Source organism: Neoarius graeffei, chromosome 5 (genome assembly GCF_027579695.1).
Source record: "Neoarius graeffei isolate fNeoGra1 chromosome 5, fNeoGra1.pri, whole genome shotgun sequence".
NCBI lineage: Eukaryota > Metazoa > Chordata > Actinopteri > Siluriformes > Ariidae > Neoarius > Neoarius graeffei.
In genome coordinates this window covers 103,150,744-103,222,832 of record NC_083573.1, presented here as the reverse complement: position 1 = coordinate 103,222,832, position 72,089 = coordinate 103,150,744, and the positions used below count along the sequence as shown (strand labels likewise).

General features: G+C 42.7%; 2 protein-coding genes across 2 annotated transcripts; one reads left to right on the top strand and one right to left on the bottom strand.

The window, feature by feature from the left end:
* Window positions 1–22,577: 22,577 nt before the first annotated feature.
* Window positions 22,578–27,657, bottom strand: LOC132887148 (uncharacterized). Its single transcript, XM_060922576.1, has 8 exons — window positions 26,330–27,657; window positions 25,029–25,177; window positions 24,551–24,761; window positions 24,232–24,311; window positions 23,714–23,788; window positions 23,383–23,442; window positions 22,979–23,192; window positions 22,578–22,795 (listed from the first exon to the last, which is right to left on the bottom strand). The coding sequence occupies exons 1-8, from the start codon at window positions 26,523–26,525 to the stop codon at window positions 22,701–22,703; spliced, it is 1,080 nt and encodes a 359-aa protein (XP_060778559.1). The 5' UTR covers window positions 26,526–27,657; the 3' UTR covers window positions 22,578–22,700.
* Window positions 27,658–41,977: 14,320 nt separating this feature from the next.
* On the top strand, window positions 41,978–69,241 carry LOC132887163 (NACHT, LRR and PYD domains-containing protein 12-like). The gene is made up of 11 exons (XM_060922628.1): window positions 41,978–42,098; window positions 42,329–42,388; window positions 42,732–42,848; window positions 43,010–43,067; window positions 43,474–43,678; window positions 43,881–45,651; window positions 47,925–48,098; window positions 54,922–55,095; window positions 60,661–60,834; window positions 66,739–66,915; window positions 67,028–69,241. Exons 2-11 carry the CDS (start codon window positions 42,348–42,350, stop codon window positions 67,044–67,046), a joined length of 2,910 nt encoding a protein of 969 aa, XP_060778611.1. The 5' UTR covers window positions 41,978–42,098; window positions 42,329–42,347; the 3' UTR covers window positions 67,047–69,241.
* The last annotated feature ends 2,848 nt before the right edge of the window (window positions 69,242–72,089 follow it).

The following is a 72,089-nucleotide window of genomic DNA, read 5'->3' as shown; positions in this document are numbered from 1 at the left end:
CTGTAAACAAAAAACATAGCACAAAAACATGAAAAAAATGGCAAGACGAGTGCAAAAACTGTGGCAAAGAATAGGTAAAACAGACCAAAAATCCAGGAAGCAAAATGGCACAGAAACACTCACTACGTTTACATGCACATAGAGAGAATCGAATTTCTGCCGTTGCTCGACTGAAATCGAAGTTCAAAATACCATGTATACACCTTAATTCGGCTGAAATTGAACTGAACTTGATTTCTCGGAATCGAGCTACACGACCTAGTTTATGCGATTTCTGCCGAGCTACTTTGTGCATGTATACCCTATCGAGCTAGTTGTCGAGCTACTTCCGGAAGTGACGAGTGACGAGACCACAAGCGGGAAACACAACAGCCTCGTTCGGCATGACAACAGTAGTAGCGAGCAGCAGAAGAGGTCAGGAGGAACAAATGAAGAAGAGAAAATGGCGATGTAGAGCTCTCTGAAGTGTGGGTGGAGCACAGAGGACGGCAGGACAAAGCTTCTGGTACTAATAGGCTTTTTATTGTCAGACTTTTCAGTTTAACAGCCTACTTTTATTCTTGAGAGAAAAACACACGCGCGCGCTGTGTTCTAGTCTCGGGATGAGCTCTCCCCTCTGCTCTCCCTCTGCCTCCTTAAATAGGGCGCGGTTACTGGGAAGACACACACAAACAGGTTAATTACCGTCAGGTGAAGTGATTCTGCCACTCACCTTCCCTGGCTCTGCCCTCCTGTCACAGACCGGCGCTTGACCACGCCCCCACTGCCACAGGCAAGCAGAAACGTGCACTTCTGGAGCAATGAGGAGACAGAGTTCATGCTCATTCAGCTTAAGGAGTTGAATATATTAAAATTCATGGACGGGAGTAAAACGCGCAATGGAGAACATGGAACTGATAACTTTGTTTACACTCTTGAATAGCTCTTCTTCATGACGACAACCGGAGGTGTACCAACACGATGGGGCGTGTTGCGCCACCTGTGGCTCGGGTGCACAATGCACCTCACACAATAGCCCGATTTCATTGCGTGCATGTAGGATTGGATTTCTCTGGCACCCTGCTGGGACCTTCAGCTCAATTACCGACAGCAGCTCGATTTGGATGTGCATGTAAACGTAGTCAATGTGGGAAAAACAGACAAGACATTCTGGCAAAGTCCCCTTCTGAGAACGGCCCATTTATACACAGCAGAGCAGACCAGGAAGTGAATGCCGGCAAGATGGAAGTCCCGTCCCGGATCCGGATTGCGCTGAGCTGGGAGATAATAAATCTCTGGAGTGGAAGTCCTGGGCGGATCATGACAGTACCCTCCCTTCAATGAGCACCTCCAGGCGCTTTAGGAAGAGTGTCAGGGTGTTGTTGGTGGAACTCCATGATAAGTGCTGGGTCCAGTATAAACCTGGTGGGGACCCAACTTCGTGGGACCATAACCCTCCCAGTCCACCCCGTATTGGAGACCTCTGCCTTGCCGCCGCACCTTCAGCAGTTTCTTGACCATGTAGGCCTTGCCTCACCACAAAGGACTGGAAACCAGAGGTTTAAGCTGTGATACATGAAAGGTAGGGTGAACATGTCACATGGTGAGAGTGGTAATGCCAGTCTAACAGAACATGGGTTGATTACCTTCTTGATGAGGAAGGGTCCAAGGAACCTGGGTGCCAGCTTGCAAGAGACGGCCCTAAGTGACAGGTGGTGTGTGGAGAGCATAACTCGTTGGCCTACTCGGTAGGTGGGTGCCTTGGAGTGATGTTTGTCGGCCTGCTTCTTGGATGCGAGTGCGGAGCAAATGAGTCTTCTCTGGGCCAATGCCCATGTCCTCTTGCAGCAGTGTATAAAGGCCTGGGCTGATGGTACGGCAACCTCCTCCTCCTGGCTGGGGAACAGTGGTGGTTGGTACCCTAGTGAGCATTGGAATGGCGAGAGACCTGTGGCAGAGAGTGTTGTGCGTATTCGATCCAAGGAAGGTACTTGCTCCAAGAACTGGCATTCCTGGATGCCATGCACCTGAGTGCAACCTCCAAAGCTAAGTCAAGTCGAGTAGCTTTTATTTGTCCCAGCTTGGGCAATTGTTTTGCAGTAATAGTACACACGTACGCACAACACTCACGCTTCCACAAGACAATGTAAAGCAGTGGTCACCAACCTTTTTATGCCTGAGATCCCTAACCTCTGCCTAGATGGCAAGCAAGATCTACCCCTTGAAGCGTTGACAGAAAAAGAAATCCAGACTAGACTGTTTCAAGTTGAGGCTTTTTATTTAGCCTAATTTTAACTGAATAAGATTTAAGATCCTGGTCCAACTTTTTAATTTCTTGTGAGAGCTGACTAAATGACTTAATTTCAGTACAACATACAATGGAAATTAACTATACACAAAAAATATATAGGCCTATATCTGTAGTGAGCAGAATGAATGAACCACCAATGACTCAGATTGTTATTAATATCAACTAATAATATTATAATGAGAAAGCTGAACTGTTAACATCAGTTGCACTGTCTTGTTTGTATTGTAACACTAAATTAATTAATTTCACAGCAACATAAAATGGAAATTGTCAACTGAAATTACAACACAACAGTGATGATATATCAAATTGTAACTTAAGTGACAAAATGACAACTTCAATTCAACAGGAACTGATTTTCTTTAACCATACATACACAATAAAGACAAATATGAACTTGCAGTGATACTACTACCAATGACTGCTGTCATGCTACAGAGGTTACAGTTCATCACGCAACTCAAGTCAATGTGATGGCTGTGACTGAACACGGTCAGGGAGTGCCTTATAGTTAGGTTCATATCACGTATCATATTACGGCAGGAACAAGCAGTAGTAACATCCATGACCTTACGCTTAAAGCTCGACAAAGGAAAAACTTGACAGCAAGCTAATTAGCATTTGTTAGCGGCTACAGTCGGTACTCGGCGCATTAAAAGTGGGTCAGCGTTGTAACGACAACGTTACTGTACAAGCAATGCTTATTTAACGGTAACAAACTTAAGCCCTATATGTTAAAATTCCTCTCTTATTCGTTCGTTAATTTATCACACAGTCTTACCTCAGTCAACTTCTTCCCTCCTTCTGTGAAAATTCAACGTCTGAGACGCGGACATGAGTGGGCAGGGGATGCATTTGATTAAGTCTCCCGATTGGCTGGTGATAGATTGGTGTCATTATAGCGCGTCGGAGCGGTTCATGCCAGGCTCGAGTCCGATCCACCACTCCGCGGAAACACTTCAAGAGCTACAGTAACATTGACAGCCAGGTTATATCCTCACGGTTTTATAGGCAATATCATGCTTCCTTTTGTAAAGGGGCGGCAGAAATTAAACGGGGGTGGGAATCACAGAAAGGGGGGCGGCCCGCACCTCTAAAACCCCTCGTGGAGAACCCTGAACTGTATTGCGAGGCTATCACCATGGTGACGACGCTCAGAGACGTAAGACGTAAGCAGCAGGAGTTAAAAAAAAGAACCCTGCGACACAGAGGGGGAAAGCTGTAGTGGGCCTATCGAAAGACATGTAATATGAACGCCAATCAGATATACTGCAGTGTATTTCTGTATAATCTTCCAATTTCTTTCCTCATCCCCCAAGATCGACTGGGAAAGCCTCCGAGATCGACCAGTCGATCGCGATCGACGGGTTGGTGACCTCTGATGTAAAGAGAAACACAAAAGGTTAAAAATAATAAATAAGATTCAATGGAGGAGTGGGTGCATAGTGTAAAAATTAAAATAATAAAATAGATGCAGTGGGGAAATGAAAAGCCTGCTGTTAAGATACCTAAAAATGAGTACACAACCTGGCATATGGCTATCTGTGTTTCCTAGTAGAGTTTAGCAGCTGAACAGCAGAAGGTATAAAAGAGTGCTTGTACCTGTTGGTCCAGGCTAATGGATATTTAAAACGGGATCTAGAAGGCAAAAGCTGAAATTCACTGTGCAGAGGATGGGTGTAATTATCCAAAATAGATTCAGCTTTCCTGATTACCTGCTCTTCATACAATGCAGTCATACTTTTCTGTTGAACACCAGTTACATTACTGCATACCTTAATGATCTTAGAAATGGCATTTTTGTTTTTCACATTGAGAAATGCATACCAACAGATAGCAGAGAAAGTAAGTATGGATTCAATGAAAGATCTATAAAACATGGTCATTAAAGACTTGTCAACATGAAACCTTGCCAGCTTCCTGAGACAGTATAAGCGCTGCTGCCCTTTCTTGCACAACATGTCTGTGTTACTGGTAAAAGTCAATTTGTCATCAATAATGGAACCCAGGTATTTGTATTGATGAACAATTTCAATGTCCTGCCTGTTAATCTTAGTTGTAGTTGGGTTGCAGATGATGTGTCTAAAATCAATACACATGTCCTTGGTTTTAGACACATTTAGTTCCAACATAGCTTCCTGACACCAATTAACAAAATAGTCCATGATAGGGCCATGTGTTGTTTCATTGTCCTCCAGCAGGCTCACAATGACTGTGTCGTCCGCAAACTTAATGTGGCGATTGTCAGTCTCAGAACGACAGTCGTCAGTGTAGAGAATGTATTAAAAAGAGGAGATAAAACACAGCCTTGAGGAGAGCCTGTAGATGTAAAGGATAATCCAGATTGGTGAACATTTACTCTCACTTGCTGGGAACGGTTAGTGAGGAAATCCAGAATCCAGCCAGAAATGCTGGGGTCCAGTTGGAAGTTATGTATGAGCTTCTGCACCAGCAGATGGGGCTGTATGGTGTTAAAGGCTGATGAAAAGTCTACAAACATTGTCCTGACATGGGTCTTTGAGCCCTCAAGGTGTTTAAGAATGAGGTTCAGCAGGGTTATGGTTGCATCCTGGACACCCCTGATGGTTCGGTATGCAAATTGTAGGGGGTCAAGCAGGTGGTTTGTTTTTACAATAATGCTCTTTTTAATCAGTCTTTCAAATGACTTCATTACAAGAGAGGTAAGAGCTATAGGCCTGAAGTTATTAAGGGTCTTTGGATTTTTATTTTTTGCAATAGGGACTATCATGGATTTTTTCCATAAATCAGGGACAGTCTGAAGGTCCAGAGACAAATTAAAAATGTATTTAAAAATAGGGCCAAGTTGCTCTGCACAGCAGGAGAGCAAACAACCACAAATATTGTCTGGTCCAGGGCTAGTCTTAACTTTGCAGTGTTCAAAAGTCTTAACTACACTGGATAGGGAAAAATGGGCAGCTGGCTGGGTGGTGGTTAGCAGGTCATTTTTGAGGTCTAAGATTTCATTTTTAAAATTATATTTCCTATCAAAACGTGTGTAAAATATATTTAACTCGTGAGCTAGGGTGGAGTCTGTTGGGTAACCCACCAAAGCAGTTTTTTTTTTTTTTTAAGGAGTTTTATCATTCAGCCCAACCATTGTTTTTACCGAGTCCCATGCTGAGCCTAGGTTATTTGTGCTCAATTTCATCTCAACTTTGCATTTGTATTCCATCTTAGCCCTTCTTATTTCACGTTTAATGTCTTTTTGAATGTTGTGTAATTCAATTATGTTATTTAGCTTAAATGCTTTCTTTTTCTGGTTTAACAGAGATTTCAAGTGATTGCTGACCCAGGGCTTATTATTGGGGTATGTTTTGACGACTTTGGTGGGGATGACAGTGTCCTCACAATAAGTCACCACTATATCAGTGAGCTCATGTATGTCTTGGGATGACTGAATGAACTCCTCCCAAACAGTGCAGTCCAGGCACCCCTGTAGAGTCAGCTTGGCCTCCTTGGTCCACACTTTCACTGTTCTAGTGGTCACCTTCCCCCTCTGTAAGCGTGTGCGGTAGGCTGGGATGAGGTGCACGGTGTTGTGATCAGCAGAGCCCAAAGGAGGGAGAGGGATAGAGTCATAAGCACCTTTGATTGAACCATAGCATTGATCCAAAATCTTGTCTTTTCTAGTGGGGCAGAGTACATATTTATAAAAACACTTCAGGACTTTTTCCAATGAGCAGTGGTTTAAGTCGCCCAAAATCAGGTTGGGGGCGTCGGGAGAAAGCGCCTGTAGTTTATTCACCGTCTGTTGGATCAAATCCAATGCGGCACTTTCGTTGGCTCTTGGGTGGATGTAAACAATAGTCACGAATATCTGCGGAAATTCCCGAGGCAGGTAGAAGGGGCGCAAGGAAACGGAGAGTAGTTCAATGTCCTTAGTACACAGTTGTTCTCTTACCAGTGTTGTTTTACACCAGCGCTCATTTATGTACAAACAGACACCACCTCCGCGCGTCTTGCCGGTTGTCGAGGCATCCCTATCAGTGCGCAAAGGCAATCCGAAGCCATCGATCGCCAGGTCGCTGTCAGTGTCCATCTCCCCCAACCAAGTTTCAGTCAGGGCGAGGATACACGCGTTCTTATACTCATGTTGGTAGCGAACAAGAGCTTGCAGATCATCGGTTTTATTCCGCAGAGATTGCATGTTGGCTAAAATGATTGAAGGCAGGGGAATGCGTGCCAAGGGCCGTCTTGATCGCTGCCGTACCCCGCCTTGCTTCCTGATTTTGTTGCGCGGTGAGTTTGAAAAGATTTTATTTGCACTGTCAGCGTAGAGTTCTGCGATGTTGGGAAACAACAGGTCCGGAGGTGGCCCAGCATCCACGGACTGTTTAAAACTCAGCAGAAAGTCCCTTGAGTATACAATCCATGTAGGACTCGTCGTACTATGCCAGCTTGCTCCCAGACAAGCCCATAGTACAACTAGTGTGAAAATAACACCCCACTCCATGTCGGCATGCTGTTTCACCTTAAAAATGTGCGATGTTCGAGTTATTTACGTTTACAGCGAAATAGACACTTTATAAAACACTTTGTAAAACAAACAAAACAAACGACACTCAACACTACAACTGCAGGTCGCTGCGTGCGCACCCGCCCTTCCTCGACGCTCATGGCCTCTCTCAAGCCTGGTTGGCCCGTTCTGCCTGGCCGTTGGTCTGTGGGTGGAAGCCTGAGGAGAGACTACAGGTGGCCCCGATGAGTTTGCAGAAGGCTCTCCAGAACTGTGCAGTGAACTGAGGACCCCAGTCAGAAACTATGCCGGTAGGCAGCCCATGAAGGCGGAAAACATGGTGGATGAGTAGTACTGCGGTCTCTTTGGCTGAGGGTAGCTTGGGCAGAGGAATGAAGTGAACGGTCTTAGAAAAACAGTTAATGACAGTGAGGATGCATGTATTGCCACCTGAATTGGGGAGTCCTGTGATGAAGTCCAGGGTAATGTGAGACCAAGGTCGATGTGGAGTAGGAAGGGGTCTTAGTAGGCCAGCAGGGGGTCGATTGGGTGTCTTGTTCTGGGAACATGTGTCACAGGCTCCCACGAACTCCTGGACATCCTCCTTGATGGATGGCCACCAAAAGCGCTGCTGGATGAGAGCCAAGGTTCGGGCAGCTCCCGGATGGCAGCCCAACTGGAACAGTGACCCCACTGCAGCACCCGAGTTCGCACATGACAGGGGACAAACAGATGATTACAAGGAATATTGTTGGAGTTACCTTCACCGGGGTCCTGCTCCAGGGCCTTCTGCACGAGCGTCTCAACCTCTAGAATAGTGGCTCCCACCAGGCAGCGTGGAGGAAGGATAGTCTCGGGTGGCTTGGACTCCTCTTGGTGGGAGGAGAACATCCTGGACAGGGCGTCGGGTTTGCTGTTCTTGGAGCTTGGGCGGTAGGAGAGCGTGAAGTTGAATTGGGAGAAGAGAGACCAACGGGCTTGACGGGAGTTGAGACGTTTGGCAGACTTGAGATACTCCAGGTTTTTATGGTCGGTCCAGACTAGGAACGGGAGGTCAGACCCCTCGAACCAGTGCCTCCACTCCTCCAAGGCTAGTTTCACAGCCAGTAGTTCACAGTCACCGAAGTCATAGTTTTGTTCAGCTGGGGATAGCCGGCGGGAGAAGGAGCATGGGTGGACCTTGCTGTCGTTGGCCCTCTGGGATAGGATGGTTCCAACCCCTGACTCTGAGGCGTCGACCTCGACGATAAACTGCTTGATAGAATCAGGTATGTTTCGATTGCGTTCATTATGTCTTATATTAAATATAGTTAGTTTTTTTTTCCCTTTTTTATCAGACATCTAGTTTTTGGTTTTGTTTACCTGACATGTTTCGACGTACGACTGTCGTCTTCCTCAGAGTGTCACCGGATGTTATTGGTGACGCATCTTTTATCAGCTGATGTTTCCGCAGGCGTGGCCTTCCTGTCTGGATTGACAGGTCGGTCACGCCTTCTACTGTCAGTTCGTCCCCTGCAAGATGGCACTCCAGGTATGGGAGAGCATGTATGCTCCCTCATCCCGGTTGATGGTCCTCGGGCTTCGCTTACGGATCTCCATGGCCTCCCTGATCCAGCGCTGATGTTTATCATCTTCTGTGCGCTATCTATCATCAGCGCTGGATCAGGGAGGCCATGGAGATCCGTAAGCGAAGCCCGAAGACCATCAACCGGGATGAGGGAGCATACATGCTCTCCCATACCTGGAGTGCCATCTTGCAGGGGACGAACTGACAGTAGAAGGCGTGACCGACCTGTCAATCCAGACAGGAAGGCCACGCCTTCGGAAACATCAGCTGATAAAAGATGCGTCACCAATAACATTTGGTGACACTCTGAGGAAGACGACAGTCGTACGTCGAAACATGTCAGGTAAACAAACCCAAAAACTAGATGTCTGATAAAAAAGGAAAAAAAAAAACTAACTAGAATCAGGTATGGTGAGAATGGGTGCTGTGGTAAACCTGTGCTTGAGACTGGAAAAGGCTTTCTCTGCTTCCTCCCCCCACTTGAACTTGGTCGAGGTCAGGGCTGAGAGAGGTCTAGCCACTGTGCTGAAGTTGCAGATGAAATGCCTGTAAAAGTCGGCAAACCCCAGGAAGCATTGGAGCTCTCATCTCAAAGATGGGGTGGGCCAGTCAGTGACTGCCTCCAGCTTGAGGGGGTCCATCTGGATCTTGGCTGGTGAAATGATGAATCCCAGGAACGAGATAGAGCTTTGGGAGAACTTGCTCTTCTCTGCCTTAACAAACAGCTTATTCTCCAGCAGGCCTTGAAGAACCTGCCAGACATGACCCCGATGTTCTCCAGGGAGCGAGAGAAAAATCAAGATATTGTCCAGTAAACAAAGACAAAAGGTGTCAAGTCCCTCAGACATCATTAACCAATGCCTGGAATACTGTAGGCACTTTAGTCAGGCCAAAAGGGACTACGAGGTACTCATAGTGGCCTCTGGTGGTGTTGAAGGCCATCTTCCACTTGTCCCCTTCCCTGATTCTAACTAGGTGATAGGCGTTGCGCATGTCCAGTTTAGTCAACATCTTGGCTCCCTGGAGTAGTTCGAAGGCTGTAGTTATAAGCGGTAGTGGGTAGCAGTTCTTGACTGTGATGGCACTGAGACCTCGATAGTCAATGCAGGGGCGGAGTGACTTGTGTTTCTTCTCCACGAAGAAGAATCCTGCCTCTGCCAGGGAGGAGGAAGGGTGGATAATCCCAGCTGCCAGAGACTGTGATTCATTTCTCTATGGCCTGTCTCTCAGCGGGGGAAAGAGAGTAGAGACATCCCTTGGGTGGAGACATCCCTGGCAGGAGGTCGATACTGCAGTTATAAGGCCTATGAGGGGGAAGGGACACTGCTCGGGTCTTACTGAAGACCGGCTTGAGGTCCAGATACTCCGGAGGCACATGAGAAAGGTTGGGAAACTCGTTGGCTGAGGTGGTTTGGCAGGAGGCCAGGCAGGAAGGACTCCAGCCCAAGATGGTGTGGTCAGTCCAGTTTAAGTGGGGGCTGTGCTACATCAACCAGGGTAATCCAAGAATAACAGGAACGTGAGGGTTGTATAGTTTTGGAGTGATTACCTGAAATCCTTAGGGTGAGCGGGGTGGTGAGGTGAGTGATGTGGCCAAGCCAGTGCCATTGAGTGTCAGGATGGTGAGAGGGACCTCGAGGGCAAGTAACAGGATTCTGAGATCCTTGGCAGTAGCGGAGCAGATCAGGTTCCTGTCCGCCCCGAGTTGACGAGAGCCTGAAAATGGTGATGCCGGTTGTTGAGTGATAATGGGGAGCAATGGTTGGTTGGCAGGGGACTGGATCTGAGCATTGCCCACCAGGGCCCCTCGATTCACTGGTGGGCTCGTCCTTTTAGCAGGCAAGCTCGGCAGATGCGTCCCTGCTGACCACAGTAGAAGCAAGCCCCCATGCTCCATCAGCGCAGTCATTCCTCCGCCGACACCCGTACCCGATCTACCTGCATGGGTTTGATGGATGAGGCAGGTGGTGGAGAGGGGTTGAAGTTGAGGCAGCTCCTCTCTCTCCTCCGTTGTTGAACCCACGCGTCAATACAATTGGCAAAGTCCATCAGGCTGGAGAGGTCCAAAGGCAGTTCCCGCAAGACGTGTTCATCCTTGGTGGCGTCGGATAAGCCATTTAGGAACACATTGACCAGGGCACTCTCGTTCCAACCGCATGACACTGCCAACGTCAGGAACCCGATGGCATAATCCGAGGTAGATCGGGACCCCTGCTGCAGCTCCATGAGTGCTCTTGCTGCCTCCCGGCCGGACAGAGAGCAATTGAATGTTCACTTCATTTCCTCAGAGAATTCCTTGAAGCTGGAACAACTGAGCACATCGGTGACCCAGACCACCGTCCCCCATTCCCTGGCCTTGCTGGTGAGGAGCGTGATGGTATAGGCTACCCAGGACCATTCTGTGGGGAAAGCCAGAGATTGAAGCACCAAGATCAGAGAGCACTGTGACAAGAGATCTGCAGGTACCTGGTTCTCCACTGTAGGGCTGAGGCGAAGGGGGTCTTGGGTTGTGGAGAGCGGCAGTGGTGGGAGGTGAAGAGATGGCTGGGCAGGGGTAGGCACAGCTTGGGAGCGCTGGAGTTGTGTGGCTAGGAGGTTGAGTGAGTCGGACAGGGTGGCCAGGTTCTGGGTGATCTGCCCGAGTTCCTGTTGGTGGGTCCTGAGGAGGGCTCCTTGTTGCTGCATAGCCGTTCTCAGATTGTTCAATTCCGCTGGATCCATGTTGGCCAGAACATACTGTTATGGGTGACAAGATGTGGTGAGTAGGATCCAAAAGCAGAAACACAAACCAGAAAATCCAATGAATAAAAAAATGTCCAAGAGAATAAATGAACAAAAATAAAAATAGTAGACAAAAAAAAGCACAAAAACATGAAACAATGGCAAGACAAGAGTGCAAAAACCATGGCAAAGAATAGGCAAAAACAAAGAGCAAAAATCCAGGAAGCAAAATGGCACAGCGACAACATGAGAAACAGACAAAAAAAGCAGAAACACAAACCAGAAAATCCAATTAATTAAATATTTTTTTATTCAAGTCCAAGACAATAAATGAACAAAATTAGTCCAGACAAAAAACCCATACACACCACTGTAAACAAAAAACGTAGCACAAAAACATGAAAAAAATGGCAAGACGAGTGCAAAAACTGTGGCAAAGAACAGGCAAAACAGAGCAAAAATCCAGGAAGCAAAATGGCACAGAGACGATGTGGGAAAAACAGACAAGACATTCTGGCAAAATCCCCTTCTGAGAACGGCCTATTTATACACAACAGAGCAGACCAGGACGTGAATGCCGGCAAGATGGAAGTCCCGTTCCGGATTGCACTGAGCTGGGAGAAAATAAATCTCTGGAGTGGAAGTCTGGGGCGGATCATGACAGTAGTCAGTATATATGAGCAATGACTAATCTTTAAAAACAAAGGTAGTTTTTTTTTTTAAATGCTTCAATTGCACTACTATTGTAAGAATACTTGTATCGTTAATGTTTATAGTAATGTTTGTAACATTGACAATATTATAAAGCTACACAACTAATCTTTGTTTACCAGTTACCTGCCACAAAAAAGTATATAAACTAAAATAAATTTAGTTTACTGTAGAAGCCAATGCTTCTTAAAAGATCCTTATTTGCTGCTTTCATGGGTCTACTGTTCATAGGTGTGATTCGCCTCAGAATATGTGGGGACTTTTTTTTTCATTGCTTTGGCAAATTTTTCCATCAGCAAGAGATAGGAATTCACCAAGCCTTCTGCTGTACTAGGAAAGTCATAATGGAGGAGCATTTCTTCTGCTGTGTCTCTGAAATAATGATTTGCTCCTATAGATGGCTCCTTACACTCATAAGGCAGCACTTCAGTGTAGTTCATCAGATGTTCATCCAGAGGAGAGAGCATGTGAACAGAATGTTACAGGTCCCGGCCGGGAGCCTGAATACAGATAATATGCCTGTATAAACAGGAGAAAAGATGACACAGTTGGCGTTTGTGTTTGTCCAGTTCAGCCTCGCTCAGCAGAATGCTTTATTTACTCACATGCAAAGTGAATCTCATCATGTCCTTCTGTATATTTCCAGTTCTCAAACTTATTTTACACAAAAATCATCTCAAATACATAAAAAATAAGACAACTAAAATTAATATGTACTGTATATCCTCTTTTCCAGACACATTTTCATTCACTTACTTATTCACTTACACCTAAGAGTACAATAACCCTCTGTTCAATCAGTATAGCTTATTATCCAGTCCTTTCACTGCCTTATATTTGAATTCGCCTTTCATAAAAGACAGTCAAATCACCAATAGCAAAATGTGGGTAATATCAGTTACCAAAAATGTATGAGCTGCTGGCTGGCAAAGATAACATCTCCCAACATTACTTGTCATGAACATGAAAATAATAGCAACACAGATTAAATAATTAAACAGCTTATTTGCATAACAATATTGTGGTGTACTGGAGCCAAACTAGACTAAGACTTGCTAATGTCAACAAAGAAAGTTATCGGCTGGCGCCACCCTGAGATACTAAACTTATTAAAAAAAACCCACACAAATACACATTTCACTCGTTCAAAACTGAGTTAATTTACACATTAACCATTCACTAACATGTACATGTTTTATGATAAGTTTTAATACTTCACGAACCTGTATAAACAGGAGAAAAGATGACACAGTTGGCATTTGCGTTTGTCCAGTTCAGCCTCGCTCAGCAGAATGAACCAAGGAAAATGCAAGTCTGCTCAAGAGGGTCCAACAGCAGAACACGCCACACTGCCTCCTACTGGCAACACTGATAGTTACAGCGTATATACTGAGGGTGTTTTCACACTTGGTCCCTTTCAGCCATCTAACCGAACTCAGATCAATGACTTAGCATTTTTTAAGCATATGTGAACACTCCAACCGTACCCAGACCCCTTTAAAGCAAACCGAACTGAGACCACCTCAGGAGGTGGTCTCAGTACGGTTCGCTAAAAATCAACGGTACGGTTCGCCTAATCTGCGCATTGTGAACAAAAAGCACACCGGGTTCACTTCGCCTTTTTCACTGTAGTTTAACCTTCTTTGTTTGATGTTGTTGGTCACGTGACTGTAGCAGGGAAACTCAACTTCCTTTTGGAACTTACCACAGCCGCTTTTTTTTTTTAATTTACCAAAAGTAATTCATCATCAGAGAGAAAAGTAGAGAAATTTCTAATTTCTATTTTTATTTTCCTTAATCCGCACTATTTTGATCAAAGAATAAAGCAGGGCAAGCATGGCAGCAGACATTTTGATTCAAGAGAAAATTACCCAGAATTCCATGCACTGGGGGTCTGAGGGCTCTAGAGGACCTGGTGTGAACAGAAAGAGGACTGAGGCCCCATCAAAGCTTAACTGGACCAGAAAGAGAACCCAGTCCTCTTTGTAATAAATTCACAGTGTGAACACAAAAAAACTGAGTTCTTTTTCTGTTGGTCCACTTTTTGGTCCACTTAAAGAGGACTGAGTCTGGTTCCTTTAAAGGGGACCAGGTGTGAAAACACCCTTAAATCACCTAAATGAACAACCATACCCAAAAATAACACAAATTGTGACCATACATTTTGTGTGTGTCACATGCTCCCCGACAAAAATAAAAATGGCTCCAGACATCCACATAATCCTACATTTCAAACATTTTACATTCCATGAACACTTTCAAAACCCCAAAGGTAACTATTAGGTAAGTACCAGGTAAGTAGGTATGTGTGGATCAGTACACAAACAGTGGTGTGGGATATTGCATGCTTGAGGCATAAGGTCGGATTTGGTACAGTGGGGAATATGACATCTGTGCAGGTGCGTGATGGGCCATTGGGTATGGTGGAATTTCCCAAACTGGGACCGATACTGGCCTGTAGGTTCCCACTGTTTTACAATTGGCTTGGGGGTGGTACGAGGGTTGACCCAAGGACTCATATGTCAATATCCGTGTGGGCCTTCTATCTCGTGTGGACCTCCTGATCCATTCACCATGTGTGTCAACTGCTTCAGAGGCTACAGGGCCACCACCTCCATCCGTACTGGGTGTCGTTTCCTCATGCTCATACCCTCCCAGCTGTGCTTGGTCTACAGGTAGGTGCTCCTCACTGATTTGCACTTCTGGTTCATCCTGTGTGGGTTCTCTTTGTGGTATGATAACACTGGTGTTTTCTCGCCTGTCAGTTCTCACAGGTTGGGTTGCTCGAGGCTGTACTTTGCTATTCCCCCTCGCAGGTAAGATGACCCTGGGTTGTTTGGACCCTTTTGCAGTTGGAATGTCAGCTGAACCTCCCTGAGACTGACAGGTAGGTCCCACAGTGATCTTTCCCATTTCTGTTTGTACTGGGACTCTCAACCAGTACCGTGGCACAAGAGTTTCATCATCTGTGTCGGTTGAATCGCTATCCGGGGGTGATGCCCTCTGGTTTTGTGTTCTCACATGTCTGTTTCGCTCTCTCCTCTCTCTAGGTTGTTTTGTCTGTGTCTGCAGGGGTGGGTCAACCGGAAGGTCATTGACAACATGTAGGAGGTTTCTGTGAAGAGTCCGGATTCTATTTCTGCCAGTTTCTGGGGACACCTTATAGATGGGACCATCATTCACTCGTTCCCTGACCACATACATGGTTTGTTCCCAGTAGGACCTTAACTTCCCTGGGCCACCTCTTTCACCCATGTTCCGGACCAAGACCCTATCACCAGGCTGCAGGATGACCCCTTTCAGGTGACGATCGTAGTACCTCTTGCCCCTTGCACTGGACTGGTGACTGTTTTCTGAGGCAACTCAATAGGCTTCTCTCATTCGCTTTGCCCATTTCTCTGCATAACCGCTGGGAGAACCTGCCTCCTCCTCAGTGGACAGACCAAACAACAAGTCAATAGGAAGGCGTGGGTGACGTCCATACAGTAAATAGTATGGTGAAAAGCCAGTGGCTTCATGTTTAGTGCAATTATATGCATGTATGATCTGGGGCAAATGTTCTTTCCAATTTCCCTTCTCCTTCTCTCCTAGGGTTCTCAACATCTGGAGCAGGGTTCGATTTAGACGTTCCGCTGGATTACCCTGAGGATGGTAGGGCGTCGTTCTGGAGTGCGAGAAGGAAGTGGGAGGTTAAGCTGGAGGAGTTTACGTTGAAGCTCCTCATAACTATTGAGTAACCTCTGCATATTAGGCTCCTGAGTATCAGCATTCACCTCAGACATTTCAGTTAACATTGACCCAGTATTAACATTTACATTAGCAGTCGCTTTGTCTGTGGGCAATGAATGCAAGAGGACTGTACTGTCACTCTCAGTCTCAGTGTTAACATGTTGAGTCGCGAGACACTCACTCTGCTTTTCAATGAGCTGCTCTATTTGATCTTTCAGGCGCATTAACCATGAAATACCTTCATCTTCCAACTCTAAAAGGGTGTCACTACCCATGTAAGCAGACAATTAATCAAAACAACTCTCCTCATCTTCTTCCAACTTATCTGAACTAAGCCAGTCCACTGTTCCGATGTCCTGCGTGAGCCTGAAGATTTCATTTGCTGTGAGGTTGTGGAGTTGTTTCTTTATTGTCCGAACCAGTCTCTTTCTTTCATTGACAGACATGCTGTACGTTGTCGGTGTCCTGGAGATGTGGAGTTGCACTCTCTTAGCCCGAACCCTCTGCCTCGGTGGTTCTCTCGCCCTGGAAGTTGCACCCTCGTAGTATCTCTCACTCCGACAACGTGTCATCACTCTGGCCCAAGGTTCATGGATCACCAGTTATCGGACTCCTCGTCGCTGCCAATCCCGGACGAGCCCCCAAATATCTGTTACAGGTCCCGGCCGGGAGCCTGAATACAGATATGCCTGTATAAACAGGAGAAAAGATGACACAGTTGGCGTTTGCGTTTGTCCAGTTCAGCCTCACTCAGCAGAATGCTTTATTTACTCACATGCAAAGTGAATCTCATCATGTCCTTCTGTATATTTCCAGTTCTCAAACTTATTTTACACAAAGATCATCTCAAATACATAAAAAAATAATATAAGACAAATAAAATTAATATGTACTAGAGGTCGACCGATATGGGTTTTTCTAAAGCCGATGCCGATACCAATATTTAGAGGTCAGAGTCAGCCGATATGAGCTGCCGATTTTTTTTTGGGCCGATATGCTATCGTATTGTCCTTAATTGGCATGCTAAAATATCATACTAGTAAGAGGACGCACAACACTGGGTGTGATGTGATCCAGGTCTGAATGAGATGAATTATGGGATGGATGCAAGAGTCCATGTTACTATGCAGGAGAAAAGCAATAGCTTTGTGATCCCTGTGGTGCAATTTTAAGAAATATAGTCTACATACAGGAGGAGGAGGAGGAAAAGTAGTGCAGGGTAATAGTAATGCCAGGGGAATCATTTTCTCATCATCAATCAAGGTTTATGGCGAGCACATGCTTGAGCCAGACGTCCTCGCAAGCTGTCTCAAAAACTACATTACCTCCGTTATTTCAGAAAGAAATCCCGAATTGTGTCTGAGACACGCCAGGATTCCTCCTGACCCCCGCACTGCAGTCTCTGCTTATGTAAAATAAAAACAAACCCACCCTGGATCACTATACATACATACATACAGTCTGCTGAGCGCATGTGCACTCTCGCTCACTCACTCATTCTCGCAGCGCGTGCATTCCCTCGCGACAACACCACACCGCGCTCGCGCTCTCTCCCCCTCAGGCAGCCCGCATATTAAAAATGGCGGTTTGTACAGTACAATATCCAGACCTTCGCGCCGCCAGAAACACTCTTGTTAAGAACGCGATTTGTGTGGAAATTACAGCTCCGAATCCGCTTCCGTGTCCTTAGGGTTCGTTCAAAATAAACAACAGGCACCTCAGGCTCTCAGACACAAATGAATTTCGGCAACTAGGACATTGAAATGTAAGAATTGAAGCCTTACCTGTAGGCTCTCTCTGCTGACTCCTGAAACGTTTGTTGGCTTGGGTCTTTTGCACGCCGCGTTCTACGTAGCTGTCGTGCCTGACTTTAAATCAGTGCGACCAAATAAAATCGTCCGATGCCGATTCATTAAAAAATGGCAAAAATCGGCCGATTAAATCGGCCGGCCGATAGATCGGTCGACCTCTAATATTTACTGTATATCCTCTTTTCCAGACACATTTTCATTCACTTACTTATTCACTTACACCTAAGAGTACAATAACCCTCTGTTCAATCAGTATAGCTTATTATCCAATCCTTTCACTACCTTATATTTGAATTTGCCTTTCATAAAAGATAGTCAAATCACCAATAGCAAAATGTGGGTAATATATCAGTTACCAAAAATGTATGAGCTGCTGGCTGGCAAAGATAACATCTCCCAACATTACTTGTCATGAACATGAAAATAATAGCAACACACATTAAATAATTAAACAGCTTATTTGCATAACAATATTGTGGTGTACTCGAGCCAAACTAGACTAAGACTTGCTAATGTCAACAAAGAAAGTTATCGGCTGGCGCCACCCTGAGGTACTAAACTTATTCAAAAAAACCCCACACAAATACACATTTCACTCGTTCAAAACCGAGTTAATTTACACATTAACCATTCACTAACATGTACATGTTTTATGATAAGCTTTAATACTTCACGAATCTGTATAAACAGGAGAAAAGATGACACAGTTGGCGTTTGCGTTTGTCCAGTTCAGCCTCGCTCAGCAGAATGAACCAAGGAAAACCTAAGTCTGCTCAAGAGGGTCCAACAGCAGAACACGCCACACTGCCTCCTACTGGCAACACTGATAATTACAGCGTATATACTTAAATCACCTAAATGAACAAACACCCAAAAATAACACAAACTGTGACCATACATTTTGTGTGTGTCACAAGAATCTAAAACAACCATCACAATATGAATTTTATTGAACTGGTTTAAAACATAATATAAAATATGTAAAACATACATATAAAACTTTGTCAGCATTGTCTATGAATAGTATTTTTACAGTCTGTAAATATGATGAGTAATATGTATGTACATTTCCATGCAGGGGATGCTGGTGCATTTAATCCTGATCTTGTCATTTTTTTATTCACCCAAATTCATTGTGATGAATTTGAATGAATAACATCATAATTCATAAAGAATAAAGTACAAGCACAACTTTAAAAAAAATAATAACTTACCTGGCGATAGTGAATTGTACAGTAGATCAGCCTTTCCAAAGGGACCTAGAGAATTGTGCTGCTCACGGATGTGATGGTTTTTCTACATCATCGCCTCCAGTGATGGGAATAACGGCGTTAGAAATAAACGGCGTTACTAACGGCGTTACTTTTTTTAGTAACGAGTAATCTAACTAATTACTTTTTACATCGTTATAACGCCGTTCCCGTTACTTACAATAAAATACCATGCGTTACTTTATTAAAGCTGTTCTCATCTGGCACGCTGCTCGCTCAGCCTTTCTTTACTCTGCTTTAGTGTGGGGCGGGGAGACACGAGACAACGGCACAGTAAGCCAATCAGAGTAGATTTGGACAACATATGTAGGTAGACCACGCCTACTGCACTACTGCGCGCTCTTTCAATCGGAAGACCCAGCGATGGCGAGCGGTCAGCCCAGCACTGCGCTTTCACACTGGAAACACAGCCAGGACTTTTCATTACTTGAAATAAAAGGCAAGAGTGTTTACGTGCAATGCACATTATGTCGAGGAACAAAGCGTTTGTCCTCGTCAGTGGCCAGTAATTAGTAACATAATTTTAATAACTACAAAAATATATTACATTTGATAGATGTCTTATCTCACATTGTCCCACAAAAATATTAATATAGTGTAGATAACATTACTAATTGGTTCTGTTAAGTGTCCATTTCAGTCATTAAACACATTTAACATTCACTTTTATTATGATTACACTAATTGAATTTGATTTTTTTTGAGGGGGAACAAAATGTAACGGAATAATTACTTTCCCTGGTAATTAGTTACTTTTATGACAAAGTAACTCCGTTACTAACTCAGTTACTTTTTGGGAAAAGTAACTAGTAACTATAACTAATTACTTTTTGAAAGTAACGTGCCCAACACTGATCGCCTCCATGAACAGCTCATCTTGGATTAGGGGAAGGTGTGTATACTGTCAACAGTTTCTGTTAAAGGTATGGCTCTTGTTGGCAGCATGATGGTGTAGTGTTTAGCACTGTCACCTCACAGCAAGAAGGTTCTGGGTTCAAGCCCAGTGGCTGATGGTGAATGGGGGGGTCTTCCTGTGTGGAGTTTGCATGTTCTCCCCATGTTTGCATGGGTTTCCTGTGGGTCCTCCGGTTTTCCCCACAGTCTAAAGACATACAGGTTAGGTTAATTGTTGGCTCTAAATTGACCATGGGTGTGATTGTGAATGGTTGTTTGTCTCTATGTGTCAGTCCTGTGATGATCTGGCATCTCATCCAGGGTGGAATAGGCTCCAGCTTGCCCGTGACCCTGCATGGGATAAGCGGTTATGGATAATGGATGGGTGAATATTGTCAAGTATTAGGCTTTATTTTTACCAAAGGCCAATCATATCATTATATTTAAGCAATGTTGTTGTTTTTTTTTTCTGATAAAAGCCTACATGTGGACAGGATTATCCAGGTTCAGTTTATTAACCTCCATCAGGGTCTATAGTAAAATATTTCATGAATTGATGAAGCAAAAAAGCTTCATGTCTAACTTAATGTCACTAACTCTGACATGACATTTGGCATAAAACGCTAGTTACAGGTGTAACCATGAGTTTATGACTGACAGGAAGACCACCAGGGGCAGTGCTGAAAGCATTAGCAGAAATACCCTTGAATCCACGTTTGATTGTGAATCGAATTAAAAGTTTTCATCTTGTGACATATGACATGTCTCTGTCTATATAACCCAATACACACATCATTTCAGCCTCAAGATTGTTCTCACGCATTCCAAGTGAGCAGAGACCCTACAGTCTTCCACTCAGTCATAGAACCACACTTACACATGTAATCAAGATTCTATTTTTCTTGGTCCAGACAACCAGGATCAGTGCTGAAAGCACTATTGGAAGATGGATGCCTGTGCATTCACAAGGAATCCACTGACAGAGCATCACAATTGCCTGGAAGCACTGCTGCATGCAGTGCCAGAATAGAAGCCACATTTAGCCTGTAGAATCAAGCAAAACTACAGGTTGAAATCTATGTAGCTGCAGTACAAATTTCAGAAAGAGAAACACTTTTGAGAGCAGCCCAAGATGATGAAAGAGCTCAGGTTGAGTGACAGTGAACAGAAGAGGGCACTGCACACTCAACAGAATTGTAGGCATGGGTAATTGCTTCCAAATGCTGCTTAGACAAGGGGGCAGCCTTGCATGCACCACCAATTGAAACAAACAAATGTATTTGTTGTATGAAGCGCGACTGTCCAAACAATATAAGACTGCAGAGACCTAACTGGACATAGCTACACACGCATGTTCCTTTGGCCTGTTGTTATATCAGCCAGCAAAATTAATTGGTTGATGAACTGGGGGGACAAGACCTTTTGTAGGAACACTGGGTTCGTTCACAATGAGACACTGCTAGACAGAGGGCCCCAATTCACATACATACTGATCTGTTGCAATGGTGAGGAGGAAAGGCAAGTCAATTAATTTGTATAACACTTTTAACAACAGACATTTTTATAAAGCAGCTTTATTTAAAAACTTGACACACCGGTTTCTGCTTCAGGGTGTTATTGGGTCTGAAATGTAGTTCAGCCCGAAGAGGTGACGTGGGCCCGACCTCCTGTGGGTTCACCACCCACAGAGGTCGCAGTAGGGGTTTGGTGCAGTGTGGATTGGGTGGCAGTCGAAGGCAGGGGCCTCGACGACCTGATCCCCGGACACAGCGGCTGGCTGTTGGGACATGGAATGTCACTTCGCTGGGGGGGAAAGAGCCTGAGCTTGTGCGGGAGGTTGAGAGGTACCGGCTAGAGATAGTCGGGCTCACCTCCACGCACAGCTTGGGCTCTGGAACCCAGCTCCTCGAGAGGGGCTGGACTTTCCACTTCTCTGGAGTCGCCCGTGGTGAGCGGCGGCGGGCTGGTGTGGGCTTGCTTATAGCTCCCCAGCTCAGCCGCCATGTGTTGGAGTTTACCCCAGTGAACGAGAGGGTCGCCTCTCTGCGCCTTCGGATTGGGGAGAGGGCTCTTGCTGTTGTTTGTGCCTACGGGCCAAATAGCAGTATAGAGTATCCGGCCTTCTTGGAGTCCCTGGAAGAGGTACTGAGGGGTGCTCAGACTGGGGACTCCATTGTGCTACTGGGGGACTTCAATGCTCACGTGGGCGACGACAGTGACACCTGGAGGGGCGTGGTTGGGAGGAACGGCCTCCCCGAGCTGAACCCGAGTGGTGTTTTGTTATTGGACTTCTGTGCTAGTCACGGTTTGTCCATAACGAACACCATGTTCGAGCATAGGGGTGTCTATAAGTGCACGTGGCACCAGGACACCTTAGGTCGGAGGTCGATGATCGACTTTGTTGTCATTTCATCTGATCTCCGGCCCTATGTCTTGGACACTCGGGTGAAGAGAGGGGCTGAGCTGTCAACTGATCACCACCTGGTGGTGAGTTGGATCCGCTGGCGGAGGAGGAAGCTGGACAGACCTGGCAGGCCCAAACGTATGGTGAGGGTCTGCTGGCCCTTGGTAAAATTTTCTATAGATTTCTATAGAAAAAAAGTCTATAAAAATTCTATAAAATTTCTAAATTAAATTTTATAGAATTTTTATAGACTTTTTGTAGAAATTTTATAGAGTTTTAATAGAAATTTTATAGTTTTAATAGAAATTTTATAGAGTTTTAATAGAAATTTTATAGAGTTTTAATAGGATTTTTTATAGAGTTTTAATAGAATTTTTATAGAGTTTTAATAGGATTTTTTATAGAGTTTTAATAGGATTTTTTATAGAGTTTTAATAGAAATGTTATAGAGATTATACATAGAAATCTTATAGAATTCCTATGGAAAGTCAACAGAATTTAACGAAGTTTCTATAGAATTCTTTATAGAGTACTGTGAAAATCTCTACAGCAATTTCTATAGAGACTATAGCAATTTCTATAGAGATTGCTATAGTTATTGAAGTCACCTGCATATACTCGAAGACCTACCCATGAAAATACAGTGAGCAACTAAAAAAGCTATCAAAGGCGGAAAACATAAGGATGCAAGATACCATAGAATTCAGGACATCCTACCAAATCACTCTTAACTTCCAAAATGCCAGACCCTGGTACAGTATGACAAAAGCGCTTCTTGCTGAAAGTATTGAAATTTATTAGTTTTATCCTACTAGTACATGTAAGCTAGTTTGCTGCCTTTTTTGTTATTTCCTTTAGCTTGTTGACAAGAGACATCTTTATAGTTGCTGGAGGGCATCCAAATTTACGGCATGCAAGATCTGAAACAAAAAATGGGATTTTGAAATTTAAAAAAGGAAATACAATTAATACTTTTTAAATACTGTGCACTACATGAACATCTAAAAATTCAGGAATTTACAGATATGGCTACTAGCTCCATGAATGCACTGTCAATTCTGGCCTTTATTATACAACTGATAGAATATACAAAGACCACTTACCAACAACTGCCTCCACTTTAGTTGGGTCAAGGGCAGGCTTCTGATCCTGGTCTTTAAAGGCATTTGATTTTCTGCCTGTCAGACTTTTCCCAACAAGCTCTGCATCGGTAAAAATGGTCTTTAATAGTCTTCTGGCATATGTTGAACCCGACTTCACTGATGACAAAGCCATCAGGCTAGTTTTCTCAACCAGCACACCTCGTCCAATGTCAACCTGAGGACACAATGATTCAAAATTGATTAATATGCAAATGTATTATAATAGGTAAAATCCATGGTTTCATACACCTTTTCGACGTGATGACAACATCCCTTCAAAATGCCTTAATCAAACCTTCAAAGTCTTGCTGCATTATTAATACTACTGGAGAAAATTAGATTAAACCCCTCTTCATTCATCATACCTTTGTGGTTTCTTTGACTCTGCCAGGGGTGGCTGGTAGGCCATCATTTACATCTAATTGCTGTAAAAGGATAAACATGCACAGTATAGTTAAAAGTATCAATCAAATTTCAAATAATATATCCTCCCAAAAAAAAAAAAATCACTGACACCAGTCACTTTCCACATCAATTAGTATTCTCCCAAATAATATGAAATGAGTCAGTATGATGACATGACAGCTGTGCCATACTGAAATCTGCAGCCTGGCCAGTTCTCAAGCCTAGCTGAATTTAGTCAGTGACATGAATGGCAAAATTGACAATATTTGCTGGTAGAAGTCCTAAACTCACCTTCGTTCCTTCTTTTTCAATTGCAGAGGTAGGAGTTACCGGTGCAGTTATCGGCCTAAGTCCTATATTTGGGTTCTGAAATTGAATAACAAACATTTTTAGATGTAATGCTTTTCCTGTATTACAGAGAATTTGAGGTTGGCACATTCCTTAAAAAATACCCTTTTTTACCAATTATGCATGATTTTTATTTTGTTGCCACCAAGGAGATTGTAGGATGATAGAAACCGGGTGACTCCACTTGATGAAGCTGTCGAGACTAAACGACAAAGCTCGAGAAATGAAATAAATAAGTGGGTCCTAAAGAAGCTAAATCCTTGTCAAAATTATTCCATGACTAAAAACGCTCTTATAATGTAAATCCCTCTCTCATAGTGTTTGTAGGGTTGGAGGGCCATTAAATAAAGAATAGAAAGCCTTGCCTAGCTTTATGCCTAACAAATTGAACAGAATGGACAAAAATTCTTCTATCCACAAGTAGGTGGTTATAGCATCTTGTGTGAATGCCATTGTCTTACCTGTGACTCTGCTTGGCCAACCTCTTTTGTTTTACTTTCCCTAATGAGCATTTTAAGGTTGTCTACTAGAGATCTTGCATCTGTGTGATAGGAGAGGTAGACAATGCATCAACACTTTGAATGATCAGTTCATACCCTATGCATTTAACTTGAAATTGACAAGACTTTGTCCATTATTTCAATGAATTTTTACTGATACTTTTAGCATTCTGCCTATAAAACAGCAAGAAAGATCTCAGAATTGGGGATCGATATTTGCATAGGAAGAGAAATGAAGAGAAGCCCATTTTTTCTGAGGTTAAAAATCCCACAAACTAACCTGTAACTTGCTTGTAGTGCTCAATCTCAGCTTCTAATCTGTTTATTTTTTCTTTTGCCAACTTGTATTTTTCTTTAAGCTTTGGCAATTTTTTGCAGCCTTGGCAACCGTTTTCTTCAGAACTGTCAGTGTCTTCTATTGCTGATGTTGAAATTAGGATTTCTTCATCACTAACCTTCTTTCTCTTGACTTTTCTCTTCTCATTGGCATCCTGTAAAATACAAGAGAAATTTTTGTTTCAGAAAAAAATAATTTCCTTTTAAATTGGAATAAATGTGCAGCAGTTACAGATGGTATCAGAATAAATTGACAGATAATTGATTCTAAGCAGACACTGCATCTTTCATCTAGCAAACATTGAAGACAGGCCTTCCTCGGAAGCCGATTGCAATTTAAGCCCTTTAAAAAGATATAGCAACTGATACCTTAGAGACTAAAAGACAAAAATGGACAATGGCTTTTTATTATATGTACTTACTGAAGAAGTGCTTTCACTTTCTGACAATTCATCAGCCATCCTTTTATTTGCACACCGCAAACTTTTTCCATTCTTCCTACCAACTTCCATGGCAGCCTCGTAATTCTTAACTTGTTCGGTACGCTTGGCTTCCATAGCCTTATCTTTACCTATGATACAAAACATAATGTAATGTAACATTTGAGAACAATACTCTTCAATTACCAGGTGACAAAATAGAAGCATCTACAATATTATTATAATGTATGAAATCAGCCATGTCCAACACATAACTGGTAGGCAATTTTACATGCTTTTTTATTTAATATTACGTTACAACATGGACAGCCTCAGGGGCGTAGGCAGGGGGGGTTCAAGGGGTTTGTCCGAACCCCCCACTTAATAATCAAAAAGTAATTTAAAAAAATCAATGAGCCCTTCAAAAAATTAGAGAGATTAACTAGACTGACTACTGTCTAGTCAAACAAGAACAGCAATGTGATATAAGTAGGGTCATTTTAAGGTCTTAGGCATTTATGGACCATGATGTAGAAACATTGGTTGCATTTGGATAATAAAACTTGCTCTGATATCTGATATTGCCTAGTTATAGGCCTATATTTTTTCTTTCCCTGCACCTGGGCCTGGATTTGACCCCCCCCCCCCCCCCCCCCCCCAAAAAAAAAAAATCCTGCCTACGCCCCTGAGCCTTGCCCTTCTTGGTCATATCATCGACATCATCATTACTTAGATTATAGTCTGAGACCTTGCCGGGTTGTTTTTTTTCAATGCCCTCATCCTCAACAGATTTTTACAAACCAATACTTTTCTGAATCTGGAGATTGCATCGTATTAGCAGTATAAGAACTGGGAGTCTGGGATGTTTCAGATTCTAAAATGATAGGAAAGGGAAATTCAACATCTCAAGTTTTGCCCACATTTTCTGCTTAAACATGTTAAACTGCACTCTCCCATTCAAACTCCAATAAAAGTTGAATTTTTAACTTCTGAATTCATATAAAGTGTTACATTTCTAAAAACACAATGAGGTCTAAGGATTCAGAAAAATGTTGGTTGAGTGAATTTGTTTCAAAAATAAGGAAGTTATCACAGAAAAACAACCCGGCAAGGTTTCGTCAAACAGACTATAGGCCTAGAAATAGGATGCTATCATTTTATCATATAATTAAATTTTTTTTATCATTAGGCCTATTATTAATAATAATATTCATAAATCGTTTGCTATCGCCTGATTGCTATGATAAAAACATATTTTTATTTTATAATGAATGCGACATGTGCAGCTAGGCTTATTTTCTTACCAAAATCCAAGACTTTAGCTGGCGCTGTCTCTCCATTCCAAGGCACATCATAGATGTTCCCGACTGCTGACTGAAGCTTCTTTCCAAGGGCCATTAACTTTAACTCGGCACCACACTTTCCCACTTCTATTACATCCCATTGTGGTGGATCTTCAATCCATTGTAAGAGTAACCATGTTGTGGTAGACGATGCCATTCTCTCGGATCCACTTGATTTCCCACTGGGCACTGTATTATCACACTTTTCAAAAGATTCTTTAGAATATTTGTAATGCGCGCTTTTACCTTCCTGAGCTATTGACACACGTGGTGGTCAAACCAGTTATAACCGGATATAGCCAGCAGCGGTTCTTAGTCCTGATTGGTGCTTATTTACAATAACAGTGTATAAAGTGTCTAGTATTGTTATAGAAAATACAAATATCTATGAGGGACATTATTTTAATGTTATAAGCTATCTTGATTTGTCAAACTCAATCAGTATTCGAGTTATTTATTTTCTGCATTTCCGGTCCTGCATTCCAAGATGGCAGCCGCTATCCCATGTCCCACGCTACACTGAGGAGTATCTAATCAATAAGTACTGCGAAGAAATAACCAGTTTGAAGTTCATATAGTGATAATCAGAAGAGGAAATGAGCAAAAGGAAAAGGTACCACTCTAGTTTTGAGTCTTTAGATTTCGCTAAAATGTCAGGAAATGCCGATGAATGTGGCCATGATGGACGCGGTGGTGATTGTATTAGTAATCATGGTGCATCATCATCTCTTTCTAATGAAAGTAGTAAGTCATCATTGTTCACGGACACAAGTTTTTCGTCTGACTGCAATGACGGTATAAGCGAAAGGACTGGCTCAGTGGTATCATCGCAAACATCTCTGACATCAAACGACAGTGAGTACTCTTTTGGACAGGATGATGAACTTCTAGGCTTACCCCAACACGACCGTGTCCGTGATGTGGAAAATAAAGTCAAAGATGGAGATGAAGTTGTTCCCAAAAATAATGAAGTGTTAAGAGGTAAGCACTAACATAATCAGAGTCAGTTGGATTGTGAAATTCACCAATTTCTCCCACCCAGTATTTAGATATCTTGTGTCTGATCAAAATAATAAAAGAGTAATAATAAATATTTCATTGCAGGTGAAGAGGGCAATGGATCGACAGACGGTGAAAGTCAAAGTGAAGTGTCTCTCTCTTCTACCAGTCATTCGACCCCTGAGGTGAGTTGCATTTTCCTATGGTTCTTGAAATAGAGATAAGTTAATATGACAAAAATCAGCTTGTTACTTTTGGTATTTTTGGAGAGGATACATGTAGGGTAAAAAGTTGGAGGAATGGCTTCTTAAGATGCTAAACCCATTTTGAATAGATATTAAGAGCCCAAATAGAAAATAGACATACCCGTACTAAAGTTGTTTATTAATTATTTAGAAATGAAAATAAATTAAACAGTTCACTGGATTGTATAGTTTTTATCCACGACGTTTCAAGCGATATCCATTACTTCATCAGGTGAAAGTTTGTATGATACTGGAAATATTCAGTTGCGTCATCCATATGACGTCATTGATTGCGTAGACCTGTCCTGGGTAATCCTATCTTATGTTGCAGTGCTGTATCCCATGTTCTAGATAATTTAAACCTTAAACCTCCATTCCGATTCAGTTTCGGGCAAAGTGCTCTTTCATAAACTGCTTCTTTTACTCCCCTTTCAAACCATCGTGACTCCCTGTCTAGTATGGAAACATTTTTTAATGTAAACGAATGTCCTGTAATGTCTGTGTGATTCGAAAACTGCTGAATTTTGTCCTGAGGAGTTGTAGCTCTTATGTTGTCGCTTGAAACGTCGTGGACTTAAAACTACAATCCAGTGAACTGTTTAATTTATTTTCATTTCTATATATTTAACCTGGATGTCTGATAATATTCATAAATTTATTAATTATTGTTTACAGAATCTTGAAAATGGTGAACTCGATCAATATGAAAGATATAATGATGAAGAACTGGCTGAGAGACTTAATGATTTGGTGAGTACAAAAATGTAAAATGAGTTGAGGACTTCCGATTGGGTCGTCCCGGTCTATGGATTGAAATTTGTGAGTGACATAATTAAGGATATTTCATTGTAGGAATTAAACTAATGATTTGTCAAGACTCGGCTGGTGGTGATTTGGGCCAATTAACAATTTATTTCCTCTTCTGCAGTAGTGGTGAACCAGTTGTATAATGATAATATCACGCTGCATGATTTGACCCCTTCACAAATTTTAAGTCAAATCTTGAAGGAATTATGGTAGACAGACTGAATGGCCAAAAAACAATATGTACATACAGATTTGCTCACACCGTATATTATTTTATATCTTCAGGATCAGAACCTCTATGATGGGTGCCAAATAACAAGGCGAGAGAGTATTCTACTCATAATGGGACACATCATAAGGAATCATGTGAGTGGAACAGCTCTGCAGAGCCTACTGACAGTCTTGGAGGCACATTTACCAGCTGGAACTGTATTCCCTGCTTCCCAATATCTTTTTATGAAGAACTTTAAAAACAGTGACATCACTCTAAGATTTCACTCATACTGCCCTTCTTGTATAACCTACATTGGAAGTAATGATATGTGGTGTGAAAATTGTGACACAAATGTGTCTGTAAGTGACTGCATAGATAATGGCAATTATTTTATAACATTTGATGTTAAAGATCAATTGTTATCTATGCTACAGAATGAAGATATTTGTAAACACCTACAAATTGGGGCAAAAAGGGGACTTTGTGATTCCTATGGAGGTCGATTATATCGTAAACTCCCTCTCGAGAATGATGACATTACTGTTTCATTCAACACAGATGGTGTTCAAGTATTTGTTTCATCAAGGTATTCAATATGGCCATTGCAGGTAATGGTTAATGAGTTACCTTATGCTATAAGAAGGAAAAACATTTTTCTTGGTGGCTTATGGTTTGGTGACTCTAAACCTGACATGAATACCTTCCTCAAACCTTTTGTCACTGAAATGAATACACTATCAGATACTGGCTTTAAGTGGGGTACAGAAAATGACAGCCACACCAGTAGGGTGTTTGTAACAACATGCTCTTGTGACTCAGTAGCTCGCTGTCTTGTACAAAATGTGACACAGTTCAATGGTTGGTGTGGGTGTAATTGGTGTTTGTCACAAGGTGAAGTAGTTTCAGTTGGTAGAGGGCATGCAAGGGTTTATAGTATGGAGAACCAACTACCAGTTAAGAGGAATAAAACTTCTCACATAGAACATGCGAGAACAGCTGTTCAGCAGGACAAACCTTGTATGGGTGTCAAAGGTCCATCAATCTTGTTTCTTTTAATGTATTTTGACATTGTAAACAATTTTGTTGTTGACTATATGCACTCTGTATGTTTGGGTGTTGCACGCCAGGTAGCAGGTCTATGGCTTGACAGTTCAAATCATGCCAAAAATTTCTACATTGGTAACTCCATAAAACACCTTAGTGACCGCCTTCAATGTATAAGACCACCAAAGGAAATCACACGTATTCCTGGTGCCTTGCAACACAGAAAAAGTTGGAAAGCTAGTGAATGGAGAGCATGGCTTCTCCATTATTCCTGTGTTGTGACAGTTGGGTTCCTAGGTAAACAATACCATGATCATTGGATGACACTTGTAACAGCTATGCATTTGTTGCTTGCAGACAAACTAGATGATGAATCTTTTCACCTATGTGAATCATTACTCATAGATTTTGTAGTTAAATTTCAACAGCTTTATGGAAAAGAGTGTATGACTTACAATGTCCATCAGTTGCTCCATGTAATGGATTGTGTGAAAAACTGGGGACAGCTCTGGGTGTATTCAACTTTTCCTTTTGAGAGCATGAATGGAAAGCTCACAAAAATGTTTCATGGCACAACTTGTGTGCATAAGCAGATATCAGAAAAGTTTATGTTGATTAAGTCATTACCATCATTATCAATTGGGGCCTTTACCAATAGCCCTAACCTTTTAAGCTTTTTCCAAAAAAATGTGTATGGTTTTGCTAAGGGTATTAAAGAGGCATATAATGAGACTGTATGTATTTTAGGCCTGCCTGTCAGACTTGCCCTCAACTTTGAACAGCTATGTTCATTGAATAATATTGGTGTAACATTAAAAGATAGAACTGTCCAGGCATACCCACGATTAGTTCTTCAGAATGGTTTATATTTCGTATCTGAACAGTTAAAGCATAAGAAACAAGAAAGAAATAATTCCTGCTTTCACTTAAGAGATGGTCAGATTGGGACCCTGCAGTTAGTGGTTGCAGTGTGTAAAAATGAATGTGAAGATGATATATGTAACTGTAAAAAAGAATTGTACTGTATATTTCGACGTTTAACATCTACTCGAATAATGTTTCAGTTAAATACAGGTATATATAAAGTTAAGGGGCATCAAATTAGAGAGGTTGAACTCACTAATGAATTGATAGCATGTAATTTATCTGATATAGCAAATAAGTATATTTACATGAAAATACAAAGAAAGACGTTTGTTTCACTTCTTCCAAATGCCATTGAGCTTGACTGAAAATTAATGTATAGCGTATATCAGCGTTTATTTTGGAAGTACATTTATTAAATTGTCTTAAACTGTAATTTACATTTGGATCAATTGAGTTGTTGATCAGAAGTGTTATTATGTGAGATAAATAAAATAAAGAACATTTTTACTGGAGATAAGTACTGAAGTTGTTCTTTGGATGCAAGGCCTTTTGTCTCAGACTGGAATTTCTGTAGGGTCTTTAAAATCCACCAAATTGTGTTTTTATGGAAATAACCATTATGAAATTTATAAAATTCTGTTGGCCCTAATAAAGTACAGCTTCTATAGAACTCTGTATCAATTCTATAGAAATCGTTTTCTATAGACTACTATTTATATAGAATTCTGTTGAGACTCTATAGAAGCTGTTTTCTATAGAGTACAACTTCTATAGAATTTATACTATTTCTATACAACTTCTATTGAAACTATTTTCTATAGAGTATTAGTTCTATAGCGTTCTATAGAGATTGTATAGAAAGAGGGGTTTATATAGGATTTTCTATAGAGTTTCTATAGAATTCTAAAAAACATTTTGACAAGGGGGGAACGTCTGGCCGAGCACTCTGTTGGGGAGGTCTTTAACTCCCACCTCCGGGAGAGCTTTTCCCAGCTTCCGAGGGAGGCGGGGGACATTGAGTCTGAGTGGACCATGTTCTCTACCTCCATTGTGGACGCAGCTGTTCGGAGCTGTGGCCGCAAGGTCTCCGGTGCCTGTCATGGCGGCAATCCCCGAACCCGGTGGTGGACACCGGAAGTAAGGGATGCCGTCAAGCTGAAGAAGGAGTCCTATTGGGCCATGTTGACCTCTAGGACTCCTGAGGCAGCCGACGGGTATCGGCAGGCCAGGCGTGCTGCAGCTCGGGCAGTTGCGGAGGCAAAAACTCGGAACTGGGAGGAGTTCGGGGAGGCCATGGAGAAGGACTATCGGTCGGCCTCGAAGAAATTCTGGTAAACCGTCCGGCGCCTCAGGAGGGGGAAGCAGTACTCTGCCAACACTGTTTACAGTGCGGGTGGGGAGCTGTTGACCTCGACTGGGGACATTGTCGGGCGGTGGAAGGAATACTTTGAGGATCTCCTCAATCCCACCATCATGTCTTCCACTGAGGAGACTGAGGCTGATGACTCAGAGGTGGACTCATCCATTACCCAAGCCGAAGTCACTGAGGTGGTTTGCAAGCTCCTCGGTGGCAAGGCACCGGGGGTGGATGAGATCCGCCCTGAGTATCTCAAGTCTCTGGATGTTGTGGGGCTGTCTTGGTTGACATGCCTCTGCAACATCGTGTGGCGGTTGGGGACAGTGCCTCTGGAGTGGCAGATTGGGGTGGTGGTCCCTCTTTTTAAGAAAGGGGACCGGAGAGTGTGCTCCAATTATAGGGGAATCACACTTCTCAGCCTCCCAGGGAAAGTTTATTCCAGGGTACTGGAGAGGAGAATTCGACCAATAGTCGAACCTCGGATCCAGGAGGAACAATGCGGTTTTCGTCCTGGTCGCGGAACACTGGACCAGCTCTATACCCTTCATAGGGTGCTCGAGGGTTCATGGGAGTTTGCCCAACCAGTCCACATGTGCTTTGTGGATCTGGAGAAGGCATTCGACCGTGTCCCCCATGGTATTCTGTGGGGGGTGCTTCGGGAGTATGGGGTTCGGGGCTCTTTGCTAAGGGCTGTCAGGTCCCTGTACGAATGGAGCAGGAGCCTGGTTTGCATTGCCGGCAGTAAGTCAAACCTGTTCCCAGTGCATGTTGGACTCCGGCAGGGCTGCCCTTTGTCACCGGTTCTGTTCATAATTTTTATGGACAGAATTTCTAGGCGTAGCCAGGGGCCAGAAGGAATCCTGTTTGGGAACCACAGGATTTCATCTCTGCTTTTTGCGGATGATGTTGTCCTGTTGGCTTCTTCAAACCAGGACCTTCAGCATGCACTGGGGCGGTTTGCAGTCGAGTGTGAAGCGGCTGGGATGAGAATCAGCACCTCCAAGTCCGAGGCCATGGTTCTCGACCGGAAAAGGGTGGCTTGCCCTCTCCGGGTTGGTGGAGAAGTCCTGCCTCAAGTGGAGGAGTTTAAGTATCTCGGGATCTTGTTCACGAGTGAGGGAAGGATGGAGCGTGAGATAGACAGGCGGATCGGTGCAGCCTCCGCAGTGATGCGGTCGCTTTACCGGTCCGTCGTGGTGAAGAAGGAGCTGAGCCAAAAGGCAAAGCTCTCAATTTACCGGTCGATCTACGTTCCGACTCTCACCTATGGTCATGAGCTTTGGGTAATGACAGAAAGAACAAGATCGCGGATACAAGCAGCTGAAATGAGTTTCCTTCGCAGGGTGGCTGGGCGCTCCCTTAGAGATAGGGTGAGAAGCACAGTCACTTCATCTCACACTGAAAAACAAATAGAAAAATCCAACCTTTAATTGAAATAAATTTATTCAGAGAAAAACAAATCCCTCTTCAAAAAATAATTATTATCCCTTCAGCACCTGAAACTGAATCACTTCAGTCACCTGTTTTAGTGTTCACATGTTCACCTGGGATAGAACAGAGAGAGAGAGAGAGAGAGAGAGAGGATAAAATGTAGAAAAGAGAAAAAGGATGAAAAGATAAGAAGTGTGACAGCCTGCTGGCCCTGCCTGCTTCTGTGGTTTCTGTTTGTTTTGTGTTTCAGTGGACGGTGCCACAGACCAGCAGCGTGACTCGAGACACCTGGGCCAATGTCTCCTCACTATAGTCAAGTTTATTTGTATAGTGCTTTTAACAATAAACATTGTCACAAAGCAGCTTTACAAAATTTGAATGACTTAAAACATGAGCTAATTTTATCCTGAATGTAGCAGGTGGAATTACCTCTTACTCCGCAGTTTCCCTGAGATCTGGTTGCATTGGGAGGGGCCAGTCCAATTAACCAATGGGGCGGACTTTTATTTATTATAATTACGCTGGAATGTGTCATCGTAGCTGCTTTCACTTCCTTTTGCTTCATTTCCGACCAACCGGGGGTTGAATTGGTGGCAAGGAGTACGCAATGGCCGGTGCTTCTTCCCATAAACGGGTGGTTTTGCTGATGCTGGTAAGCGAGTCTTTTTACCGTACTGCTCAACATTTGGGGACGTTTATTTGGGTAGGCTGTAACATTCATTTCCTTGTTGTGCAGTTTTCCTGCCGTGATTGCTCATGGCTCAACGTATGGCTGTTGCCTAAGGCATCCAATCTTCAAGTGCGTGCTGACGAGTTCCTTCTAACTAAACTGCTACGGAGTTTTCCTTGTGCCATCACGGGTTTGAGAAAGATCCACGTATGCAGTATCCACTCACTTGTGTTATAGGGCAGCGGCCGGTGTTGGCGTAACTCCACACCACCCTAGGCTGCTGTTCTGTTGAGCCTCGAATGCTGCTTCGTGGGTTTGCTGCTGTTCTTGCCAGCGCGTTTCTACCAAGTGCTGCTTTCTTTGATTGGTGCAGCTGCCTGTATGAAGAGGGCTGTGAAACCACCACAGTACTTTAACACTAGTTTTAACTTTTGTAGGGTGTGTGTGTGTGAGATTGTTTGTGTGCTTGATCATTATTCACCTATAATTAGTGTGCGTGTGTGTGCTTGGAGTGTGGTATGAGGGATATTTTTTTTCTGTTAAATTGGGTATTTTTTGTTTATTTGTTTTAGTCCTGCTCAGGCTTTACCTGTTGGCAGGAGGCTCTTTTTCTATAGCTGCGGATAGCCAGTGGGCTATCTTATTGGGCCTGATGCTTTTTTTATTTTCGTTATTTTGTTTATTTGGTTTAATGCTCGTGAGAGCTTTATTTTATGTGAATTTGTGTGTGGCCAGCAACCACGTCTGCTAACCTTTTCTGCCGTGGCAAGCAGCCTTTGGTTGCCAGTTGTATGTCAGTACTGGTGGGAGGCTATTGCAAGCTGTGGATCATCAGTGGTCCACGTAGTTCTCCTCCCTTAGTTCACATCGTGTGTGGTTGTGTGTTTTAATTGGTTAGTTTGTTGTGATCAAGTTGTATGTTATTTCTTTGTTTCTTTGTTTGATTTTCTTTTCTTATACTTTTTTCTGTTTATTTCCTTTTCAGGTGCTGAGTGCCCAAGGCAGGGTGGCAGCTGATCCCTTAGGTGGTGGTGTTCCCCTATTTTTCGTGTGTGTGTTCACGTGTGCCTGTGTGGAATTCTCCTTTTGTTGTGCTTTTGATTTATTTGATTTATTTTAATCTGTTTGCAGTGAGTGTGACACGTATGCTTGTTGGTGTGTCTCCTTGGATTCCTCCTTCGTTTCTTGGTATCTTGCCCCCTGCTGGTAGGCTTCAGCCCCGTTAATATTGATTTCTCCCTTATCCTTGCCCCACATACATGTCAGTTAAATCTTTGGATTGTGAGTGTGAATGAAAGTGATTGTTTGTGAAGAAAAGGAAAGAATTTTTATTTTTGTAAACATTGTAATAAAATAAAATAGCCTTTTTGTATTTTCATAACTTTGGTCTCTGGTGTCTTTAGTCAAACGAACCTTGCGTGTCAACATTGTGAAGTGTTTTCTGGTTAATATTCCTGGGGTGAAAGTCCCCTGGTGGCGTAGTCAGTAATTGCTCTTCTGTTTAAGGTCAAATTTAGTCAACACTTGCTTTTCTGCCCAAGGCCACACTAATCTATCCCCAATGAGCAAGCCTGTGGCGACGGTGGCAAGGGAAAAACTCCCTCAGATGACATGAGGAAGAAACCTCGAGCGGAACCAGACTCAAAAGGGAACCCATCTTCATTTGGGCAACAACAGACAGCATGACTATAATATTAACAGTTTTAACAAGAAGTCAGTTTCGTTGATGTTATAAACTCTTCATTGATGGGAACTTGAGTGCAAAACTGTTCATGACAACTGCAGTCCTAAAGTTAGCAAGTCAACTGTAGTCCTCAGCCATAAAAGCATTACTGTAAGAGTCCAGAGCATCCTCCAAGTGTGACTTTCAACTGTCCTCATGGGGCCGTCCTTCACAGGAGCAATGCGATGAGACTCCAACCAGACACAGTGCACCAGGATGGATCAGGCAGGTCCGAGGAGCAGAAGAGGTCAGCATATCGATCACAGGACCAACATGTAACTCAGAGGGAAAGATTTGGGGGGGAGGGGGAGAAAGAGGGGGAGAGAAAACACAAGTTGTTAGGTATGCCCAATGTCACCTGAAAAAGTAGGAACAGTATACATATTGCACTGAGTACAAGCAGGGACTCCGGCAACTAACTATGTCAGCATAACTAAAAGGGGAGAGCCAGAAGGTAACACAGGCATGAGGGAGCCCCAGGACATAAAGCAGCCAGCCACTACACCATCAACAAACTCGAGTGAGCAAGCAAGTGGGGACTGACAGCATCCATACATCCCAGTTTACCAAAACACTCTATGTCTGAGGACCCTCCAGATCTACACCTTTACCTCATAAACACCGTTAACACAAGGCTTGACTAAACAGATATGTTTTCAGATTAGACTTAAACACTGAGACTGTGTCTGATTCCCAAACACTACTTGGAAGGCTGTTCCATAACTGTGGGGCTTTGTAAGAAAAGGCTCTGCCCCCTGATGTAGCCTTCACTATACGAGGTACCAGCAGGTAGCCTGCACCTTTTGATCTAAGTAGGCGTGGCAGGTCATAGAGGAGCAGAAGCTCACTCAGGTACTGTGGTGCGAGACCATTTAGTGCTTTAAAGGTCAATAATAGTACTTTATAATCAATACGAAATTTGATTGGGAGCCAATGCAGTGTGGATAAGACGGGGTGATGTGGTCATATTTTCTAGTTCTAGTAAGGACTCTTGCTGCTGCATTTTGAACTAACTGGAGCTTGTTTATGCACTTATTGGAACATCCAGACAGTAAGGTATTACAATAATCCAACCTGGAGGGAACGAAAGCATGAACTAGTTTTTCCGCATCACGTAGTGACATTAAATTTCTTATCTTAGCAATATTTCTGAGATGAAAGAAAGCTATCTGGGTAATGTTATCAATGTGAGTTTCGAATGAAAGACTGGGGTCAATAATCACCCCGAGGTCTTTTACTGCTGCACGTGAAGGAACAGAAAGGCCATCCAGAGTTACTGTGTAATCAGAAAACTTACTTCTAGCTGCATGTGGTCCTAGTACAAGCACTTCAGTCTTGTCAGAGTTAAGCAGAAGGAAGTTAATAAGCATCCAGTGTCTAATGTCCTTTACACATTCCTCAATTCTATTAAGCTGGTGTCTCTCATCAGGTTTTGCAGAAACATACAACTGTGTGTCATCAGCATAACAGTGGAAACTAATACAATGTTTACAAATAATATCACCCAGAGGTAACGTATATAAAGAAAAAAGCAGTGGACCCAAGACAGAACCTTGTGGAACACCAAACTTTACCTCAGTACGTCTAGAAATATCACCATTTATATTAACATACTGATAGCGATCAGTTAAATAAGAGCTGAGCCAGGAGAGGGCCGTTCCCTTAACTCCCACAACATTTTCTAATCTATCCAGGAGAATGGAATGATCAATGGTATCAAATGCTGCACTAAGGTCAAGCAACACAAGTAGCGAGACACAGCCCTGATCAGACGCCAACAGTAGGTCGTTTACTACTTTAACCAGAGCTGTCTCTGTGCTATGATGAGGTCTAAATCCTGACTGATACATTTCATGGATGTTATTCCTATGTAAATATGAGCATAACTGCTGTGCCACAGCTTTTTCAAGGATCTTGGAGATAAAGGGGAGGTTTGATATGGGTCGATAATTGGACAGCTGATAGGGATCAAGGTCAGGTTTTTTTAATCAGGGGTTTGATAACTGCTAGTTTAAAGGATTTGGGTACATAGCCAATTGTAAGAGAAGAATTTATTATTTTTAGAAGCGGTTAATTAATTTTTAATCAGGGGTTTGATAGCTGCTAGTTTAAAGGATTTGGGTACATAGCCAATTGTAAGAGAAGAATTTATTATTTTTAGAAGCGGTCAATTAATTCAGGTATTATCTGTTTGAATAGACGTGTAGGTAAGGGATCTAGTACGCAAGTTGAGGCTTTATAAAATCCCACCCTTTCTCAGTTCATAGAGCTTATCTCTCCCAGGCAGCGTTTTATTGTTTTGTCTCATGTGTCACACAACACTATACATTCCATTCATCCATGCATACATTTCTCTGAGCTGACTTTAGTGACTTTCACACTCCATGGTGTTATTTTGTCCTTTTTCCACAATTGGGGTGTACTTGATGGTTAAACTAAATTTGTTATTTATTGGCCTTATCCCTGAGAGAGAGAGAGAGAGAGAGAGAGAGGTAAACATGGAGAAAAATGGAAAGGGGATGAAAAAGTTACAATGCAGTATAAAGACCAAAGACACACACTACTGTGTGTGTGTGTGTGTGTGTGTGTGTGTGTGTGTGTGTGTGTGTTAAACCTGGGTACTTACAGAGTACTGTATGTTCATCTTGAAGAGGATATTTTAGTGTGTATGTAAGAGTCAGTCAACGGGAAAGACAGACAGAGAGACAGATGGTCTGACACAGAGCAAGACACACAGGAAGACAGATAATGTAGTCTGAGACAGAGACAAGAACACAGTCACAAAGAACACAGTGGGAGACAAAGAGAAAGACTTGGAGACAGACAGACAGACAGACAGACAGGAAGACAGGAGACAGAAAGCCAGAGAGAGAGAGAGAGAGACAGGCAGGGCACAGTGAGACAAGAAACAGGAGACAAACAGAGACAGATAGAGATAAAAGCAGAGGCTGCGTAAGGCATTACATCACAAAAATACCCAGCATTACTTTGTGTATGTACAGTACATGGTGGTGTACAGAAACCGACAATAGGACAATTTTTGTGTGTGTGTGTGTGTGTGTGTGTGTGTGTGTGTGTGTGTGTTTTTCATAGTCTGCTGTGTGTACATCACCCCATGTGATGTTATCATCATGTGGAATTTCTTCTGTGGCTACACAGTGTCACCTTGGTATTTGACATGCTCCATCAACACGCACAACTCTACACAGACACAAAATTCAATTAAAAATACTTCAGCCTTTAGTTTTATTTAGACCGCAGCAGAAAGATCTGCTGTGCCTGAGATTCAGAAATGCTCGGGACAATGTAGTTTACTCTACTGCGCTATTTGATCAATAAAAGACATGTTCAAAGACATGCAGTTAGGTTAACGTGGGGCGGCCTTGGGTTGAAGTGCCCTTGAGCAAGGTACCGAACCCCTGACTGCTCCCCGGGCGCTATAGTGTGGCTGCCCACTGCTCTGGGTGTGTGTGCATGTGTTCACTGCTTCATATGGATTAAATGCAGAGGATGAATTTCACTGTGCTTGAAGTGTGCATGTGACAAATAAAGGTTAAAAGAAAGAAAGAAAGAAAGAAAGAAAGAAAGAAAGAAAGAAAGAAAGAAAGAAAGAAAGAAAGAAAGAAAAGATGTTCACAGCTGAAAAGTTATTTGATTCAGAAAACAGCGTCTTTACCACCACACTACTCAGAAATGTAGTTAAATGAGTAACACTGCTACTTATCGCAGAGCTCCTGACCAACACTACTAGCGAACTCGACTCTGTGAGGAAATGAGGATTGTTGATGAGGAACTGTGGGATTTGGTGTTGGATGAATGAACTCTACACAGACAGGGATATGACTTTTAATCACACTGTAGATTAAAACTACCAAGTAGAATAGCAATGCACCATCAATTCCCCTCCCACACCAAGGATACAAACCCTCACTTTACACAAACAAGTGGCTCAGTCTCTCTCACACATGCAAAACTGTATCACACACAATACTGTGGTAAATCCATTTCCATTATATACAGCTGTGTTGTCAGTTAGCATGCTGTACATAACCAGCTGCTAGTAAATTGACGGAATGAGGAAGTTGAATATTTATTTGTCAAAATAATACTTGGCAATTAAAATGTTTGCAGTGGAACACCTTACATACAGTCTTATTTCACAATAAATTTATAAAAGTGTGGGTTTGACTCCTTTCACTAATACATGCTGGCGCTTGAATAATAATAATAATAATAATAATAATAATAATAATAATAATAATAATAATTTCAATAAGTATAGCACCTTTCACAAACCCAAGGACGCTTTACACAGGAGTTATACAAAAAAAAAAACACACTAGGAAGAGTAGTGTGAGGTAAAGTGGAAAATTTCCAGGTTAGCTTTGAAGAGAGTGGAACATTCACAAAAACAAAATTAATTTGCAACACATTGCCAAAAATCAGAAGCACAATTTGAGAAAACATAAAAAAAAGAAAATGCCGGAGAGAAGAGGCAGCAAACTCGTGCACTATGTACAGAAATGGAAGCGCTCTGCAACAAGATTGGTAGTTAGATTAGATTAGATTAGATTAGATTAGATTAGATTAGATTAGATTAGATTAGATTAGATTAGATTAGATTAGGGCAACTTTTTACTTTGAGTCCATTTCAGAGCCCACAAAAGTACATTTTCTGTATTTTTGTACTTTTACTTGAGTAAAGAAGTTCAATCAGTACTTTTACTTTTACACTACTAGTACACAAGGGTTTTTTTTTTTTTTTGCACAAGCATCTGTACTTCTATTTAAGTAAAGGATGTGTGTTCTTTTGTGACCTCTGTTGCTCACACACTTTGTTGCCTTTGGGAGAATGGTCAAAACCTCACCGAAAGAGCTCCAGGAAGTGCTCATAAGAGGTGGTTTGCTTTCCTCCATGGGTCTAGATGGCAGTAGCCCAGGTAAGTGCCTTATCTGTGAGCAAGTGGATGAACCGAGTGATCTTCGTCATCTCCATCACTGCCTCTTGACTGGAGAAATACAAGAAGCATTGAAGCATGAAACCTTCGCATGAAGTGGGATCATCTGAATATTTGTTGGGGTGAGCAACCAGCGATGGAGGAGACTGAGAAGGTACGCTAAATTACACTAGTACACTAGCTGGATAGAATGCTAACTGTCCAGGTGTAATGTTCAGATATATGATACAAAGACTACACACAAATACACTTCAGTACACTATAGTAGAGTAACTTTATTATCCAGGACCATACTCAAATGTACTCAATTACTGTATAGGATAGACAATTTACCTTCCAGGCCCAAACTCAAATACACTACACTACAGCAAAGTAGAGTAAATTTACTATACAGGTCCATGCTGAAATACACTTTACCACATTTACTTTCCATGGCCATGCTCAAATATACTTTCCTATACTATAATTACTATCGTGGGGCAGCTACACTGTTGTCTGAGTGACACTACTGGGTGTGAATAAGTCCTGGTTTGTGTTGATGTGGCATGCTATTGCTCCCACTCCTGTCCTCTCTTCAGCTGAAACCACCTCAAGTCTTTCTCTGCTACTTCTGATTTGGAAAGCATGGCTGTAATTCTGCTTAGCCCACTCATGCCCAGAATACCATGGACCATGCTGAGGGAATGATGTGCAAACCCACTGCAGCCAAGCATGATTGTTATGCACCTGGATCTCCACCCTTTCCTGTGACAGTCCTCTACCATCTCAGCATTTCTGGTCTTCTTCCTCTCCTGTGCCTTCCCTCATCCTCTCCTCACAAGGCACAGTGAGCTCCAGCAGGATGATCAGTTTGTTGGTCTCCAAGATCAGATTAATGTCTGGTCTTAATGAAATCTGGGTGATGTGAGGTGGAATATTAAGCTGCCACTCCAAGTCAACTGTTAACAGCTTTCAGGTGTCGAGCAAGATATCCACACAAAAGCTCTCTTCCTCAAGCTTATTTGCTATTATGAAAGCATGAAACTATTTCATGTTTTCCAGGTAAAGAGTGATGAACATGTGCTGTGTAGCTGGGCTCCTGTATGGCAGACCTTAGTAATTATCTTCATAATATAATCTGATATCAAGAACACGTTATCAAGTATGTTTTAAAATATTGGCATGATTTTATTTGGATCATCTTGTACAGTGGGACAATAATAATCCTAAAAGACAGCAGGAATTGTGCGGTGTAAACCCAGCCTTAATCTGACCATTTTTTTTTCTCTTTGAGTGTGTGTGTGTGTGTGTGTGTGTTCTTGTCTCCACCTTCTGCTCTGGAAATCTGATTATTAAACCAGTCAAGTTGGTTTGAGTGAAAGTGAAAATCCATTTTGCAATGAAAGGACTGTAAAAGGTTTCAGGAGAAAAACGCAGTAAGTATTTCAATCTAAAGCTATAATATGTGAATGTTGTTAATCTACACGACATGAAGAAGAGTTCAGTTGATTTTTATTGAAGTTGTAACTTACACAGTTTACTGTAGGACTTGATTTCCCTGTGAGTGAACCAAGTGATGATACAGAGTTAGATTTAACACACCTGTGTTGGAGTGAAGTACATTCTCTCTCTCTCTCTCTGTATGTTTATGGGTATAATCTGAAAGAAGAGACACGACCTCCAAAATGAGTGTTTCTGGGGAACAGGACACAAAGAAAGATGAGAGGTGAGTGAAGGGTGTGACTCTGTGAAACGTATAAATATTCTCACATTCACCAACACTAAACAGATCAGACTCTGAATACTGACGTGTTTCTGTGAAAAGTGATTCACTGAGAGTTTATTTTAGCAGCTTTGTACAAATATGTTCAAAAACCAGCTGATGATTAGTGACATTAATCTAGTGAGCAACACGTCTAACCCCAATTTGTCCCTGTAGCTGGATAAAGTATGAAGGTTAAAGAATCGTATCAGTGTTAATGAGGAATATCATCGGATTTTAACTCCAGTTTAATTATTCAGTTTTGCTGCAGAACAGTAATAATGATGCAGTGGTTGTGTGTGTTTAGTCTGATTCAGGGTAAGAGATCAGACTCACCTGAACCCAGCTGTGTGTCCATGAAGAGTGACTGGTCAGTAGAGCGTCCAATACACTTTAGAGACACAGACTGTGCTCCTGATCTGAGGTCAGTACAGTTTAATGTGAGTGCAGTGTTTTATCACTCACACTCTCAATCAAACATCTCTCAAATATCTGTGTATTCACTGGTTTGTGTTTGTAGTTATGAATATGATTTATAGTCCATGTTAAACTTTTTTCTTTGTTTTGTGTTTTGTTTGTTCATAGACCACAGAAGAACACATCAAAAATCGCTGAGAAGAGTCATTTGGAGGCCATATTCAAGGTGTGTGTGTGGGTGTGTGTGTGTAATATTTACAAATCCCACTGTTTTTGAGTAATCATTACACCTATTCCACTCTCACTGCAATGTGATAGAACAAAATCTTGAGCAACACGAAGAGAGAACATGAGTGTGTTGTGTTCTCCTCACTGTTTTCAACACACGGAAATACTCACTGACTCACCTTTGTTTTTACTCATCTGTGCTCTCAGCTGAAACCAGTTTGTCTGGATTCCCCTATTGTACAGGCCTGGAAATCACCATTTTAAATTGCAAAGCTGTATTTGGCGCAAAACCTGATATTTATTACATCTTTGTGGATAAGTTTTATGATTTATCAGACACAAAAGAATTTTTATAGTATTTTTTTTTTTGGGGGGGTGGTTTGTTTTTTTCTGTTTCACATCAGGATCTGGAGCACAAATTCATCACTGTGATAAAGAAGGAGCTGAAGAGGTTTAAGAAGCTCCTGAGTCCAGATTCCCCAGCATGCTCTGAGAGAGAGGTGGAGGATGAGGAGGATCAGAGCAGTGTCAGAGAGGGAGTGCTGAAGATCACACTGCACTTCCTGAAGAACATGAACCACCCAGATCTCGCTTACACACTGAAGAACAGTAAGGGCTCATGGGGTTATAACATCACCTTAACTTTAGAGGGAGGAAACTGCTCTAAATTTATTAAACATGTCTCATCATAATGATGTGATTTTATCAACAGAATAAAATAACAGGTGTGTACTGACATCACATAGAGCTATATGATCAATGGTCACCAGAGATGATCATATAATTTATATTTTATTCTTTTTTGTAACAGAACACATCTCTGTGTATCAGCAAAAACTCAAATCCAAACTGAGAGAGAAATGTAAAAGAATTAATGAAGGAATCTCACAGCATGGAAGCTCAGCTCTTCTGAATGAGATCTATACAGAGCTCTACATCACAGAGGGTTGGAGTGGAGACGTCAATAAAGAACATGAGGTGAGACAGATTGAGACGGTGTCCAGGAGACCAGCAACACAGGAGACACCCATCAAATGTAGTGATCTCTTTAAAGACACATCCATCAAAAGTGTGCTGACTAAAGGAGTTGCTGGAATTGGAAAAACAGTCTCTGTGCAGAAGTTCATTCTGGACTGGACTGAAGGAGAAGCGAATCAGGACGTCACCTTCATGTTTCCACTTCCCTTTAGAGAGCTGAATCTGATGAAGGAGAGAAATCTCAGTCTGATGAATCTTCTTCATCACTTTTTCCCAGAAATGAAAGAATTACAAATAATAGACTGTGATATGAACAAAGTCCTGTTCATATTTGATGGTCTGGATGAGTGTCGACTTCCTCTAAATTTCCACAACAACAAGAGATTGTGTGATGTGACAGAGTCGGCCTCAGTGGATGTGCTGATGACAAACCTCATCAAGGGGAATCTGCTTCCCTCTGCTCTCCTCTGGATAACCTCTCGACCAGGAGCAGCCAATCAGATCCCTCCTGTGTGTGTACACCAGGTAACAGAGGTACGAGGGTTCAGTGACCCTCAGAAAGAACAGTACTTCAGGAAGAGGATCAGTGATCAGAGTCTGGCTAATAAAATCATCACACACATGAAGACTTCAAGAAGCCTCTACATCATGTGCCACATCCCAGTCTTCTGCTGGATCTCAGCCACTGTTCTCGAGAGAATGTTGGGTGAAGCAGAGAGTGGAGAGATCCCCAAGACTCTGACTCAAATGTTCACACGCTTCCTGATCTTTCAGATCAAACACAAGTTCCAAAAGTTTGATCAGAAATGTGAGCCTGATCCTCAGCAGATCAGAGAGAGTATCCTGGCACTGGGAAAACTGGCTTTCCAACAGCTGGAGAAAGGAAACCTGATCTTCTATGAGGAAGACCTGAGAGAGTGTGGCATTGATGTGAGAGAAGTGTCAGTGTACTCAGGAGTGTGTACCCAAATCTTCAGAGAGGAGTTTGGGCTTCACCTGGGGAAGGTGTTCAGCTTTGTACATCTGAGTGTTCAGGAGTTTCTGGCTGCATTATATGCATTTCTGTCCTTCCTCAGCAGAAATGTAACAGAACAACAAACCACTGATCTGTCTGATCTTTTCAGCAAGTCAAACATGTCTGATTTCCTCAGGAGTGCAGTGAACAAGGCCTTACAGAGTGAGAATGGACACCTGGACCTGTTCCTCCGCTTCCTTCTGGGTCTCTCACTGGAGTCCAATCAGACTCTCTTACAATACCTACTGCCCCAGACAGGAAGCAGCTCTCACAGCCAACAGGAAACAGTTGAGTACATCAAGGAGAAGATCAGGGAGAATCCATCTCCAGAGAAATCCATCAATCTGTTCCACTGTCTGAATGAACTGAATGATCATTCTTTAGTGCAGGAAGTACAACATTACCTGAAGAGTGGAGATGTGTTGTGTCTCAGAGGAGTCAAACTCTCTCCTTCTCAGTGGTCAGCTCTAGTTTTTGTGTTGCTGACCTCAGAAGCGAATCTGGAGGAATTTGATTTGAAGAAATACGACCCATCCGAGGAATGTTTTCTGAGACTGGTGCCAGTGGTCAAAGCTTCCAAAAAAGCTGTGTAAGTAATTTTACAATTATTTCAAATGTGGAGTTTTTATTATTTTTAAATGAACACTAATGACATTGCACTTATTAGGATAATGTTTATCATTAATTCCAATCATCATCCATCCATTCATCAATTATCTATACCACTTATCTGTCAGGGTCATGGGGAAGCTAGAACCAATCCCAGCTGACTTCAGGTGGGAGGCAGGTTTCAGCCTGAGCCGCTTTCTAATCTTTCACAGGTCTACACAGAGACAAACAATCACACACATTCACACATCTCATCTCATCTCATTATCTCTAGCCGCTTTATCCTTCTACAGGGTCGCAGGCAAGCTGGATCCTATCCCAGCTGACTACGGGCAAAAGGCGGGGTACACCCTGGACAAGTCGCCAGGTCATCACAGGGCTGACACATAGACACAGACAACCATTCACACTCACATTCACACCTACGGTCAATTTAGAGTCACCAGTTAACCTAACCTGCATGTCTTTGGACTGTGGGGGAAACCGGAGCACCCCCATGCGGACACGGGGAGAACATGCAAACTCCACACAGAAAGGCCCTCGCCGGCCCCGGGGCTCGAACCCAGGACCTTCTTGCTGTGAGGCGACAGCGCTAACCACTACACCACCGTGCCGCCACATTCACACATATGGGGGATTTTGAGTAGCCAGTTGACTGATTCACATGTCTTTGGACTGTGGGAGGAAACCAGAGCGCCTGGAGGAAACCCACACAGACATGGGGAGAACAAGCAAACTCCACACAGGTTCAAACCCAGAACCTCCCTGCTGTGAGATGGCAGTGATAACCACTGCACCACCCTGCCACCCCTTACTATAATCAGATCACTGTTCTTCTGCATGTTAGGAGAGTGAGAAAGCTTATCGAGAGCTTCATGACATAAATGGCTATTTCTTCCTCTTTGGTTCAGTGTTCGTTTTTTTTTTCTCCTCCTTTTTGTACTTTTAAATGCCAAATCTAATTACCGAGGGGAAATTAGATTGTAGACTGTAAGTTTGAACTTATTTGTAACTTACTTCTGATTTATTCTATACTCAATGGCATATTCATTTAAAAACACGTAAATTGCTTTTTCAAAATAAATGTATTTTGAAAAACATGAGAGAAAAGTCAAGTCTCAACCGTTTAAATGCATGTTTGTTTGAAATATGATCATAACATAATTGATTAATATATACCATTAATTTAATAAAGCAGTTCATTTAATATGTACAGTTAAATTAATAAACTAGAGCTGAAACCAGAGTCAAAAACAGAGTGCTATAGACGGCAAGGACTAAACATGACATTAACCTACTGAGCAACACGTCTAACCCCATGTTGTCCCTGTAGCTGGGTAAAGTATGAAGGTTAAAGAATTGTATTAGCATTAATAAGGAATATCATCAGATTTTAACCCCAGTTTAATTATTCAGTATTGCTGCAGAGTCATCTCAAGAGATTTCCTGGTTAAACAAAGGTTAAATAAATAAATAGTTATAAGGAGTTTTTTAATACATTTTAATCTCTTCATTAGTCTAATATATGTATATTTAACCCTTTTTATATTCACAAAATATTCTAACTGAAAAAGATTAAAATGTAACTTTAATATTGGATGTGTATCTGTATATGCATTTGTGGCACTACCACTAAATTTCAGCATAAACTCTAGTGACAGACACAAATAATATATTTACTGAAATTTAGACAGAAGAAAACTCATTCAAACTCTGCCGCTTTTACACTGACGTGTTTACATTTACTTTGTTGTGCTCTGTGTGACATTACAACCTGGTGATGGTCGCCAGTTCGATTCCCAGGACTGGCAGGAAAAATATGAGGGGAGTGAATGAACAGCACTTTCCCTTCCCTCTGTATCATGGATGAAGTGCCCTTGAGCAAGGTACCGAACCCCCAACTGCTCCCTGGGTGCTGCAGCACAGCTGCCCACTGATCTGGGAGTGTGTGTGTGTTTGCTCATTGCTCACTTCTGTGTGCATGCGTGTGTTCACTGCTTCAGATGGGTTAAATACAGAGAAGGAATTTTGCTGTGCTTCAATTCACATGTGATTAAATTAAGGTTTCTTCTTCTTTCTTCTGATGTTTACACAGTGCACTGATTTAATATTTTGATTTTGTGAGTGAACTGTAATCATGAAAATCTGGCTTTAATCTGAGGATTGTGGTTTTCAGAGGCAGAATTTTTTTCTTTTTAACTCGGAGAGAGAGAGAGATGTCAGTGTTCTGATATTTCATCATTTCTCTTCCAGTCTGTGTGGGTGTAATCTGACAGAGGAAAGCTGTCGAGTTCTGTCCTCAGTTCTCAGCTCAAACTCCTCCAGTCTGAGAGAACTGGACCTGAATACCAATAACCTGCAGGATTCAGGAGTGAAGCTGCTCTCTGCTGGACTAAAGAATCCACACTGTACACTGGAGATACTGAGGTCAGAGCATCACTTTCACATTTGGTTTATTTGATTGTTATTATTATTGTATAAACCTAATAATAGTAAAATGTAGAACACAAAGCCAATGTATAAAAAGAGTTTGACAAAATATTAAACATTTTACTCTTCCATGCTTTCAAATATAAATTGTATTTTAAGTATCAGTGACACTTTTCACTCTGCACGAATGTTGGGATGATTAACCATCAAGTTAAACTGCACCCCTGTTTCCGAGTCATAATAATAGTTTCAACATGTGATTAGTTTTCTTTGGACTATTTTCAATGAAATATAGGGTTTCCATTTTTTTTTTCCAATCATCACATTCTCTTTTTATTGACATTTTACACAATGCCATAGTCATTATTACTATTTTCTTCCTTTTGTTTGTTCTACTATTTATTTCACTATTATTATGCAACAGTTAGTTCTATTCCAGTAATTTGATTGGATAAGAGGACTGATATTTAATATAACATCACAGGTCCATTCTGCTGTGTATCACTCCACTTGTCTGTGTTCTACAGAGTCACAGGATTGCCATAAACAAGAATAAATCTGGAAAATAATCAGAAAATAAATTTTGATTAAGAATAAGGAAATAAATAAAAAAAATAAGAGACTAATTTCAGGATTTACTGGTTGTATTGATGACATCATGGCCCTAAACAAGCATCCTGAATCAATCTTTGCAATATACAGCTGAAAATAAAACCTCCACATGGTCCAAACTCCACACGGTCAGTTAAACATGCTGGTAATAGGTGGTGCAATGGTCGAGCGTCTACATTCCTGTTTTCATCACTGAAATCCTGACTTTGAGCCTGTGCTCGGGTGACCATGTGGAGTTTCATTTTATTTTTCCCACATTTCCTTTTGTGGATCAGTGAAGTACATCTATCTACATACTGTATCTACATGTTTATCAGTGCTATAATTTCCAAATTATTGTCCACCACTGGAGAAGGCGACCCCAATATTTTCAAATCCTGTCATGGATACTGTAGTGATCCTGAACAGATGGTCATTTCTGTTTTCAGATATGTTATCCATGCAACCAGTAAGTCCTGCAATTCGTCTACATTATTGTTAGGACTAGGACTGTTTTGGCCTCTAGAGGCCGCTGTTTTTTCCTTTTCATGTCGTGTTTATTTTGGCCTCTAGAGGCCGCCACTGTTCCTGTGTTTTGTGTTTGTGTTAATTGCCTAATTATCTTCACCTGTGTCCTTAATTAGTTTGTCTATTTATACCCCTGAGTTCAGTCCTCTTGTCACGGAGTCTTTGTGCTGTTATGTTTATCTCCAGTTTCCTTTGTACTGTGTTTTTTGATCTTCTTAGCTTTTGAATTTTTGCACTTTGCTTTTCTTTTGGATTATACTCTTTGGTTTTTTTTGTCTTTTGTTTTGCCCTGTATATAGTGTATATAGTTTAAATAAACCTTTTGATTCTTTTTCTACTTCCGCCTCACGCCTCTGCATTTGAGTCATCCCCCTGGTGGCCTAGTGGGGGTTTGCTGGATTATCACACCAACGAACCAGGTTCGAATCCCAGCAAAACCCTAACAGAAAGACTCCGTCATGACCGACTCAGCAGAGGCTGCTTCAACTGTCTACCCGGCCAACCTTCAGGGAATTATGGCAGCTTTGACACGCTTCGGAGCGACCATGGACGCTCATGGACGTACGCTCACCAGCCAACGTGAGGCCCTCGCTCGCCACGAGGAACTGCTTCAGCAAATTGGGAAAACCCTGGCACAGCTGACATCTCTGCCTGCATCTCCTGCTCCTGATCCAGTTCCTGCTCCTGATCCAGTTCCTGCTCCTGACCCAGCCTCCCTACCTCTACCTGGAGACCGTCTACCTCCTTCAGTGACTGTCCAGAACCCATGCAAGTGGGTCGTACTCGCCTCTCCGCATCTGAGAGGGAGCGCAGAAGGAGGGACAAGTGCTGCATCTACTGTGGCAAGCCTGGTCACTTCCGAGCATCATGTCCCGAACTCTTGGGAAAAGGACCGCCCCGTCCAGCCGAGGGAGGGTTGTGACGGGGCCTACCCTCTCTCCTGGACTCCCTGGCCAAGGAATCTACATCCCGGTCTCCATCTCCTGGGGTGAGTCTGTCCACTCTTGTCAAGCTTTGATAGACTCAGGGGCGGCTGGGAACTTTATGGATATTCACTTCGCCCAAAGCATCAATATTCCGACTGCACCTCTTGAAGTCCCACTGTCTGTGTCTGCCCTCGATGGCCAAGCGTTAGGTGATGGAAGAGTCACCCAAGTTACTTCTCCGGTTTTCCTCCAGTCTCAAGGTCACAAGGAAGAAATATCCCTGCACCTGATTCCTTCACCTGAGTTCCCAGTTATTCTAGGCCTTCCTTGGCTTACTCGCCACAACCCTCGCATAGACTGGGTAACAAGCCAGGTTGTGGAATGGGGCCCTGCATGCCATGCCTCTTGTCTGCTCTCTAGCTCTCCTGTGTCTCCTGCCGAGCCCCCTGATCTCACCGAGTTATCTCAAGTTCCCACAGAGTACTGGGATCTCAAGGAGGTATTCAGCAAGAGCAGGGCCGCCGTTCTTCCTCCGCACCGGGCCTACGACTGTGCCATCGACTTGCTCCCTGGGACTACCCCTCCTCGTGGCAGACTGTTTTCACTCTCTCAGCCAGAACGCAAGGCCATGGAGGAATACCTCAAAGATGCCCTGGTCTCTGGGTTTATTCGACCCTCCACTTCACCTGCTGGAGCCGGCTTCTTCTTTGTCGGCAAGAAGGATGGGGGGCTCCGACCATGTATTGATTACAGGGGCCTGAATAAGATCACTGTGCGCAACCGATATCCCCTTCCGCTGATGTCCACAGCTTTCGACCTGCTCCAAGGTGCCACCGTCTTCACCAAGTTGGACCTACGGAACGCATACCACCTCATCCGTATCCGACAGGGAGACGAGTGGAAGACTGCCTTTAACACCCCGTCTGGGCACTACGAATACCAGGTGATGCCCTTCGGACTCACCAACGCACCAGCTGTTTTTCAGGCCCTAATCAATGACGTCTTAAGGGACATGATTAACCTATACGTTTTTGTCTACCTCGACGACATCCTTATCTTTTCCAAGACCGTGCAGGAGCACCGCCACCATGTCCGCCAGGTTCTCCAGAGGCTGCTACAGAACAATCTGTTCGCCAAGGCCCAGAAATGCGAATTTCATGTTCCCGAGGTCTCCTTTCTGGGATTTATTGTACGGACAGGCCAACTCCAAATGGACCCTGCCAAGACCCTGGCCGTCCGGGATTGGCCTACTCCCAAGTCCGTTAAGGAGGTTCAGCGGTTCTTAGGATTCGCTAACTTCTACCGCAAGTTCATCAGGAACTTCAGTTCTGTGGCAGCACCCATGTCAGACCTCACCAAAGGGACAGGTGGATCTTATGGCTGGTCTCCTCAGGCAGAAAAGGCGTTCAAAGACCTCAAGGACCGCTTCTGCACGGCACCCATTCTGGTTCTCCCGGACACCTCCCAACCATTCATCGTGGAGGTGGACGCCTCGGACAGTGGTGTCGGCGCGGTGCTCTCTCAACATTCGGAAGGAAAGCTGCACCCCTGCGCTTACTTCTCCCACCGCCTGAGTCCTGCTGAGTCCCGGTACGATGTGGGGGATCGAGAACTGCTAGCGGTCAAACTGGCCCTTGAGGAGTGGAGGCACTGGCTGGAGGGAGCACAACATCCATTCCTGGTTTGGACTGACCACAAGAACCTGGAGTACCTCCAGCAAGCCAAGAGACTGAACCCTCGACAGGCTAGGTGGGCCCTGTTTTTCAGTCGGTTTGACTTCACCCTCTCATACCGCCCCGGCTCCAAGAACACCAAACCTGACGCACTGTCCAGACTGTTCTCTGCCACTAACAGGGAGAATGAAGTCGGGCCTATTATCCCTGTGTCCCGGATTGTGGCCCCTGTCCGCTGGGGTATTGAGGAGGCTGTCCGACGAGCCCAACGCCAGGACCCCGGTCCTGGGACGGGGCCACCAGGCCTCTTGTACGTCCCACATCAAGCCCGGGCCAAGGTTCTCCAGTGGGGTCACTCTTCCCCTCTCACCGCCCACCCGGGAGCTCGGAGGACCCTGGACTTCCTGAAAAGACGCTTCTGGTGGCCTAACATGGAGAAGGAAGTAAGGTCATTTGTCCTGTCCTGTGAGGTTTGCACCAGAACCAAGAACCCACGACAGCGTCCCCAGGGTCTCCTGCATCCTCTGACCATTCCCCGGCGTCCCTGGTCCCACGTGGCAGTCGACTTTATCACGGGTCTCCCTGAGTCACAAGGTAACACGGTCATTTTGGTCTTAGTTGACAGATTCTCCAAGGCCTGCCGCTTCATACCACTGTGCAAACTCCCCTCTGCTCTTGAAACTGCGAAACTTTTGTTTAATCATGTCTTCCGAGTCTTTGGTCTTCCACAGGACATCGTCTCAGACCGAGGGCCCCAGTTCTCCTCCCGAGTGTGGCACGGGTTCTGCAAGGTCATCGGAGCCACTGCCAGCCTCTCCTCTGGGTTTCACCCACAGTCCAATGGTCAGACGGAGAGGCTCAACCAGGACCTGGAAACCACCCTGCGAGGCCTGGCTATGGATAACCCGACATCGTGGAGCACCTGGCTGCCATGGGCGGAGTACGCCCACGACACCCTGCAGTCATCAGCCACCAAGCTGTCGCCATTCCAGTGCCAATTCGGGTTCCAGCCACCTCTGTTCCCGGACCAGGAGGAGGACGCGGGGGTGCCCTCGGTCAACCAATATGTGAGACGGTGTCGCAAGACCTGGAGCAAGGTCAGGAAGACCCTCATACAGACCTCCAGAACCAACCAGACTCAGGCCAACCGCCACAGAAGACCTGCACACACTTTCCGCCCTGGGCAGCGTGTTTGGCTGTCCACTAAGGACCTTCCACTGCGGGTGGAGAACCGCAAGCTTGCTCCTCGCTACATTGGCCCCTTCAAGGTGGTGCGCAGGGTGAACCCTGTCTCCTACCGGCTCCAGTTGCCCCGGACTCTGAGGATCAACCCCACTTTCCATGTTTCCCTGTTACGGCCCGTACTGACGTCTACGTATGCCCCTGCCCCTAGGAACCCCCCACCCCCCCGCATCTTCCAGGGGCAGACTGTGTTCACTGTGAATCGCCTGCTTGACTCCCGCCGGGTCCGCGGCGGGTTGCAATATCTGGTGGACTGGGAGGGCTATGGTCCTGAGGAGCGCTGCTGGGTTCCTGCTCGGGATGTCCTTGATAAAGAACTATGTCGGGACTTCCATTCGGCCCATCCGGATCGCCCTGGGAACGTCAGGAGACGCTCCTAGAGGGGGGGGTCCTGTTAGGACTAGGACTGTTTTGGCCTCTAGAGGCCGCTGTTTTTTCCTTTTCATGTCGTGTTTATTTTGGCCTCTAGAGGCCACCACTGTTCCTGTGTTTTGTGTTTGTGTTAATTGCCTAATTATCTTCACCTGTGTCCTTAATTAGTTTGTCTATTTATACCCCTGAGTTCAGTCCTCTTGTCACGGAGTCTTTGTGCTGTTATGTTTATCTCCAGTTTCCTTTGTACTGTGTTTTTTGATCTTCTTAGCTTTTGAATTTTTGCACTTTGCTTTTCTTTTGGATTATACTCTTTGGTTTTTTTTGTCTTTTGTTTTGCCCTGTATATAGTGTATATAGTTTAAATAAACCTTTTGATTCTTTTTCTACTTCCGCCTCACGCCTCTGCATTTGAGTCATCCCCCTGGTGGCCTAGTGGGGGTTTGCTGGATTATCACACCAACGAACCAGGTTCGAATCCCAGCAAAACCCTAACAATTATGAAATGACACTTTTAAAAAAGTAATTAAATTTCCTTCATTTAAACATGTATATTTTTAGGTGAATGAACTGAGTTGCATGTACAGTTTGTTTTGTACAGCCAGCATGATTTGATAGAGAGAGTTCTGGAATAAAAGAGAAATTTTTAGTAAGCACTCACCCGACCTGAGAATCAGACCAGTGATGATCAATCTCTGAGGCAGGGACATTACCCACTACACTACACAGCCATTTGTAGTCACAAAGAATGAGTAATGTTCAAGTCATTTTATACACCACATATATCTATTATAGCTGCTATAAACTGTGAGATAGTGATAGCTATTATATCTGTAGCTGCTCATATAAACAGTTATGTATATAGTTAGAGCTCTTGTAACCTGTAGTTGTTATAAACCATTATATAGTTAAACTTGTTATACTGTAACTATAGCCGTTATAAACTGTTATGTAATTATTGTAATAGCTGAGAGATTTAGATTCCACTTATGTAATGAGCCAAAGCATGAAATCATTTCCAAATACTCTGCAGAGCTGCATAAACGTTCATCATACTGTGACTTTGGAGATGGACTTTCTGATTCATTAAGAGACAGGCTTGTAGGTGAAATGCAAAATCAAATAACTCAAAAGAGGTGAGTGACAGAAAGAGAACTAACCCTTGAATGGACATAGACCTCTGCAATATCAATGGAGACAGCAGGAAAGGATACGTCAGAGTTACAGAAAAAGAGTTTAGAATGGGAAACTCACAAAATGTCTCTGAACAAAAAATCAGAAATGGTATCAATGAGGCAAATCATCCCAGGATGCCATCAATCATCCCAAAAGATGTCATAGAGAAGGCCACATAGAGGGGGTGTGCAAAACAGACCAAAAAACACTTTTTATACATTTCCCTCATTTTCATAATGTTTAGGACACAAGGCTTGTGTATGTTTATGCTTTGGATGTCAGTTTTCTGGTATTTCATTTTTTCTCTTCCAGTCTGTGGAATTGTGATCTAACAGAGGAAAGCTGTAGAGTTCTGTCCTCAGTTCTCAGCTCAAACTCCTCCAGACTGAGAGAACTGGACCTGAGTAACAATAACCTGCAGGATTCAGGAGTGAAGCTGCTCTCTGCTGGACTGGAGAATCCACATTGTACACTGGAGATACTGAGGTCAGATCATCACTTTCACATTTTGTTCATTTTATTGTCATTAATGTAAACCTAATAATAATAAAATGCAAATCAACACGCCCAGTGTATAACAAGGGGCTGACAGATAAAGAAAATAAAAACAACCTTTATTCTCTGACTTTATTGAACATTTGAGGCCATTCTGTTGCATTTAAATAGTGAGTTGTATCAAACATTTTTCAGTGTAAATTTTAAGTATCAATCTAATTGTAAAATAAGGGTGGCACGGTGGTGTAGTGGTTAGCGCTGTTGCCTCACAGCAAGAAGGTCTGGGTTCGAGCCCCGTAGCTGGCGAGGGCCTTTCTGTGCGGAGTTTGCATGTTCTCCCCGTGTCTGCGTGGGTTTCCTCCGGGTGCTCCAGTTTCCCCCACAGTCCAAAGACATGCAGGTTAGGTTAACTGGTGACTCTAAATTGACCATAGGTGTGAATGTGAGTGTGAATGGTTGTCTGTGTCTATGTGTCAGCCCTGTGATGACCTGGTGACTTGTCCAGGGTGTACAACACCTTTCGCCCGTAGTCAGCTGGGATAGGCTCCAGCTTGCCTGCGACCCTGTAGAACAGGATAAAGTGGCTACAGATAATGAGATGAGATATATATATATATATATATACACTGTACATATGTATGTGTATGAGAGAACTGGACCTGGGTTACAATATATATATACAACCCCGATTCCAAAAAAGTTGGGACAAAGTACAAATTGTAAATAAAAACGGAATGCAATAATTTACAAATCTCAAAAACTGATATTGTATTCACAATAGAACATAGACAACATATCAAATGTCGAAAGTGAGACATTTTGAAATTTCATGCCAAATATTGGCTCATTTGAAATTTCATGACAGCAACACATCTCAAAAAAGTTGGGACAGGGGCAATAAGAGGCTGGATAAGTTAAAGGTACAAAAAAGGAACAGCTGGAGGACCAAATTGCAACTCATTAGGTCAATTGGCAATAGGTCATTAACATGACTGGGTATAAAAAGAGCATCTTGGAGTGGCAGCGGCTCTCAGAAGTAAAGATGGGAAGAGGATCACCAATCCCCCTAATTCTGTGCCGACAAATAGTGGAGCAATATCAGAAAGGAGTTCGACAGTGTAAAATTGCAAAGAGTTTGAACATATCATCATCTACAGTGCATAATATCATCAAAAGATTCAGAGAATCTGGAAGAATCTCTGTGCGTAAGGGTCAAGGCCGGAAAACCATACCGGGTGCCCGTGATCTTCGGGCCCTTAGACGGCACTGCATCACATACAGGCATGCTTCTGTATTGGAAATCACAAAATGGGCTCAGGAATATTTCCAGAGAACATTATCTGTGAACACAATTCACCGTGCCATCCGCCGTTGCCAGCTAAAACTCTATAGTTCAAAGAAGAAGCCGTATCTAAACATGATCCAGAAGCGCAGACGTCTTCTCTGGGCCAAGGCTCATTTAAAATGGACTGTGGCAAAGTGGAAAACTGTTCTGTGGTCAGACGAATCAAAATTTGAAGTTCTTTATGGAAATCAGGGACGCCGTGTCATTCGGACTAAAGAGGAGAAGGACGACCCAAGTTGTTATCAGCGCTCAGTTCAGAAGCCTGCATCTCTGATGGTATGGGGTTGTATTAGTGCAGGGGTGCCAGGGTGAAATTGGTAAGGGGGCCAGATTTTTTTCAAGTGGGACCTTGGGGGCCGAATTACACTTTTGGCCTGAAAAGACCAGACACTAACTCAACAAAAGGACATTATTTTATATGATTTTTGAAGGCCTATACACCCAAAAGGAATTGTAAAGCTATAGTCTCAAAATGAGGCGCACAATAACATGGCAGACAAAAGCAATTTACCCTCTGAAAATGTAACAGTCTAAGCATGCAAGTAGCCTGCATTTATAAAAAAAAAATGCTACAGAAATAGACTAAGACACAAATAACACAAGTGTAAACTGTAAATGACTTAGATCAGATTTATTGATCTTGCACATCAAAAACATGTCAATGCATAGGCCTAATTAGGCCAATTAAAACGATTGGCAAGTAGGCCTAAACGAGTCAAAAGAAAGAAGAAGTGCCAGGGTAAATAATTCCACCAATAGGTCAAGTGACTAAATATCCAGTAGCATTAGTTTAAAAGAGCCAAATATGACTGAACATACCAATAAAAACAAACTACAGATGGCACATTAACTTTGCTGGTCAAGTCCCACATATATTTCCACACACCCATCCTGTTTATTCTCCCTCAAGCACACAGCACAAGGTTACATGGGGGAGAAATACCAGCTACATTTTACATGTGGAAGCCAGAAGTCTTTTACTTTTTACCAGCTTGTCGACATTGGGGGACAGACTCTGGGCAGTTGCTATTTTCATGGCATCGTTGAGATGTCCATGGGTCAGACGACTACGCAGTTTCGATTTATTAATATTCATTAATGAAAATGCCTGTTCACATAAATATGTTGTCCCGAACATACAGAGTATTTTACCGGCGAAGGCCGTGATAATTGGGTACTCTGGTGGCAATGACTGATAGAAAGATTGGATTCCAACAGATGCATATTTATCCTTGACGAATGCACCCTCCGAAAATGGCTTGGACACTTTTGCGATCTCCCACGCGATGATGTAGCTCGCCTTCACTGCCCCTAACATGAAATAAAATGTACAACAAAGATATTGAGAACCCCCTCTTTGAAAACAGCCGCATTTAACATTAAAGGAGAACTGAAGATGATGTATGATATTAAAACGAACCTTCATGTGTCTCTCGAGACTTTGAGAAAGCTGCTTGCTGTTTTTGAAGGTTTGAGGCAAGCTCATTTAGCTTTCCAGTCCTGCGTTGCCCGGTGAATTGGCTGTATTTGTCGGCGTGGGTCTCGTAATGTCTTTTGACATTGTATTCCTTCGGTACAGCCACTTGTTGCGAACAAATCAGACAAACAGGTTTTCCCCCTACTTCCCAGAAAAAGTATTTCTCTCTCCATTTTTCCTGAAAGATGCGACCCTCAGAATCAACTTTTCTCTTTTTAGACTGTTGTTGCTTGTGAACGAGCAACAACTCGCCTACTCTACATTAAATCCGGGTCATTGCACCTGCGCGTGCTGCAGCAAGCAGAGAGCAGCTAAAAACGAACCGATGGATTACACGAAAATGGAATCAAATTGAAACATTAGATTTAAAATCATTACGAAAAAAAAAACACAAAACATTCGATTTTTATTAATTTATTATTAAAAAAAAAAGTCTCATGAACCACCGGGCCGGATGTGATGACCAATCGGGCCGTATCCGGCCCGCGGGCCGTTACCATGGCACCCCAGTATTAGTGCGTGTGGCATGGGCAGCTTACACATCTGGAAAGACACCATCAATGCTGAAAGGTATATCCAGGTTCTAGAGCAACATATGCTCCCATCCAGACGACGTCTCTTTCAGGGAAGACCTTGCATTTTCCAACATGACAATGCCAAACACCCATACTGCATCAATTACAGCATCATGGCTGCGTAGAAGAAGGGTCCGGGTACTGAACTGGCCAGCCTGCAGTCCAGATCTTTCACCCACAGAAAACATTTGACGCATCATAAAACGGAAGATACGACAAAAAAGACCTAAGACAGTTGAGCAACTAGAATCCTACATTAGACAAGAATGGGTTAGCATTCCTATCCCTAAACTTGAGCAACTTGTCTCCTCAGTCCCCAGATGTTTACAGACTGTTGTAAAGAGAAAAGGGGATGTCTCACAGTGGGAAACATGGCCTTGTCCCAACTTTTTTGAGATGTGTTGTTATCATGAAATTTAAAATTACCTAATTTTTCTCTCTAAATGATAAATTTTCTCAGTTTAATCATTTGATATGTCATCTATGTTCTATTCTGAATAAAATATGGAATTTTGAAACTTCCACATCGTTGCATTCCGTTTATATTTACAATTTGTACTTTGTCCCAACTTTTTTGGAATCGGGGTTGTGTGTATATATATAAAATTACCAGTATAGTGTATATAAGAACAGATGGGCTCTAAATTGACCATAAGTGTGAGTGGTTGTTTGTGTCTATGTGTCAGCCCTACGATGACCTGGCGACTTGTCCAGGTAGTACTCCAGTGTAGAGTGTGGATTCTCCAGTCCAGCAGAGAGCAGCTTCACTCCTGAAGCCTGCACGTTATTGTAACCCAGGTCCAGTTCTCTCATACATACATATGTATGTATGACCTCAGTATCTCCAGTGTACTGTGTATATATATATATATATATATATATATATATATATATATATATATATATATATATACAAGAATAGATGGGAATAGAACAAAATAGAAAACATGATGGTAGAGAACAGAATACAACAAAATACTCTACATCTTCAACATAGAGTAGGATAGGCAGTTATGATAAGATAATAGAATATAAAATAATGAAATTACAGATCTATAGATGTAGAGAAGTAGGTACACAGCACATTAGCAGTAGCGAAACTGGCTACCTGACTAGCTAGTGCTACACATGCTACGTACTTTTACATTCACCTACTTCTGCATTTTTTGTATGTCTGTAATTTCATAGCGGAGATCAATTTCAGAATTTACTGTTTTTGTGATGACATCATGTTCCCAAACAATCATTCTAATTCAATTGTTGCAGTATATCTGAAAAGAGCAATGACTATCCATTCAGGATCACTGTAGTGTCCACCACAGTACAGCTGCAGATTTATGAGTCCCCTTCTCAAGTGATGGACACTCGGACAGTTTGATCATTGTGTAGCACGAGGAAACATACAGCTAGTTAAATACATTGAGAGATGGAGTTTACTGATCCACAAGGGGGAGTTTAAATAAATGAATAAAAACTGAACCCAAGGCTCAAACCAAGTACCTTGAAGCTGTGAGGCAGCAACTCTCACACTGTTCCAGCTGTTCCCTCTTGAGGCAGATGCTGAATAAAGTAAAAACAGATGCACTCATCCATGCTGTGCAGCATCTAGGCTGAATTCTGCATTTCAACATCAGGAGAAAATAAGTTGTGATCTTTCGAAAACAACTTTTGTTTAGTCAAGAAATTAACATTTATCTTGAGATTTAAAATATAATAAAATAAAATAAACCGATGGCCTTTCTGGACTTCCATTGAAAACAGAGGTGGTTCTGTACATTGTAGACAGGTCTACACTGTCTGCTTTTTACTTTTTCATAGCACATGTTTGGAGAAAAGGTTTTGATTTAATTCTGATTGTTTGCTTTAAAATGAGATGTTGGCTCCTGAGGACCGTTTTTAAATCTGCTTTTCACATCCTTCATTAAATATCACTCCATTTATATTTAACATTTACATTTAACAGTCTCAATTCTTGTTTACATTTATATGTACAATAGACACTGGAACTGAAAACCGTTATTTGACATGAGTCACTACCTCAGTGTTACTCAGGAAAATGTACATGTGATAGATGACTGTACTGTACGCGCACATGTACACATGCATGCCCACACACACACACACGTTGCTGTTCTGCAATATAATTCTTTCTCTTCCAGTCTGCGTGCATGTAAACTGAGAGAGGAAAGCTGTAGAGTTCTGTCCTCAGTTCTCAGCTCAAACTCCTCCAGTCTGAGAGAACTGAACCTGAATACCAATAACCTGCAGGATTCAGGAGTGAAGCTGCTCTCTGCTGGACTGGAGAATCCACACTGTACACTGGAGACACTGAGGTCAGATCATCACTCTCACATTTTGTTCATTTTATTAGTGTGCTTGCTCAAGCACACTATTGTTCTTCTTAAGTTTACTTACCGTATTCTGCCTTATTCCGACACATTTTTTGGATCCACTACTCCTCCTAGGACGTTCAAGAAAGAAACACCGTTCCAACTCTGAGACGTCTGGCCCGAAGTGGTGTAGTGTGCTTGTATACAGCTTTTGGATCAATGCGCCCATTCTCTTGTTCTTGTTTTTCTTTTGTTTTTTTTTTCCCATAGAGAATGAATAGGGCTCATGAATCGAATCGTCCTACTTGGACACACTCCATCCTAGATGCATCAAACCTCATGTGATACTTCAGGCCATCTCCCCCGACACATACATGCAATCGGTTCTGACCCGCACTCATATTTTTCCTTTCTTTTTGCTCATCCCTTTTTCCTCCATAGGCTTGCATTGATTTTTGGCCCCATTGAAAATGAATGGTGTTTCAGGAGAAAAACTTTCACTCTCCATCAATTTTTTAACCAAGTGACCAAACTTCAAGAAACTTCACTTGATGCCTCAGGCCAAGTCCCAGCACAGATCCATCCCCTCATCTGAGACCTGCACTCATCTTTTCCTTGGTTTTCACGCATCTCTTTTTACATTCATAGGCTTCCATTGATTTTTGGCCCCGTTCAAATGAATGGAGTTTTGCTCAGTAACACTTCACCACACATCCACCAAACTTCATCCGGCACCTCAGGCCAAATCACGCATCACACACATGATATCGGTTCTGACCTGCACTCGTCTTTGTCTTGCCTTTCATCCATTCATTTTTTCTCCATTTTGCCGCTAATCAATGGAAGCTTGACTGAGTCATTCCTCCCTTCCCCCATAGGTGATGATGCATTTGGCAAGGATCGGCTCATTTGAGACTTTGACAGCAAATCAACTTCAACTCAATGGCCACTTAATTAGGAATACTTACACGCACACACGATAGCAATTAGCATATTAAAGCCGCAAGCGGCCTCGACGGGCCCTCGCGCCAGCGGCCAAGGGGGGCGGGGGCATGCGTCCCCGCGAAAGACCTTCCACAGCTTCTTCGGCAAGAGACATTACTCCCACAATGGCGACAAAGCACAGAATTGGACACAGAGTACACGGTGCGCTGAGATGTTGTTATGGACAGAAGATTTTATGCCATGGCTTCCCAACCAAATTAATGTATTTACCTCATCAGTCACCAAGCTATAGCTAGATAGGATTGTCTTCTGTTAGACATCTATTAGTCTGTATGTAACGCTACAAGACTTGCTCACGACTGCCTACCCATTCCCCACAAGTCATGTGTGTTTAAGGCAACCAAAACAACATACTCCTGGTGCCTCATGATTGTAAAGACCTCTCCTGCAACTGCTACAGCGCAATGAGCGCCCCCAGTGGTGAAAGTTCACCAAATTTGGTATACATGTCAAGGGACCTATGAAGAGTTGTTTTGTCAAGTTTGATCAAGTGTGACCAATCAGAAGCCGAGATATAAATTGTTGCCTGAAAACAGCGCCCCCAGTGGCAAAAGTTCAGAAAATTTGGCAGGTATGTCAGGTGACCTGTTAAGAGTGTGCGTATCAAGTTTGATCAAGATTGAGAAAATAGAAGATGAGATATTGATTTTTGAAGAATAAATTTTTTGGTTTTTCCCATGTCAGTAGGTGGCGCTATGCTGTACATGAGCGATTATGAGTTGGAAAAATAAGTGTCTACAACAGCAACGTACTATCACAAGGTAGTGGTGTGAAGGAGAAGCATTATGGAATTATTTACCAAAAACCCGTTTTGGAGCAATTGCGTTGGTCAAAAACAGCACCCCCCATGGACGAAAATTCCCAAAATGTGGTGTACATGACATGGGAGGTAGTAAGAGGGTGGCCGTGAAGTTTGACCAAATTTGAGGAAAGATTGGACTTTTTGCCCAAAAATAGCGCCCCCAGTGGCGAAATATCACAGAAATTGGGTAACATGTCAGATGCCCAATGAGTGATTTGCGTGTGAAGTATGAGCAGTTTTGAGCAATTTGAAGATTTGTTATGAATTTTTAAGCATGTAAAATTTTGCATTGAAAATTGATTGACGTATAACTTCTGAACGGTTTATGCTACGTGAAACGTATTTAGGAACTTTTGTCAGCCATGTCTGTAGATGATGTGTATCAATTTTGGTGACATTCCTATGAACGGTCTAGGAGGAGTTGCGCCGTCTTCGTGGCCGTGCATTTCGCACAAAAGTGAAATTACCTCACTTCCTGTTGGGCGTGGCTAATGCATTGGCATTACATTTTTGTCCGGCTTAGTGAGAAACATATGCGTACCAAAGGGCATGCCACCAGTACAAACTACATGGCAACCAGGCACCTTAATGCGAGAGGCAAAAATCACAACGACTTAGGGGGCGCTATAGAGGCCCTGAGCCCCGGCCAAGTTTGGGCTTTTGGTTCCGAGTAGCGGTGGCAATTCTCGGAACTGGCGCCAAATTTCGTGCGTTTTCGCCCATGGGAAGCGCCCCGAAAATGGCCCAACAGCGGAGAAAAATAAAGAAGAAGAAGAAGAAGACGGAAGAATAATAATAGTGAACTCTTACAAGAACAATAGGGCCTTCGCCCTATAGGGCTCGGGCCCTAACTAGAAACTAAATGCCAAGCAGGCACCTTAATGCGAGAGGCAAAAATCACAACACGTTAGGGGGCGCTATAGAGGCCCTGAGGCCCGCCTGGATCTGGGCTTCTGGTTCTCAGTAGCGGTGGCAGTCTAAGAAAAAGGAGCCAAATCTCGTGCGTTGTCAACCATGGCAAGCGCCCCAATAAGTGTCTTGTAAAGAGTTTGCTTGCCAAGTTTGGCAAATCAGAAGCTGCAATATCATTTTTGCCATAACCAGCACCCCCAGGGGCGAAAGTGCACAAAATTTGGCGTATATGTCAGGTGAGCTATGAAGAGTTTGCGTTTGAAGTTTGATGACAATTGAGTAAATAGAAGATGAGATATAGATTTTTGAAGAATAAATATTTTGGTTTTTCCCATGTCAGTAGGTGGCGCTATGCTGTACATGAGCGATTATGAGTTGGAAAAATAAGTGTCTACAACAGCAATGTACTATCACAAGGTAGTGGTGTGAAGGACAAGAGGAAAGATTGGATTTTTTGCCCAAAAATAGCGCCCCCAGTGGCGAAATATCACAGAAATTGGGTAACATGTCAGAAGCCCAATGACTGATTTGCGTGTGAAGTATGAGCAGTTTTGAGCAATTAGAAGATTTGTTATGAATTTTTAAGCATGTAAAAGTTTGCATTGAAAATTGATTGACGTATAACTTCTGAACGGTTAATGCTACGTGAAACGTATTTAGTAACTTTTGTCAGCCATGTCTGTAGATGATGTGTATCAATTTTGGTGACATTCCTATGAACGGTCTAGGAGGAGTTGCGCAGTCTTTGTGGCCATGCATTTCGCACAAAAGTGAAATTACCTCACTTCCTGTTGGGTGTGGCTAATGCATTGGCATTACATTTTTGTCCGGCTTAGTGAGATACATATGCGTACCAAATGGCATGCCACTACTGCAAACTACATGGCAACCAGGCACCTTAATGCGGGAGGCCAAAATCACAACGAGTTAGGGGGCGCTATAGAGGCCCTGAGGCCCGCTTGGATCTGGGCTTCTGGTTCTCAGTAGCGGTGGCAGTCTAAGAAAAAGGAGCCAAATTTCGTGCGTTGTCGACCATGGCAAGCGCCCCAATAAGGGTCTTGTAAAGAGTTTGCTTGCCAAGTTTGACAAATCAGAAGCTGCAATATCATTTCTGCCATAACCAGCACCCCCAGGGGCGAAAGTGCACAAAATTTGGCGTACATGTCAGGTGAGCTATGAAGAGTTTGCATATGAAGTTTGATGACAATTGAGTAAATAGAAGATGAGATATAGATTTTTGAAGAATAAATTTTTTGGTTTTTCCCATGTCAGTAGGTGGCGCTATGCTGTACATGAGCGATTATGAGTTGGAAAAATAAGTGACAACAACAGCAACGTACTATCACAAGGAAGTGGTGTGAAGGAAAAGCATTATGGAATTATTTACCAAAAACCAGTTTTGGAGCAATTGTGTCGGCCAAAAACAGCGCCCCCCATGGACGAAAATTCCCAAAATGTGGTATACATGACATGGGAGGTAGTAAGAGGGTGGCCGTGAAGTTTGACCAAATTTGAGGAAAGATTGGAATTTTTGCCCAAAAATAGCGCCCCCAGTGGTGAAATATCACAGAAAGTGGGTAACATGTCAGAAGCCCAATGAGTGATCTGTGTGTGAAGTATGAGCAGTTTTGAGCAATTAGAAGATTTGTTATGAATTTTTAAGCATGTAAAATTTTGCATTGAAAATTGATTGATGTATAACTTCTGAACGGTTTAAGCTACGTGAAACGTATTTAGTAACTTTTGTCAGCCATGTCTGTAGATGATGTGTATCAATTTTGGTGACATTCCTATGAACAGTCTAGGAGGAGTTGCGCCGTCTTCGTGGCCATGCATTTCGCACAAAAGTGAAATTACCTCACTTCCTGTTGGGCGTGGCTAATGCATTGGCATTACATTTTTGTCCGGCTTAGTGAGATACATATGCGTTCCAAATGGCATGCCACTACTACAAACTACATGGCAACCAGGCACCTTCATGCGGGAGGCCAAAATCACAACGACTTAGGGGGCGCTATAGAGGCCCTGAGCCCCGGCCAAGTTTGGGCTTTTGGTTCTGAGTAGCGGTGGCAATTCTCGGAACTGGTGCCAAATTTCGTGCGTTTTCGCCCATGGCAAGCGCCCCGAAAATGGCCCAACAGCGGAGAAAAATAAAGAAGAATAATAATAGTGAACTCTTACAAGAACAATAGGGCCTTCGCCCTATAGGGCTCGGGCCCTAATAAGCATTCACGTGTTACCATGCTAGCTGTTAGCATGTTACCCATTATGATATCATGCCTGCTGTTAGCTCGCGAGTTGTTAGCATGTTCACCATTATCATGTTATCATGAGAGCTGTTAACATGTTAGGATTAGCATGGTAGCATGCAGATTTCACATGTTTGCTGTTAGCAAGTTCGCCTGAGCATGTTAGCATGTCACCCTCAGTGTGTTAGCATGCTAAAAGTTAACATACTAGCCATTAGCATGTTAGCCTGTTAGCATGATAGCTTTCAGCATATTAGCCTTAAAGTGTTAGAATCTCTCATCTCATCTCATTATCTCTAGCCGCTTTATCCTTCTACAGGGTCGCAGGCAAGCTGGAGCCTATCTCAGCTGACTACGGGCGAAAGGCGGGGTACACCCTGGACAAGTCGCCAGGTCATCACAGGGCTGACACATAGACACAGACAACCATTCACACCTATGGTCAATTTAGAGTCACCAGTTAACCTAACCTGCATGTCTTTGGACTGTGGGGGAAACCGGAGCACCCGGAGGAAACCCACGCAGACACGGGGAGAACATGCAAACTGCACACAGAAAGGCCCTTGCCAGCCCCGGGGCTCGAACCCAGGACCTTCTTGCTGTGAGGCGACAGCGCTAACCACTACACCACCGTGCCGCCTAAGTGTTAGAATTTTAACAAATATCATTTTAATCATTAGCATGTGAGAATGCTAGCTGTTAGCATGCTATCTATTAGCATGTTATCTATTAGTATGTTAGCATTAACATGTTAACATGCTAGCTTTTAGCATGTTAGTATGCTGTTAGCATGTTGGCATTAGCATGTTGGCATGCTAGGTTTTAGCATGCTAGCATGATAGCTGTTCTGCTACAGCTCAGCAAGCACACGTTACATTTTCTCTGCAGAAATGCATTCTAGTTGTCATTATTTATTGATAATTGTTGATCTCTCTACAGGTTGTGTGGCTGCAGTATTACTGGTGAAGGTTGTGCTGCTCTGGTTTCAGCTCTGAGGTCAAATCCCTCATCACACCTGAGAGAACTGAATCTGAACTGCAATAAACCAGGAGAATCAGGAGTGAAGCTGCTCTCTGATCTACTGAAGGATCCACACTGTACACTGGAGACACTACAGTGAGACACACACACACTGTTTACAATGATCTTTCTTGTTAGGAGTTTGACTGCTGATTCTGATAAATATGATAAATCTCTGTTCATTTGACCCTTTTCCATTTCTTTACAGGTTCAGGACCGTTTTCTAATCTGAACATTCACTGAAACTCTTGACTTGATCTGCATGATTTTATACTTTGTGTTGCTGCCACATGATTGGTTGATTGGATAACTGAATTATGGGCAGGTGTAGACCCCGAAGCTGTTTGTTTTCAGGATAATGGCTGGCTGATGAAATTATTGGCTGGCTAGCTGACTCAGCCAAAACCTTAATGGCTGCTGCAGCCACCAAAATGTTTATGGCTACAAATGGCTGATACTGGACGTCACTGTGTGGCATATATCCGGGCGAACGGATCAAACAAATGGGGGGAATAAATAGCAAATTACCACAGGTCCCCTGGTCTCTTACTTCATTGTAAATATAAATCTAGCAAGATTGTAGTTCAATGCTAATAATAAGCTAATCTGGATTGTTCGAGGAAGGCATCTAGCTATCTACTCTCACTAGCAATGACCAGTGAAGGACTGGCAGCTATCTTACTATGATGAAAGTAGAGTGGTGGAGTACTTTTTTTTTATCAATCTCAAAGTATGTGAAACAAACAAACAAACAAAAAAAAATACCTTTACACTTTCCCTCAGCAGCAGCAAAGAATGCAGCCATCTCGTCGATATCGGAGTTGATTGATGCTCTGGGTGGGTTCCCGGGTTCCCCAGTGTATCGTGGTAACAGTTTGAGGGGCGGGAAGCCAGACAGGTAGTCACAACGGCAAGCTTGTGGTGGCTCTCTGTGCTGTGATATCAGTTCTAAATCTCTACAGTGTATGCCTATACGTCTCTATTGTGTTACTACTAGTGTGTACAGTTGATCATGTTTGTGTCACTTTTCTTGTAGCTCATGATGTGGATAAACCCATTATTTGATGTACACAATTCTTAGTGGCTCAGCCAAATTTTATTAGATAGCGGCTCAAATTGGCTTACAAAATTATTGGCTGGCGGCGGCTCAAATTCTAAATGGCGGTTTTAGCGGCGCCTTCGGGGTCTAGGCAGGTGTACAGGTGTTCCTAAAAAAGTGGACAGTGAGTGTGTGTGACTGTTACTGTTTTAAAAGGATGATGATAGTGGTTAAGATTTTGCGTTTCCAATACTCTGTTTTTTACTTAGATGATGTACATATCAGGACTATAAACATGAAGCAGCGGAGATAAATAAACTGAAGTTTGAGAATAGTTTGACTTTTACAAAATAAAGAGATTATCTGGAAAAAGGGCTGTTTCCAGAACAGGGTTTAAATTAAGGCATGAGTTGGCAGGGTGGACTGAAATAATAATTCAGGCCAGGAATTTAACTCCATCCCAGGCCACCCTGTTCACACAAACCACCAGACCGCTAATTCTGTAGGCTAACCATGGACTTCATTTTGGTTTGAAAAGTTCTGGGGACACAGATGGGACTTTACATGATCCTACCTGTCACTGGCCTATTGCATTGTCTTCCTCTGCTATTACGATGAGCATAACCAGGCCCGGCCCTTACCAATTCGACACCCTAGGCAAGATTTTAGGTGGCGCCCCCTCCCCAACACCAGTTAAAGCCACTGATAGTGTATCTATACCTACAAGAAATGGAATAGCTTTGTCTTAAAACATTCTTTTATTTAAACAAAAAAATTGCACGTTCAAAATACTTAATTAAAGGCATTAAATAAAGAAATTGCACATTCAAAATATTTAATACTGAATTAAAGAAACAAATACAAAATATGAACTGAATATATGAAACATAATATAAATGGCTTACATAAAGTATTACATTTACAGTACTCCCAAAATAAAAAATGTAAACAAGTGTTGTAATTCGTAAATGCAATATAAATAAGGCATTGCACAAAATAAGATATTAAAGAAACCAGTGTGCATGAAAAATACAAGGATTTAAATAAAAATAAAAAAATATAAAATTGTGATATTAAAAAGACCTCTAGTGGTGTTTTTTGGTACTGCCTTCAACTTCAACTATTGAAAAACTAAATGTAGAACAGGGGGAAAAAACTGTTGATATGTAACTATATGTGTATATGTTGATATTGAATATAGTACAAGGGAAATACTAGTTTACTATATGTTATGTTGTGCTGCTTTCCTATTTTTTTCTCTCAGCACTTTGATGTCTGTCCTGTCTCTGTCCACGTATGGGAGAGTGAAAAACGTAATTTCAGCTCCTTTGTATGACTGGTGCATGTGAGGAAATTGACAATAAAAGTTGAACTTGAACAACACCAGCGCGTCCTCAATCTCACATAACCTGCTACAGCTTTACCCTCCTAGTCTTTCTTGCAGCAAAGTCATGATAACTGATTTCAGACCACATGGTTGATGCTTATAATGGCAAGTCCACTGAGGCGGTCTTGCATCATAGTAGATCTCAGATAAGTTTTTATTAGTTTGAGCTTAGAGAAGCTTCTTTCAGCAGCAGCAACAAAGCAACTTTGTTTTATTTTTTTTAAAAAACGTGCCAGGCACCATTGGAATATCTCGCTGCGAAACGTGTTCGGTGCATAAAAGACCTTTACTTCAGCCCAGACTGCTCAACGACACCGACAGACTGCTCCAAGTGCAGCCATATTCAAAACAAGCAACAGATCTATGTCAGTTATCTACGTTATGCAAAAACACTCTTTAGCCAACAACACTTAGGCTATTACATGGCCAAAACAGAGAATAGCTGCGGATGCGCACTTGTGCGTCCGAAGACACACTATAGACAGGGCGAACCACTATTGAGCGCTTATTGTTTCATGATTAACAACCACCACCCCACCCCGCTTTTTTTGACAAATCGCACCCTGACTACATGCTTTGCTGTACAATTAAATTAGGCTAAGACATTATAATGCTGACTCGTTTTCAGAATAGTGGAAGTCATAATTTTTCTTCCCCTGTTTCTGCGCCCCTGGATGGGCGCAGTGCCCTTAGCATTTGCCTATATTGCCTATGCCACGGGCCGGCTCTGAGCATCACCCCAATACAAATGCAACACATTTAATAGGTTACTGGAATTGTGTAGGACTTAAAAATTAAAATGTTTAAACATGCTAAAAACAGAGTATATATGTCTGTCAGGCCATTGCCAGCAGATACAGAACACTGCAGGGAGAAAACATTAAAAGTATTCAAGGTCTGGTATATCTCTGGGTGCATCCTCAAAAACTCATGAGGAATACATCAACATACAAATGTACAAGGCTGGACACACAAAACAATTACCCTGCACTTTTTAACAAGAGAATGAGGCCCTGTCCACACAGCAACGGATTCAGGTGACTCCGATACAATTGCTTATCATTTAGGCCTGGCGTCCACACGGCACCGGCGTTTTGGGTGCCCAAAACGCAATCTTTTTGAGAACGGGTTCCAGAGTGGAAAGATCTGGCAACGTTGCCGTTGTGAAGTCGTCTGGATGAGTAGAACGGATTTGTTTATGATGACATCACAACCACATGACTGTGAGTGCTTCACGCCGGGTAGAAGTGTAACGAACTCGATGCGAGTTGTCAACAAATCCTATAACTTGGTTCATGAAACGCGCTTACAAAATATTTTCACTGTGAATATTTATTGTGTAATGGTGCAAAGTGAGAGAGAGAGAGAGAAAATAGCCCTTAGGGCAGAGTCAATCCCGCCAGCAAAAATAAGGAAAAAAAAGGAGCGATCTCACCTCTTCAGATGTGGGTTTAAGTCCTACAATACATTCCTCAAAAAGGGCATAGAAGAAATTAATCCATCAACGTGTATCATTCAATTTATTCCGGACCATTAAAGACGCCGCCTTCCGTGTAGAATCATACGTCATCCTCGTCGCCATATTGGATAGGTCAAAGTGGAGAATAAAGATTAGCTGCGTTTAACTGTACCAACAGGTTTGCTGTCCAAACGAGATCACATGGGATTACCTTTCACAGGTGAGACTGGAAAAATACTTTTCATTGTATTTGGTCATTATAATGTAATTTTACAAACAGATTTTCCTGACTTTGTGGCTAATATGAAGTCTCGCGCATAATAGTTTATGCGCATGCGTCCTTACTTCTTCTATTGTTCTGGTGTCTCCGAAGGGACCGTCTTACAGCGCCCCTAGAGGTGTGGCATGTGTATTGCATCGTTTTCAGCAAGCGTTGCGTTGCCATATGGACCTGATATTTTACTGATTGTTGCCCATTTGGACGCGATATATTTTTAAATAACATCTCGTTGCCGTTGTCGTGTGGATGTAGCCTGAGTCCAAACAGACCCCCACATGCTCTTAACAAGCTCAGTGAAAGATCAGGGGTGGGTTTCCCAAAAGCCTGTTGAGGCTATGAGCATCTTTAATTACCTCTTAAAATCCATCGTTAAGCTAACGTGGTTTTCCTGAACAATGTCACTGCCAAAGCAATCCTTTAGTTTACTCTTAACTTACGATGGACCTGAATCACACTTTCAGAACAAAGAGCGTCTCCTCACAGCCGAATACACAGAATGTGCTTGAGCCTCCGAGGAACTCTCATAATCAATGGGCGGAAACTGGTGTTGAATCTGCTGCCGTGTTCAATTATTTTCCTTGTTCACTGCAAGTACATCGAGTTAATTATTAAATAAATACAGGCAAAACATTATGAATATATTTCAATATGTGATGGAATTATATATGGATATCGTAATGTCACATTGAAATTACCACATTTTAATCAACTTTAACTCCATTAGGCAAGAAATTACCTAATTTGTCATAAATGAAAAAAATTCTGCATCTCTAACATTGTCAATTCAAGTTTATTTTTACAGCGCTTTTAACAATAGACATTGTTGCAAAGCAGCTTTGCAGAGAATTAAGACTTTAGACAAGAGCTAATTGTATCCCTAATTTATCCACAATGAGCAAGCCTGTGGTGATGGTGGCAAAGAAAAATTCCCTCAGATGACATGAAGAAAGCTCTAGAGGACCCAGACTCAAAAGGGAACCTATCCTCATTTGGGTGACAAGAGACAACGTGATTATAATGTGCTTCTATAACAGTGTCCTATATAGTCACAAAGTATAACTGTGAAACTAGGAAATTCATGATAGTTTTAACATGTTGTATTGAA

Excerpts from the sequence above, each read along its gene's own strand:
- LOC132887163 (XM_060922628.1), top strand. The coding sequence starts at position 42,348 with ATGAGTGTTTCTGGGGAACAGGACACAAAGAAAGATGAGAG. Across the intron at positions 42,389-42,731 it reads GACACAAAGAAAGATGAGAG|TCTGATTCAGGGTAAGAGAT; the intron begins GTGAGTGAAGGG and ends GTGTGTGTTTAG. Across the intron at positions 45,652-47,924 it reads AAAGCTTCCAAAAAAGCTGT|TCTGTGTGGGTGTAATCTGA; the intron begins GTAAGTAATTTT and ends TTTCTCTTCCAG.
- LOC132887148 (XM_060922576.1), bottom strand. The coding sequence starts at position 26,525 with ATGGCATCGTCTACCACAACATGGTTACTCTTACAATGGATTGAAGAT. Across the intron at positions 24,762-25,028 it reads AAAGTGAAAGCACTTCTTCA|GATGCCAATGAGAAGAGAAA; the intron begins GTAAGTACATAT and ends TGTATTTTACAG. Across the intron at positions 22,796-22,978 it reads TAAAGTGGAGGCAGTTGTTG|ATCTTGCATGCCGTAAATTT; the intron begins GTAAGTGGTCTT and ends TTTTTGTTTCAG.